General features: G+C 41.7%; 2 protein-coding genes across 2 annotated transcripts in view; both read right to left on the bottom strand.

Annotated features, from left to right (window-relative positions):
- The window catches only part of LOC120310164 (vomeronasal type-2 receptor 26-like), a 10,143-nt gene extending 7,572 nt beyond the window's left edge, over positions 1–2,571 (bottom strand). Inside the window, exons 1-2 of the mRNA XM_039348266.1 lie at positions 2,568–2,571; positions 2,154–2,368 (exon numbers count right to left, since the gene is read on the bottom strand). Coding sequence (XP_039204200.1) covers positions 2,154–2,368; positions 2,568–2,571 — 219 coding nt within the window. The remainder of the gene's footprint in view (positions 1–2,153; positions 2,369–2,567) is intronic.
- Positions 2,572–34,290: 31,719 nt separating this feature from the next.
- On the bottom strand, positions 34,291–42,693 carry LOC120310165 (vomeronasal type-2 receptor 26-like). Its single transcript, XM_039348267.1, has 5 exons — positions 42,556–42,693; positions 38,887–39,117; positions 35,511–35,568; positions 34,663–35,217; positions 34,291–34,337 (listed from the first exon to the last, which is right to left on the bottom strand). The coding sequence occupies exons 1-4, from the start codon at positions 42,691–42,693 to the stop codon at positions 34,667–34,669; spliced, it is 978 nt and encodes a 325-aa protein (XP_039204201.1). The 3' UTR covers positions 34,291–34,337; positions 34,663–34,666.
- Between the last annotated feature and the right edge of the window lie 29,396 nt (positions 42,694–72,089).

Raw genomic sequence — 72,089 nt, forward strand, 5'->3', positions numbered from 1 at the left:
CCCTTGTAGACATTATGCTTGGAGAAGACATTGTAGAAAATCTGGATCAGCTTTAGCGAAGGACAATGAAGCCAAGGAAGAGATCAAAGGAGCTGCTCTTAATCTTGAGGAAAGACAACCAGAAGAACCATCATCGTCTATGGAAAATAAAATCAGAAAGAATCTGAGAGCACCAATTAACAAAATCTTTTCATTGGAGAAGGGAAAATACAACACTTTTCCAATAACTGAAAGAGGTTATACAGAGCAATAAAGTTGATTAGGGGACTGGAGGCTAAAGCATATAAGGAATGGCTGCTGGAATTGGGGAGGTCTAGTTTAATGAAGAGAAGGATGAGGGGGGACAGGATAGCAGTGTTCCAATATCTCAGGGGCTGCCACAAAGAAGAGGGAGTCAAGCTATTTTCCAAGGCGCCTGAAGGCAGGACAAGAAGCAACGGGTGGAAACTAAGCAAGGAGAGAAGCAACCTAGAACTAAGGAGAAACTTCCTGACAGTTAGAACAATTAACCAGAGGAACAACCTGCCTCCAGAAGCAGTGAATGCCCCAACACTGGAAGTTTTCAAGAAGAGACTGGGCAGCCATTTGTCTGAAATGGTATAGGGTTTCCTGACTAAGCAGGGGGTTGGACTAGATGACCTCCAAGGTCCCTTCCAACTTTACTATAATGATGATGATGATGATGATGATGATGATGTTTCCTCTGTTATTCCATAGTATCAGATATGGGAAAATGATCTTAGTCACAAGAGAGAAGATCCTGGCTGAATGAGAAGAAAAACATCCTAAAAGGAGGAGCATTTTTAGAAGTTCACTGCTTGTCTTAATGCAAAGAACAAGCAACCATTAGTCAAAGTTTTAACTAAGATTCGTGCAAAGAGGAGGCGTCGGGTGATTAGATTGGCCTTTTGTAGCCCAAGGAGGTTGAGATGGTTTCCCCCCCCTCCTTTGCAATTCCTCTCCAAAGGAACTAAGTTTGATGGATCCTTGTTAGGACTCCATACCTCCCATGGCTGCAATCCTAGAGCCCCCAAACTCTTTTCACTCTCCTTCCTTCTCCTCCTGGATCTGGAGGAATATGCAGCATTCAAAGCATGGGCCAAAGTCTTAACAACACTGTGAATATAGTGGTAATTTTTAATCTGGATCCTGTTCCTTTTCTTCTGGATTTCCAGTGGTGCTTTCTGGGTGCATCTTCTCTGGCCTTTGACACAAAAGATGTTCTTTGAAAAAGAACAGTGAAAAGACTGATCTTCAAACTCAGGGTCTATAAACAACATAGGTACAAACGTACTATCATTGAGCCATTGTTTCAGCAGAAAAGCGAACGTCCAAATACTATGGACATATTTGTAAAGTAAGTGCTTTTTCCTGTTATATGTTCCCAAGCCTGTCATGATCCAGACTTTCCCTTCAACGGGTCTTGGCAAACCTTCGAGTGTTAAATGGAAAGGAAAAATCCTTTCCCAAATGGAATCATATTCCAAGAAGTGAACCAGAACATTGACTTGTCTCCATTTAGAGAAGGCATGCCTGAAGTAAGCTGCGTTGGTGGTCATTGAGAATTGTTGTGATATCACAACACAAATTCCATTCCTGACAAGCAAAGGAGTAAAAGTCCTCATGAAAGTCTCTCCATTCTCTGTGTTTGAAGCAAACAGACCAATCAAGGTCCATCTGAAATGGAGGAGCAATTGCACAATTCCTGGATACTGGATCCCTTCTTTGGTGGACATCCGGTAGAAAAAGGGGAATTGACTTTTGTCACTCAGAGTCTCTGCAACAAGTCCCCAACTGATCTGAAAAAGCAATCAAGAATACTGTGTTATTCTTGGGATTAAATCAAGTCCAAAATACAAGATATTAATAAATCTAACATACAGTATTACAATATTTCATTGTTGATTAGTCATTTGACTACATTAGGATAGAGAATATAAAAAAAGAAAAAATTAGCAAAGTGTTATATAAAAACAGAATAAAATGAACACATTAAAAGTGAAAGAATAAGAGTAAAAAATGCACATAGTATTTCTGTACCACCCTACAATTTACCAGAATCATATCTATATATGCAGAACTCACCACTATCCCTCTCATTTTACAAATTAGAAATCACACACACAAACCTGTGGGATTTTGTAGGGGCCTACTAATGTTGACATCTGGATTGAGATGTCCCAATCAGCTCCATCAATAAGGGCCAAAATATTGTCCTTTTTTCCACAGCTGTAGTTGGGAACATTAGCTTCTCCAGTTGAGAGTACATTCAGCAAGGCATCTGAAGTGCCAACTGTGTTCAAATAGTTGTCGTGGATGTTGTAGCCAAGTGTCAGATTGTGCAGGAACTGGGGATTCTTGTTGACCACTTGAATGGCGAAAATGAAGCGTAGGATTTTGGAATGATCAATAAAATGCCTACATTTTAAAAATGTCCATTTTGTTATCATTATTACCATCATCGTCATTGAAACAACAAAATACTTTTTTTCAATTTCATCCTCTTTGTCTCCACAAGCCTACATTGTTATGCAACAATGATCCAAAACCAGAGGTGAATGAGTTACCCATCACCATATAATTTTCAGGAGTGTTGAAAAGATGGGATGTAAGTAGTTTTTACCAGAGTGACGAATCAGAAATAAACCATTATTTGTAGCAGTCTTAATTTGCATCTGCCCAATTTACAACCATTCAGTCAAAGGAATAGAATAGAATAGAATAGAATAGAATAGAATAGAATAACAGAGTTAGAAGGGACCTTGGAGGTCATCTAGTCCAACCCTCTGCTCAGGGAGGAAACTTTATACCATTTCAGACAAATGGTTGTCCAATCTCTTCTTTAAAACTTCCAGTGTTGGAGCACTCACAACTTCTGGAGGCACGTTGTTCCACTGATTAATGGTTCTAACTGTCAGGAATTTTTTTCCCTAGTTCCTAACCAAGGTTGCTTCTCTCCTTGGTTAATTTCCATCCATTGCTTCTTGGATAGAAGCATAAAAAGAAGAGCATATTTCAAAAATGAGCCATAAAAGCAGTTCAAAAAAAATGTTATCTCCTATAAATATTAAGAATTAAATATCAATGAGCACTAATCAATATACGGAAATGGGCTGAACACCTGCAACTCTAATCTGGCAATTTATTTTAAGTTTCTTAGAAGTTGACTGGGACACCAGCAACATCAAAAGCAGAAAATCCATTATTCATGGGGCTGAATCAATTTAAAAAATGCAGCCCAGAAAGAGCTTCTAGCGGATAAATCTAGTTGTTAAGGCACCTGCCTAGAAAGTGGGAGACCATGACTTTAAGTCCTGCTTTAGCCATGAAAGTCTTCTGGGTGTCTTGGGGCCAGTCGCTCTCTCTCAGCTCAACCTATATCCCAGGATTGTTGTTGCGAGGAAAATAGGAGGAGGAAGGTATGTTATATATGTTTGTTGCCTTGAGTTATTTGTAAAAATAGTAAAAAGCAGGATATAAATAAATAAATGTATGAATAAAAATATAGGAGTAAATGAAATAAGGAGAAAAGAAGGCCAGTGGTAGAATGCAACAGGCTGAATGACTTACGACTCAGATTGAGTAGAAGGAGCCAGGCTGAAAAGCAACACTGTATCCTTTATTTTTGTGGCAGTGGCAACCATGCCAATCAGATGGTCACCTGGCCTATAGAAGCTCCATGGGATTTTTTCATCTTGATGCTCCAAATTCAGCAGGCAGTTCCTTCTAAGCTTCTCAGAGACTCCGTGGGACACCAGCAGCATCAGAAGCAGAAGCAAGAGCTCCATAATTCCTAAAGAGGAATCAATCCTCTTCCCATTTCTAAACAAGAAAAGTAGAGAGAGTTAGAAGAATTTAAAGCCTTCTCAAAAAATGGGAATTCCAGCAGCTTTCATGATTCAGAAAGAGACAAACCGAGGTTCACCCAGAAATGAGAGAAAGATATATTCAAGAGCATAGTCCCTGCCTGTCAGAGCATGATGTAAGCCATTTATCTTTTTCTGGTGCAAGATCCCTTCCATATTGCTTCTGTCTGATGTTTACATCAAAAGCAGTCACTGGAGACATAGCAGATGAGGTCTCAAAGATCAAAATGGTGACAGACTTGAACACTGGGCACTAACTAACAAAATGAAATTCAATGGTGAAAAAAGCAAGGTTCTACATTTAGGCAAGAAAAACCAAATGCACAAGTACAGCATAGGTGGCACCATGCTCAATAGTAGTAACTGTGAAAGGGACCTCGGAGTCCTAGTAGACAATCACTTAAATATGAGCCAGCAGTGTTCTGCAGCTGCCAAAAAGGCCAACACAGTGCTAGGCTGCATTAACAGAGGGATAGAATCAAGATCACGTGAAGTATTAATGCCACTCTACAATGCCTTGGTAAGGCCACACTTGGAATACTGCATCCAGTTTTGGTCACCATGATGTAAAAAAGATGTTGAGACTCTAGAAAGAGTACAGAGAAGAGCAACAAAGATCATTAGGGGACTGGAGGCTAAAATATATAAGGAACGGTTGCTGGAATTGGGTATGTCTAGTTTAACGAAGAGAAGGACGAGGGGGGACATGATAGCAGTATTCCAGTACCTCAGGGGCTGCCATAAAGAAGAGGGAATCAAGCTATTTTCCAAAGCACCTGAAGACAGGACAAGAAGCAACGGGTGGAAACTAATCAAGGAGAGAAGCAACCTAGAACTAAGGAGAAACTTCCTGACAGTGAGAACAATTAATCAGTGGAACAGCCTGCCTCCAGAAGCAGTAAATGTTCCAACACTGGAAATTTTTAAGAAGAGACTGGACAACCATTTGTCCGAAATGGTGTAGGGTTTCCTGTCTGAGCAGGGGGTTGGACTAGATGACCTCTCTGGTCCCTTCCAACTTTACTACTACTATTATTATTATTAGAGTGAGAACAACTTCTCTGGAGATCCTGAAGTTCTTCCATGGTTCCGTGCACAGAATGTCAGCAAGAGAAAAACATATTGGTGAAAAATCACAGGTACACCTGGGGAGGGGGGAATGTTTTGCAGTGTTGAGGTCCTTCTTGATAGGACATGTCCAGAAAGTGACACAATTCCATGGGGCTTCCCAGGCTTGTGTCAGATAGAGGATACTGAAATATATTCAGATTCCTACTACTGATTGACAGAGAGTTCTGGTAGAAGATGGAAGGTAATCAGAATTTGCCCTCATGTGCCCACAATCAGAACTTATGACATCTGTCTCTTCTCTCTCACAAAGCTTTGATTGTCATGGAGATAATATCTGTTCTCTTTATTGTGTTATGACTACCTTTGAATTGATGAGCTAAGGACGGTCTTCCTGCACCCGTGCACAAAAACATTTGTTTCTGTTCTGGGGCCCTGCAACTTTTGAGAAGAGAGCACATTAATTCCTTCCTAACTAACTTTGAAGATATCTGCCAAGCTTACAGCATCACAATACCTGATATTCTCCTCTCTTGAAGTATTCGTTAAGCCAGATACTGACGGTGCGCAGAGGAAAAGGAACTACATACAGTTTAAAAGACATACTGTATATTCCGGCGTATAGGGCGACCCGGCGTATAAGATGACCCCCTACTTTGACACCGGGTCGCAAGACGATCGATGCCGAGTCGCAAGACCATCGACGCCGAGTCACGTGCCTAGAAAGTCGTCTTATATGCCGGAAACTATGTTATTTCCGGCGTATAAGACGATCGATGCCGAGCTGCATGCCTAGAAAGTCATCTTATTTCCGGCGTATAAGACGACTCGGCGTATAAGACGACCCCCGAGTTCAGAGGCTGTTTCGACGCTCTCAAAAGTCGTCTTATACACCGGAATATACGGTACTTAAAGAGAAGGACTAGAGATGGCATCAGTCTCCCAATATTTGAGAGGCTGCCACAGAGAAGAGGGGATCGACCTATTCTCCAAGGCACCAGAGGGCAAGACAAGAAGTAACAGATGGAAGCTTAGCAAATATTCTGAATAAACAGATAAACTTTATTCCAAACATAGATTCAACTATGAGTAAAGGGGCAGAGGGAGGGACTTTCCATTTCTTCCTTCTCCTTGAGATTGTTTCTTTAAGGAAGAGAAGAAAGAGCAAGGAATAGACCATCAATTTTCCTTCCGTCCCTGTATGGGCTTCAACTGCCATCCTTTTCTTACCACTGGATATGGCAAAGACAGTTGCTTTCTAAGCAGCTGTCAACCGTCCCACTCAGTGCATACAGCAAATAAAGATTCCTGGGAATTTTTTGTTGCCAAGAGCACAATTTACTGAGCTGACATGGATACAGAAGTAACGAAGCTAATTTTAACATTTTCATGTGCAAATAGCATAGTGAAATATTCTCCTTTTCCCTGGCCCTCCCATTGTTACTTTATTCTATCCAATCAATTATGTTCAGTTTGGGGAACAGACTCTGATGGGCTTTCCCAGTAGGTAACCTTGGAACACTGGTAAGTCTCACCACCGAGTCAGTGCTCTTACATTCCATTATCCCCTCCCTAGCATTCCAACCCATTCCCTCCCCCTTTGCTTCTTGTCTGGCTGTGAGCAGGCTTTGCAAAACAAGCTATGACAGCAGCTTCCACAGAAGGTGGGCTCTTCCTGCAGCTCTCTAGATAAGCCTGGATAGTGAAACCTCAGGGTTGCCTTCCTGCCATTTTCTCTCATAGATTATTTTCACATTCCCATGGGACAATGCTGAAAGTTTCCCATTTGGGGACCAGAGGATCATATGGCTTTTTCGAGTAAGACATCTCAGGCTGTTTTCTTTTTTCTTTTCTGGCTGAAATCTTCACCAGAGGTATTGAGCCATCTGGGTGGTGTTTTGCAGTGGGGTCATTCCTGCCGGAATATGTCCAGAAATGGTGTTGGGAGGGTCATGGAACTGTGAGGTTCCACAAGGTCTAAATGTCACCTAACACCTGCAGAAATAACTGTAGTAGGTAATCTAGAATATCACAACTCAGTGGTCATCTGAATGCTCTTGAACAAGGTCATGGAATTCTGAGGTCCCACAAATTTTATGAACTAAAACTTGACCAGGTCACCCAAGTGTTGCAACTGGGGGTCATCTGCATGTTCTTGATACCCAGCTCTGCTGGCCTCACCCATTTTTTAAAACAGGTCATAGAGAAAAAGAGAGCTTGTTCAAACAGACTTAGATTTATAATATTTGTAAGCTCAGGGTTGAAATGAGAGGTCCTCGGTACTCTCTGAGTTTAGTTGTTTTCTTGCAGACATTTCATTACCCAAACTAGGTAACATCATCAGTGCTAGTCAAGATTAGCACTGATGATGATACCAAGTTTGAGTACTGAAACGTCTGCAAGGTATCTGCAAGAAAACAACCAAGTTCAGGGAGCATGAAGGACCCCTTAGACTTAGATTTCCATATTTATCCCACTTTAGGAAAAGGATTGTCAGGAAAGCAAATTTGTGGAGGAGGGGAGTGTTTTAATAAAATAGAAACATAGAAGGAATGTGTGCTAATTGAGGCAACTTTGAAGAACTTAGTTCTCAGAATGCTTTATTAAAAAAAACTATGAAAACATAACTGGTATATTTCTTTTTTATATATAAATATATTTTATTAGATTTTATATGGGTAGGGAAAAGGTGGGGTCGGGGCGAGTACAGGGAAATTGGGATAAAGGGGACAGGGTGTGGCTAACTACAGTAAATACGTAGTTCAGTGAACAAGCTGTCGTCCAGGTCTTCATATTGAGTATTATTGCTTATATAATACTAGACATTTATAAGAATAAATCGGTACAGTTACAACTGACATTTGGTAAAACAGTAATATAACTGGTATATTTCTATTGAGGTAATAATTATTTATTGAAGACAGTAACAGTAGAAAGGCAAGGTAATTTGTTAATTGTGAATATGTATGCTTACATCATCTATTACCTAGGCACCGTATTTTCCGGTATATAAGACGACTTTCTAAACTCTGAAAATCTTCTCAAAAGTCAGGGGTCGTCTTATACGCAGGAATATATGGGTAGCTGAATTTAAAACCAATCTGCCCCCTAATGGCCAGCCCTATTTTTTTTACAGAAATAAGCATTAACAGGACAAAGCTTTCTAGCAGCAAAGGAGCTCCTATTCTGCTCATCTATAAACAGAAATTCAATATTGTACTGTATTTTCTGGCATATAAGATGACTTTCTATACCCTGAAAATCTTCTCAAAAGTTGGGGGTCGTCTTATACGCCCAGTCGCCTTATATGCCAGAATATACGGTAAGTACAATTGTCGTATTTTCTCCTCCTTTCCTGAAATGTACAAATTTGAATACATCCTTTTCTCCGTGGGAGTCCTTCCTATATATTTTTGAAGGGAATTCCTTCAGTGTGCACTAATTAAATAACCTTGATTATTGGTTGTTGGGTCCTGCTTTGATACCACAGGACTCCCATACTCTTTCTGGAGTCATGACTCGTCTGCATCTGTCTTGTCTTAGTATAACTATCTCATTTCTTATCCTTTCCTTCCTTGGCTTCTTGACAATTCTATTAATTCATTCATTTTATTTTTGATGATTATCTTTAATTTTAATTTAATTAGTATTACACTTTTCATAGTTTTATTCCCTTCAGTTTTAAACAACTTTAATTGTCAAAAAGATGCAAAGGAAGCATGGAAACCCAATAGTATTTGCAATGAATAATTATATATTTTGAGTCTAAGAAACAATTTTATTATTATTTAACTACTTTTATCATTAGATGTTCTTTAGTGTTTAGATCTGATCTAAGGATGATAATGTAGCACTTGGGGATGAAGATGCAGCTTAGCAGACCAGCACTGGAGGCCAGGATGGAGAAGATCTGCACAACCACCATATATTTCCCTTTGGTGCTCAGGTAGGTGGGTAGGAAAGAGACCCAGACACTGCAGAAGACCAGCATGCTGAACGTGATCGGCTTGGCTTCATTGAAGGCCCCAGGCAGGTTCCTGGCCAGAAATACTACCATGAGGCAAATGGCAGCTAGGAAGCCCATGTAGCCAAGGACAACATAAAACATGGTGACAGAGCCTTCATTGCATTGAAGGATGATCTCTCCAGGCTGGGAGTGCAGATCAGAGTCAGGATATGGGGGAGAAACTCCCAACCACATTGCACAGATGAAAATTTGGACAGCAGAACAAGAAAGGATGATGGAGCTGGTCAGCTTCTTCCCTAACCATCTCTTCACTCGGTTTCCTGGTTTTGAGGCCAGGAAGGCCAACACCACAATGATCGTTTTGGCCAAGAGGGAAGAAATGGCAACTGAGAAGACAATACTGAAGACCATTTTTTGGAGAAGGCAGGTAGCTTTCCTTGGTTTTCCAAAGAAGAAAAAGGTTGATAAGAAGCAAAGTAGGAGGGAGACCAGGAGGAGATAGGAGAGGTCCCGGTTGTTGGCTTTGACAATAGGAGTTTCTAGGTATTTAATGAATATGGTTAAAACAATACCTGTGATTAGGAGCAAGAGCAGGGTAAAGGAGACTGTGATGATGCCCAAAGGTTCTTCATAGGACAGGAAGGTTATTATTTTGGGGATACACTGGACACGATTCTTGTTTGGAAATGTATCATCTGGGCACATGGTGCATTCTTCAGTATCTGGGAAAAGTAAGTAATATTTCATTTATAGTCTCTCCTTTCACATTTCAAGAAATACTTTCTTTGAATGACAGCTGATACTGGGAGAAAGAAAACAATGCTAAGCAGAAATAGAAATGAAGATAAGGGAGTGGACTTCATCTCAATTTCTTAGCCAGCATTGTCTAAAGCAGTGGTTCTCAACCTTTTTAATGCCACGACCCCCAACTGGTTGTAAGTTGAGGACTACTCAATTGGTGCAGCACCATTTGCAGAATGGGACTTTTGGCGGGCTCAGCAGGGCAGAGACAGCCTGGACAATTCCTATTGGCTTTTGAAAGCCAATAGAATTAGACTCTATTCAAGAGAGTCTATTCTATTGGCTTTCAAAAGCCAATAGAATAAAAGGGAGTAGCACACCTAAGGAAAAAGGGGGAAAAATGGCGGACTGCGTTGTTTGGCAACCCCCGTGAAATGGTCATTCGACCCCAAATGGGGTCCCGACCCACAAGTTGAGAACCACTGGTCTAAAGACATTTCCATGACCAAATGGCCTGCATGATTATACATTGAAGCACACCAAATGCTGTTAACTTCCCACTGAAGTGTCACCTATTTATGTATTTGCATTTGCATACTTTCAAACTGCTGAGGCAAGGATGGGCGCTCATCCTGTCATATGGTGCTTGGGTCTCAAACCCAGGGTGACAGCTTTCCAGCTGATAAGCTCAGCAGCATCTTTAACTACTGAGCCATCATGGCCCCCACAGAAATAGAAACAGATTAAAAAATAGTTGTCTGGTTTTTCATCTTGAACCAAACACTGGGGAGCTTAAAGCATGGGGGAGGGAAACAATATATGCCACTAGTAGCATATAATAATACTGCATCACATGGTAGCAAATGACCTCAGCAGTTTCATGTAAATCTTAAAGAGAAAAGGAGAGAGACTCCATCCCGGAATCTCATTGCAGAAGTCTGGGGCCTGACCTCTATCACTGAAGAACAAGACCTGAAACTGTCTGTGAAGAAAGGAACACCATTGCAAAACAGTACCAATCCCCAAAGTTGGTTTAAAAGGATATTGTCAAGGATGAAACTTTGGCAGCTATATGCCTCTGCAGTTCAACTTGCCTTTAAATTAAAGGGGGAAGTGTTATTTTCAAGTGGGTTAGATGGAGAAACAAAACTTTTACAATTCAGCTGAAGACAGTGAGAGTCTGAAACCTTTTAAAGGACACCAGAACAGGTGTGGATTTGAAGCAGATGGTTCCCATAACAAAGTGAACTTGTTTATATGGACTACGTAAGATGCTAGAAGTTTGGCTGATAAAATTATTATTTAAGTCTATGAATTGGTGTTGGAACCTCAGAGTTAGTTTTGCTTTGACAATACTATGCAGTGTATTCAATAAACAGTAAGATTTTCAGAGATGGAATGAACCTGGAGTTTTATTTTGGATTCTCAATCAGAATGTTGATAGAAAACATGGTCAATGATATCAAAAACCACAGAAAAATATAGAAGGGTCAGGATGATTGCAAAACTCCCTTTTGAAGCAGATAAGGTAAGGTAAGGTAAGTAAGGTGAGGTGAGGTGAGGTGAGGTGAGATGAGATGAGATGAGATGAGATGAAGATAAAGAAAAGTAAGGTAAGGTAAGGTAAGACAGGACAGGACAGGACAGGACAAACAAGACAAGATAACCTTTATTGTCATTTTTTTTTTACTGGGCACAATGGCACACATCAAAAAATGAAATTTAGTTGCCCACTCTCAAAATGAAATACATACATGACACACACCTAAAACACACCACAGCCAAAATCTAAAACCCGAGCTACCAATATTTCCTATTATTTCGGAGAATACTATCCCCAATGTGTGGAAATCACCTAAAAATGGGATTCTTTCAACAGGCTTAAGGATCCCATTTCAAAGAATTCAGGTGTTCCTAAGAAAAGCTGACATGGAAAATACTTCCAAACTGACAAGTAGACTGGCTAAAGTAACTTTGTCCAATCCATCATGTCCTTCTATCTATTCCTATTTCATCCTTCAAGATCTTTTTTTTTTATTCCTCCCATTATGAAAGAAATTGGGCATGCTGAAAATAAAGACCAACACAATAAGTAATGTTAGATCTTGGCTAATATAATTCCTGAACGTTTTGTTACCAAACGTTACCAAACATCATCGGCAAGATTTTCTTGTCCTATTCTCCTTAGCTCATAAGCGTCAGTGTGGTCAGTTGTTTGGAGCTATATTTGAATTCCGAGCAGCTGATTGGTTCTCTTGTTGATTGGCACTTCAAATGGTCTCGTTTCTTATATATTGATATGTTGGATCTAAATCAATATGTCCGTTAATTGTTCCTTTGGTGGAATATCTATATACGCCAATATAACTTTGAATTATATTAAAACAAGCTTGGAGAACAAACCACAGCCAAAAACTAAAACCCAAGCTACACATATTTCCTATTATTTCAATGTTAGATATATCTATGAACATGCACAAGGATCAAAATGATCTGGATTGAATCCAGCACCCTTTCCACCAATATCACCCACCTTCCTGAGTGGAGATGGTCCCCTCTGGACAAGGAACGCAGTCGTAGCAGCAAACTGGCTCTCCTTCCTGAGCCTGCTTCACAAATCCAGGTTGACATCTTTCCACACATTTGGACTGAGGCAGAGACTTTGCAAAAAACAACAACAACAACAACCCAAGGAACGTCAAAGAAATTTTGTCAGGACTAACAATCCATGGAAATGAAGGTTGTAATGAGCCTTAAGTAGTATCTCTATGCTTCACTTGGGTAAATGCAAAAATCTCTCACTGTTTTTAAAAGATAAAACTACAGACAGAATCTTCATTTAGTTTCTCAATTGACATAAAGTAATGTTCGACTTAATAATGTCTGGGGAGAGAATGAAATTGAGAAATGGTTTAAGCATGAAGTGACTACCAGTGGCTGAATATCTATGGAGATTCTCAGTCATCCAGGTCATGGTTGTCCCAAAGGTGCTTTTTCAAAAGGCATCTGGATTTTCTTGGGTTTTTTTTTCCCTTGAAGACATTTCGCTTCTCATCCAAGAAGCTTCCTCTGCTCTGACTGAAGTTTAGTTCTTCAATAGAACTGAAGAAGCTTTTGGGATGAGGAGCAAAATGTCTTCAAGAAAAAACAAAGAAAGCCCAGTTGCCTTTTGAGAAAACACCTTTGGGACAACCAGTGGGATTTTCCTTCCAATGGCCGTATTAATATGCATTTCTCAATTCTTCATATACCAGAGAAAAACAGTCTCCAAGTTAAGATACAAAGGACAAAAAATGCTTAGTGTTCTTCAGTTCATATCAATCAATCAATCAATCAGAATAGAGCTGGAAGGGACCTTGGAGGTCTTCTAGTCCAACCACATGCTCAAGCAGGAGAGCCTATACCATTTCGGACAAACGGATGTCCAATCTCTTCTTAAAAACTTCTAATGTTGGAGCATTCACCGCTTCTGGAGGCAGGTTGTTCCATTGGTTAATTGTTCTAACTGTCAGGAAGTTTCTCCTTAGTTCCAGGTTGCTTCTCTCCTTGATTAGTTTCCATCCGTTGTTTCTTGTCCTGCCTTCTGGTGCTTTGGAAAATAGGTTGAAACCCCTCCCCCTCTTTTTTGTGGCAGTCCCTCAAATACTGGAATACTGCTATCATGTCATCCCTAGTTCTTCTTTTCTCTAGATTATCCATACCCAATTCCTGCAACTGTTCTTCATATGTTTTTGTCTCCAGGCCCTTAATCATTTTAGTTGCTCTTCTCTGCACTTTTTCCAAAGTCTCCACATATCTTTTGTAATGTAGTGACCAAAACTAGACACAGTATTCCAGGTGTGGCCTTACTAAGGCTTTATAAAACCGTACTAATACTTCATGTGATTTTGGTTCTATGCCTCTGCTTATATAACCATGGATTGTATTAGTTTTTTGGGCTGCTGCTGCACATTGCTAGCTGCCAGGCTGGTGAAATAGGATTAAAACTGACTGCCTAATTTCTAGAGTTGTGGTGACATGAAAGGGAAGTGGGGTCATAAGAACATGTCCCTCAAAAAGGTTAAGATGGGAATCTTTTGCTGTCATATCTGGGGCATGAGTATGAGCCCTGTATCAGTAAAGGATATTTCTAAGGTCTAGTTAAATATCCAAGATAAGACCTTTTCCCTCCAAGAACTAGAATCAATGACTCCAAGTGGCATGGAAAAACAGACACACACTCATTATTACTTAAATTTGGAGCCTCCTTTTTTTCCCAGAGATACTTAAGTTAGCTAACAATCAAAATAAACACTTGCATCCAAGGGGTTTTCAGATGAAGTACCCTCTTATAAGTCAAAGGCCAAATCTAAATAGCATTTCCATTCAAATTACCCTAATTATTTCAGATGTAAGGAAGGACTTTTCTTTGGGTCAAAGTCATGTTTCAGTGTTTTTTTAAAAAATCTCTGGGCATTCTCTTATATTGGACCAGTCATTATGATTTCATGTGAATTCAATCAATCAGAATAGAGCTGGAAAGGAACTCTGGAGGTCTTTTAGTCCAACCCCCTGCTCAAGCAGGAGACCCTGTACCATTTCAGACAAATGGCTGTCCAGTCTCTTCTTAAACACTTTCAGTGTTGAAGCATTCACCGCTTCTGGAGGCAAATTGTTCCACTGGTTAATTGTCCTCACTGTTAGGAACTTTCTCCTTAATTCCAGGTTGCTTCTCTCCTTGGTTAGTTTCCAACCATTGTTTCTTGTCTTGCCTTCTGGTGCTTTGGAAAATAAATTGAAAGCCTTGGCCCACTTTCCTGGGAGAGGAAGATCTATTGACTATCCCATCTGAATGACAGAGAGGAACGGATAACTCTGCCCCAGTTTGGCAGTTCGATTCTCACCGGCAAAATGTTGACTTAACTTTCCATCCTTCCAAGATCAGTAAAATGAGGAGCCAGATTGTTGGCGGCAATAGGTTGACTTTGTAAACTGCTTAGAGAGGGCTGTAAAGCGCTGTGAAGCAGTATATAAGTCTAAGGGCTATTATTATTGCCATCTCATCTGGTTGAGAATATCGCAGACACGAACCTTCCCCAGCCATGACAAGCTAAATCTAACTTGCAAAGTTAATTTGCCATTGTGACTAAATGAACTTCCACTCAATCTTATATTCAGTGGGCGCCAGTCAACAGAATAACATCTTTGGTGTTTAAAAACAAAGAGCAAGCAAACCTGAGGCTATCAGCACTACAATCCCCAGTACCCGATTGCCTTTCTCACCACTTTTATGGGGATACTAGATTGCAGAGGGGACTCCAAAAGACCGTGAGCTTTATCCTAAAGAATAATCACCCAGAATCCCTTAAAAACAGTGCTCCATATTGCAGCATCTGAAGGACACCATGGTCAGTTATATCAAAGCCTTACAAGCCATCTAAGAAAAGTATAAGGAGTTTCCTCCGCACATTCAAGTCTCAGGAAAGGTCATCCACCTTGGTGACTAGGATTAATCCAATTGAAATTGTTCCTAAGCCTTTAGAATATGCCTACCTTGTTGAGTAACTTTAGCCTTGAAATAGCATCTCGGTTGATAATAAGATTCTGTCTTTCAAAAACCCCCAGTTGTTCTTTGGTGGGATCTTCCTCGGGGAGAATTAAGAAGCTCAAGATGTTCAGATCTGCTGCTACATCTCCGTTTTGGTCCAAGTACAGTTTTCTCGATGAAAGATTGCAACATTCATTCTTCTTCAGGAAAGCATGAAACTAGAATGAACATCCAGGGGATTTTAAAAGCAGAAAGCTTGGTTTCTGATTCCACGTAGTCTTTTCAAATTTGAATCTGTCTTGTACAGTTGTCTAACTTGCAAGAATGCTTAGATGGAAAAACAAGGGTTACCACTATGTTCAAAAGTGAAAAGCCATGGTTCGGCAACATCTGTCTAAATAATATATATATATAGGCAAAATAAATATCAAAATTACTGAATTATAAGGAACATTGTGGAGCAGGTCACAAAGAAATGGAACAAAGAAGAAATAGAGATTATTCATAAACTACTTGAAAAACAGGGTGATTTATTTTATTTATTTTATTTTATTTAGGAGACTTATATACCGCTTTAAGTGCAAGCACTCTCTAAGCGGTGTACACCAGTAAGCAATGTATATATATATTTACATTGCCCCCAACAATCTGGGTCCTCATTTTACCTACCCCGGAAGGATGGAAGGCTGAGTCAACCTTGAGCCGGTGAGATTTGAACCGCTGACCTGCTGAACACAGTCAGCTAAAGTGGCCTGCAGTACTGCACTCTAACTGCTGCGCCACCTTGCCAGAAAGCATGGATTTGTCAAAAAGAATGTTGCCAAACTAATCTTCTCACAGATGGACAAGATGGGAAACTTGACCAGATGAATGTCTATGGAGATTCTCCATAGGTCATGGTTTTCCCAAAGATACTTTTTCAATAGGCAACTGGCCTTTGTTGTTTTTCTTTGAAGACGTCTCGCTTCTCATCCAAGAAGCTTCTTCAGCTCTGACTGGATGGTAGGGAATGGAAGGACCATCCAGTCAGAGCTGAAGAAGCTTCTCAGATGAGAAGCAAAATGTCTTCAAAGAAAAACAAGACAGTCCAGCTGTCTCTTGGAAAAGCACCTTTGGGTTAACCAGATGTACTAATTTTACTGTGTTGTAAGGCTACATTAAATGAATCTTGAAAGTATGAAAGCAGAAATCTCTCACGAACTACTTACACAGCTTGGAAAGAGAATCCTTTTTCTGAGTTTTTTTCCCCTCTCTGTTATGCCGTTGCAGACTCCTCTCCCCCTCCCATCTCTCATATTTCCTAGCCAGCATCACATATCACACATGTGTGCTACTTATGTGTGTGTGTGATAAGATTTTCTTAGAATTTATTTAAAAATGCTTGTATCCTTTTAAAAATTAGCAGCGTTTAATATCCAAACGTATCTGTCATGGCATCTGCTCTTTTGAACATTATGCCCCAGGTGATTAGATTGGCCAATCCTGTTGGTTTCCTTCTTTCTCCTTTGGGTTCCTTCTAAAAAAAAGGGATTCGTGTCAGGAACATAGAATATAGAACATAGAATAATAAAGTTGGCAAGAACCTAGGAGATCTTTCTAGTCCAAACCCCTGCTCAAGCAGGAGATCCTATACTATTTCAGAAAAATAGTTGTCCAGCTTCCAGTGATGGAGCACCCACAACTTCTGAAGATAAGCTGTTCCATCAGTTGATTGCTCTCACCATTAGGCGATTTCTCCTTACTTCTAGGTTGCTTCTCTCCTTGGTTAGTTTCCATTCAATTCCATCCATCCCCATACCTGCCATGGCTGTAGCTTCAAGGCCGCCAACATGTCTTTGCACTCCTTCCTTCTCCTCTTGCATCTGGTAGAATATGCAGCATTCAAGGCATGGACCAGAGTCTTAATGACACTGTAAAAATGGCAGTTATATCTGATCTGGATACTATTCCTTTCCTCTTTGGTGTCCAGGGGTGCTTTCTGGGTGCATCTTTTCCGGCCTTTAACAGAAAAGATGTGCTTTGAAAACAAACATTGAAAAGACTGTACTTCAAACTGGGGTTCAATATAGAGATAAGATTCAAAGAAACCATTTGGCCTTTTCTTTTCCTGAAAAGCAAAGGTCCAAATGCTATGGATGTATTTGAGAAGGCTGTCCTTTTTTATTTTATATGTCCCCAAGGTGGTCATAATCCAGACTTTCCCTTCAATGGGTCCTGGTAAACCTTCAAGTGTTGAATGGAAAAGAGAAATTATGTCTAAAATGGGAGCATATTCTATGAAGTGAACAAAGACATTGACTTGTCTCCACTTGGAGATTGCATCCCTGAGGGGTTCGGTATTTCCACTCATTGACAATCGTCGTGATATAACAACACAAATTCCATTCCTGTTAAGCATAGGAGTAAAAGTTCTCATGAAATGCTCTCCATTCCCTGTGTCTGACGCAAAGAGACCAATCAAGATCCATCTGAAATAAAGGAGCAGTTGGACAATTCCTGGGTAGTGGAACCCTAATATGGGGAACGTCCGATGGAAAAAAGGGAATTGGCTTTTATCACTCAGAGCCTCTGAAACAATTTTATCGCTGATCTGAAAAAAGCAAGGAAGAATCCCGTGTTATATTTGGGATCATGTCAAGCCCAAATTACATTTAATAAATCCAATGGTTCTCACAAACATATTAAGATAGTTTATTGTTGATTAGTTATTAGGTCATATGAAGGTATAGAATGTAAAATATAGAATGTTAATAAAACTATATATACAGTATGAATAGAATGAAATATACAAATTAAGTAACAAAGAGTAAGAATAAAGAATGCAAATCATATTTCTGTGCCAACCCTACAATTGACTGCAATCAGACTCATATGCGCAAATCTAAACTGAACTGTTTTCTTTGAATAAAGGGCCATATTACAGATAAATTTTGAATACTGACTGCACAGGAAAGATCTTGTTTTAATAGACAGCCAATTTGGTCTAATGGTTAAGGTGCTTGCCAATTTGGTCTAATGATTTAGGTGCTTGCCTAGTCAACTTCTGAGTGTGATTTATTAATAATCATAGAATTTCTATGAGAAGTTGAGCAAGTCTTATTAACAGCCTAAGAACCAAACTTGCAAACATTATAATATCCTTGTCAGTGTATAGCAAGGTGCCACTGTGTTTATTTATGCCTTGGGCATTTGTACTTCAGGATGGTTCATTAGCCTGGGTAAGTAATTAATATCTAGTTTAAATAGAACCAATAGTTCTAACAATAGTTTAAATAGAACCAAACCCAATGCATAAACCCCAAGACAACAAATCAGACAATGAGGATAGGGTTTAATGAAACTTGGTGAGATGAAATCTATCACTGGAGCATACTACTAGAAGGATATAATTTATCAAAAAGAAACAGACCCAATAAAAGAGGAAGAGGCGTTGTATTGTATGTAAAGAATTACTACATCGTGATAGAAATACATAATACCAAGCACTCCACAAGCAATTCCATCTACAGACACATTGACCTACAACCAGCCTATGAACTCCTCAGAATCCAGATCAATCACACAGCCAACCAAAGACAGCACCGACCCTCAACCATCCCATGCAAGCCCCCCAACCAGCACTTCACCTCCCAATGACCCATCACAAGACCCATCACAAGCCTCCCATTGATGATTCACATCTGACCCATCACAAGTCCCTCACTTGACATACCTACAACTGAAGAACACTGACATCCCCTACACTCCACTGAAGATGTTAGCTAGCCTGGTAACATAATGTTCAGAAACCAACCCACAAGCTCAGAGAATGAACCTTTACCCTCATCCTACACCTGAGCTACAGATATTTGCTACTATTGCAAACACAGTACCAAGGATGAAAGCCTTATTGTGTGGCAGCTCAGAGGATATGTCTGTTTTATGCCTTGCCCCCTCCCCACTGTGGATCTTAATCCATAGTCATGACACCTGCAATGATCATAGTGAAAAGTAGCTCTTGATTTTCATAGAGAAGATATGGTTGGATCTATTGCTCAACACTACCATCCCACTCTATTTACCAGATAGAGAAACACACACATACACACACCTGTGGGACTTTGTAGGGGCCTACTAATGTTGACATCTGGATGGAAATATCCCTGGAAGTTCCATCAAGAAGAGCCAAAAGGTTGTCCTTCCTTCCACAGCTGTAGTTGGGAACATTGGCTTCTCCAGTAGATAGAATGTCCAGCAAGGCATCTGAAGTAGCAAGTGTGTTAAGATAGTTGTCATGGATATTGTAGGCAAGAGTGAGATTGTGCAGGAGCTGGGGATTCTTGTTCACCACTTGAATGGCGAAAATGAAGCGGAGGATTCTAGACTTATTAGTAGATAAACTACTGTAAAAAATATTCATGTTAGCAGCAGCAGTGACAAAATAGCTTTATTTATCTACTGTATTCCTCTGTCTTCAAAATCCTACTGAATCTTATGCCCATATTGATCAAAACCAGAAGCAAATTATGCTCAAAAATCACTATGTAGTTTTTTATGAGTATTGAGAAGATGGGAAGGAGAGTCTTCATCAGGGATAGTAGTCACAAATATATTGTAGTGCAAATTTTTATTTGTCCAGTAACTAGGATTCAAAAAGCATTCAATCATTAAAGTAGAACCACCCACAAAAGGAAGAGGGTGTTTCAAAAAATTACCCAGAAAAGAATCTATTAACAAAAACATCATCCTTTATTCTTATAAGGATCAGGCAATGAAGAGCAATGAACAATTATAAAAAATGAACAATGAACAATTATAAAAAAATGGAATTGAGCTGGGCAGGAGCAACTACAACCAGTTTAATAATTACTTTAAATAAAAGACAATATTCAAGTGATGAACTCAAAATTAGATGGAGTTGTTGTTAATTGCGAAGTCATGTCCGACCCATCGCGACCCCATGGACAACATTCCTCCAGGTCTTCCTGTCCTCTACTATCTTCTGGAGTCCATTTAAGTTCACGCCTACTGCTTCAGTGACCCCATCCAGCCACCTTATTCTCTGTCGTCCCCTTCTTCTATTGCCCTCAATCTTTCCCAGCATTAGGCCCTTCTCCAGTGAGTCCTTCCTTCTCATTAGGTGGCCAAAGTATTTGAGTTTCAACTTCAGGATCTGGCCTTCTAAAGAGCAGTCGGGGTTGATCTCTTCTAGGACTGACTGGTTTGAACACCTTGCAGTCCAAGGGACTCGCAGGAGTCTTCTCCAGCACCAGAATTAGATGGAGAGTGGAGTATAATCTGGACTTCTGGAGACTAAAACATATGAAGAACAGCTGCAGGAATTGGGTATGACTAATCTAGAGAAAAGAAGGACTAGGTAGAACATGATAGCAGTATTCCGGTATTTGGGGGGCTGCCACAAAGAGGAGGGGGTCAACCTATTTTCCAAAGGACCAGAAGGCAAGACAAGAAACAACAGATGGAAACTAAGGAGAAACTTCCTAACAGTGAGGACAATTAACTAGTGGAACAGTTTGCCTTCAGACGTTGTGGGTGCTTCATCACTGGAGGTTTTTTAAGAAGACACTGGACAATCACTTGTCTGAGATGGTATAGAGTCCAAGGTCCCTTCCAGCTCTATTTTGATTCTTTTATATTGTTTTTTGCCCCTATATTTGGATCAGAGTCACTTCTACAACATTAAAGAGGGAAGCTATGGGAATCCAAATGATTCAGGAAATTAAATAGGTCCTGCAATATAGGAGTAAACAAAATAAGAAAAAAAAAGAATGAGAGTATTAGAACCGCAAATGGAGGGAATGAATCCCCATCATGCTGAATGACTTACACGTGAGACTGTTTCTCAGGAGCCATGTTGAAAGGCAATATTATATGCCATATTTTTGATGCAGTGGTGATGAAACTGACTAGATGGTCTCCTGGCCTGTAATAACTCCATGGTTTTAGTCCATTCTGGTATTCCACGTTGAGCAGGCACTTCATTCCAAGCTTCCCACAGACTGCCTGGGAGATCAACAGCAGCAGAAGCAGAAGCAGAAGCTCCATAATTCATAGGGCTGAATCAATCTCCTTCCTGTTTCTATATAAGAACAAGAAGAAGAGTTAAAAGAATTCAATGCACTCTCATAAGAGGGAAAGGCCAGGGGCTTTCCTGATTCAGAAGAAGACAACTGAGCTTCACCTAGACAGGAGAGAAAATCCATTCAAGAGCACAGCTCTTGCTTGTCTCAAAACCTGTGCCACGCAGAGCATGACCTGAGGCATTTATCTTTTTCTGATGCAAGAGCTCTCCCATCTTGCTTCCATCTGATGTTTACATCAAAGGTAGTCACTGGAGAAGTTAGCAGAAGAGGTCTCAAAGATGACAGCAATGAGAATTGCAGTGAGAATCAAATTCTGTGATGGGGTATTTAGAACTTCTTTGGGGTTTAATGTCTGGAAGGACAACTGTAGAAAAGGATATTAGTGAAAAAATAAGATACAACCTTTGGCCAGTGTTCTATACTAAATTATTTTCCTGTCGGGACATGTCCAGAAAGCGATGCTGGATGAAGAATTCATTACCCAAACTAGGTGACATCATCAAGGCATTGATGATGGTACCTAGTTTTGGAATGGGATAACTCGCCACAGCTAACTCGCCATGGTCAACTTGCCATGGTCAATTCACCATGGCCAATTCACCATTGCCAACTTGCCATGCCCAACTCACTATGGGACAACTCATCATGGCCAGCTTGCCATGGGACAACTCGTTGTGAGACAATACAACAATTCAATGTAATCACTTAAACTAATTTTTAAAATTGTTTTAATTTTTTTTTTCATTCAGATTTCATGTTGTCCCTCCTTTGGCATCTTTTTTTTAATGATTCTATTCCACTAGAATTGCTAGAATTGGGTATGTCTAGTTTAACGAAGAGAAGGACAAGGGGGGACATGATAGCAGTATTCCAATATCTCAGGGGCTGCCACAAAGAAGAGGGAGTCAAGCTATTCTCTAAAGCACCAGAAGGCAGGACAAGAAGCAACGGATGGAAACTAATCAAGGAGAGAAGCAACCTAGAACTAAGGAGAAACTTCCTGACAGTGAGAACAATTAACCAGTGGAACAGCCTGCCTCCAGAAGCAGTAAATGCTCCAACACTGGAAGTTTTTAAGAAGAGACTGGACAGCCATTTGTCCGAAATGGTCTAGGGTTTCCTGCCTGAGCAGGGGGTTGGACTAGATGACCTCCAAGGTCCCTTCCAACTTTACTACTATTACTACTATTACTACTATTTCAATAATAATAATAATAATAATAATAATAATAATAATAATAATATAATAATAAAGTTGGAAGGGACCTTGGAGGTCATCTAGTCCAACCCCCTGCTCAGGCAGGAAACCCTATACCATTTCAGACAAATGGCTGTCCACTCTCTTCTTTTTTTTTTTTTATTGAAAATTTTTTACATTTTACAAAAACAAATCCCCTTCCCATACCCCCCCCAACCCTACCTCACCCCCCCCTTCCCAACCTCCCAAACCCTCCCCTGGACTTCCCAGAGCTGAGTACAGGCTTAATTAAAAAAAAAAACTTAAAACACTTTTAAAACCTAAACAAATTTAAATACAATCATCATTCTATATAAAATCCCTCCAAAAACACAAATTTAAACATTACTTTCTTTGAATATCTATATCTATAGTGTAAAATCTAATTTCTCCCTCTTTCTTTATCCTAAAACGAAAAAATAAACATATAAACCTTTGTTATACCATTAAAACTAAATACTCTTTAAAAACTTAAAGTAAATACATATTTCCTTCAATCTTCATAATCTTCTCTCCTATCCAAAAAGAAAAAACTTAAAAAACCTATAAGTCCTAAACTGTCCAGTCTCTTCTTAAAAACATCCAGATGTGGATGTTTGATGGTATTACAGGTATTGTCGCAGGATGGAAGCAGTTCCTAGTAAGGCCGCCTTTTGCAATTGACTAATAGCGAATTTGTCAATGCCAATGGTGTTCAAGTGGTGCTCCAGTTGTTTTGGGATTGCACCCAAGGAGCCTATGACTATTGGTACTACCCTTGCTTGCTTTTGCCACAGTCTTTCTATTTCTATTTGTAGGTCTTTGTATTTTGTTATCTTCTCCAGTTCTTTCTCTTCTATTCTGCTGTCTCCAGGCACTGCCACGTCCACTATCCAGACTTTTTTGTCTTTCTTATCGACAATTGTTAAGTCTGGGGTGTTATGTTGCAGGTGCTTGTCTGTTTGAATTCTGAAGTCCCAGAGCAGTTTAATTTTATCATTTTCTATGACTTTCTCTATTTTATGATCCCACCAGTTTTTGCTTACAGGCAAATGATATTTTTTGCAGATCTTCCAATGCACCATTGTTGCTACTTTGTCATGCCGCTGCTTGTAATCAGTCTGTGCAATCTTCTTGCAACAGCTTACCAAGTGGTCCACTGTTTCTTCAGCTTCTTTGCATAGGCGGCACTTACTGTCTGTTGCTGTCTTCTCAATTTTGACTTTGTATGCATTTGTCCTTAAGGCTTGGTCTTGTGCAGCCAGAATTAGTCCCTCGGTCTCTTTCTTCAATTTTCCTGCTCTTAGCCATTGCCAGGTTTTATTATTATCTGCTTTCCCAGCTATTTTTTTCATGTATTGGCCATGTAGTGCTTTGTCTTCCCATGCCTCTATTCTGTTCTTCATTTGGTCTTTCTTGTAGGCCAGTTTGGTCTCTCCAGTAGTTAGTAAGCCTTCCTGATATACTAATTTCAGTGCATCTTCATCATTGTTCTTCAGATATTCTTCCAAAGCCATTTTTTCTTCTTCAACCATCTGATGTACTTGTAGCATTCCACGCCCACCTATTTGCCTTGGTAGATAAAGTCTATCAATGTCACTGCGTGGATGAAGGGCATGATTCATTGTCATTATTTTTCTGGTCTGCCTATCCATTGCTTTTAGTTCTGCTTGAGTCCAGTCCACTATTCCAGCTGTGTACCTAATGACTGGGATTGCCCAGGTGTTGATTGCCTTTATGGTATTTCCTCCATTGAGTTTGGACTTTAAGATCTTCTTCACTCTCTTGATGTATTCACCTCTAATCTTTTTCTTGACTTCAGTGTGCTTGATGTTGTCAGCTTGAAGGATACCCAAGTATTTGTAGTACTCTTCCTCATCCAGACTCTTAATGTTATTTTCGTGGGGCATCTTGATTCCTTCAGTTTTCACTATTTTTCCTTGTTTGATAGTAAGTGTGGCACATTTGTCCAAGCCAAACTCCATTACAATATCTTGGCTATATATACGGACAGTGTTGAGCAGCGATTCTATTTCAGATGATGTTTTTCCATACAGCTTCAGATCATCCATGTAAAGGAGGTGGGATAGTCTAGCAGATGTTTTTGATGTTTGATAGCCATGTCCTGAGTTATTCAGTATTGTTGACAGAGGAAACAGTGCAATAACAAATAGTAATGGTGATAATGAATCTCCTTGAAATATTCCTCTCTTGATATTAACCTCTCCCAGCCTCTCACCATTGATCTGCAACTGTGTCTTCCATTGTGCCATCGATCTTTGCACAAATTTTCTGATGTTTCTACTGACTCCTGTTATTTCTAGGCACTTTATTATCCAATCATGTGGCAGAGAGTCAAATGCCTTTTTGTAGTCAATCCATGCCACATTCAGGTTGGTCTTCCTTCTCTTGCAGTTTTCCAAGATCATTTTGTCTATTAGGAGTTGATCTTTTGTTCCTCTGCTATTGGGGCGGTTTCCTTTCTGCTCAGGTGGAAAGAGATTGTTTTCAACTAGATGCTGTTGTACTGCATCAGCTACCACACCAGTTAGTAATTTGAAAGTTGTTGGTAAGCAGGTAATTGGCCTGTAGTTACCTGGTGTTGCCCCTTTTGCTGGATTTTTCATTATTAGGTAGGTTTTCCCAGTTGTTAGCCACTTTTCAATTTCTCCTCCCTGTAGTATATTGTTGAACTGCTTGGCAATGAGTGGGTGTATAACAGTTAGATGTTTCAACCAAAACCCATGCAGTTCATCTTCACCTGGTGCTGACCAATTTTTGATTTTCTTTGCTCTTTTTTCTACCATTTTTGTTGTTATTACTAGTTCTTTCATTTCAACTTCTGTTTTATTTGCATCCACCTCTTTTAACCAAGCCGCATCCTTGTTGTATTTCTTTGGGTTATCCCATATCTGCTTCCAGAACTGCACTGTTTCTTCCTTGTCAGGTACTGACTGATTCCTTGCAGTTTCTCCATTGATGGATTGGTAGAAACGTTTCTGATTGGATTGAAATTGGAGGTTCTGCCTATAGTTTGCAATTCGAGCTTCATATCTACTGATTTTCCTGGCTATAGCTGTTATTTGTTGCTTTATTATTTCCAGTGCTTCCTTGATCTTCCTTGTTTCTAAGTGGTATTTCTTGATTAGGTATTCTTTGGTCTTCTTGTTCTTCAGCTTCTTTTCTTTCATCTGTTCTAGCTTGCTTGCATGTGATCTTAACTTGCTGATCTTATTTTCTAGTCTAACCTTCCATTTTTCTGGTGCACTGTTTGTTTGTTTTTCTTCTTTGTTGATTTTGCATCCCAGGTATTCAGTTATAACTGCAGCTGTGCTGTACATTAGTTGGTTTGTTTCTTGCAGTGAATTGGTGCTTATACTTGCTATTGCAGTATTTGCATCTTTTAATGCTTGTGCTAGCTGTTTCTTTGAAACAAGCTTCAATGCAGGCAGCCTTATTCTGTTGTTTTTGTGCTGTTCTAGATGCTCAGTTATTCTTTGTTTCAATTCTTTTATTTCTTTAGTTAGAGGGTTTTGTTCTTCCTGAGGAAGAGGTGCCTGGTTTCCAAATGAGAACAGTTGTATATCTCTACTGGATTCTTTCACTGCCAACTCCCCCTGGTTTGCCTCTACATTCTGAATTACTTCTTGTAAGGCTTTGATTTCTTTGCCCTGGGTAAACCTTTGCAGTTCGTCCAATTCTGTTTCTGTAAATACTTTATTTCGTGTTATAAATCGGCGTTGATCTGCTAGTCTCTGTTCTGTTATTTCTGATTCTGGATGTTGTTCTTTCCAGAACTGGTGCATTCGTTTTAGATATCCTCGTCTTGTTGGACTTGATCTGTAGTAATTATTATTATTATTATTATTATTATTATTATTATTATTATTATTATTATTATTATTGGAATAATGCAATATGACAGGATGCTCTTGATCGTCCCTCTCTAGAAAGTGATAAGGACAAGGGAAGGAAGATCATTCGATTGAAAGCAATAGAATGAAATTTAGAAAAGAGACAGGTGTAAAGATCTCAGTTTAAGAGAATATAAAGAATATGCCCAGGTAAAGGATGAGGGATATCTCATTTGATAACAATATTTGTGAAAAGTATCTCAAGTAATATTGGGTTGCAAACCAAATGCTCACAACCACTGAGTGGAAAGAACTGGGCAAGACAGCAAGACATCAAAAATAGAAGCAAAAACCACTGGAAAAGCAGAAAGGGGTTGAGATGGTTCCTCTTGCTCTCTCTCAGAAGGAACTATGTTTGGTGGATCCTTGTTGGAACCCCATACCTTCCATGGCTGCAACCTTGGAGTCCCCAAAATTCTCTTTGCCCTCCTTCTTTCTCCTTCTGGTTCTGGAGGAATATGCAGCATTCAAGGCATGGGCCAGAGTCTTAACTATACTGTAAACATGGTGGTCATTTGAAAACATGTCCCTGCCTTTTTCCTGCTGGGTCTCCAGTGATGCTTTCTGTGTGAATCTTCTCCAGCCTTTGACAGAAAAGATGTGCTTTGAGAAAGAACATTTAAAGATTTTATATTTAAAATGACGTTCCACATAGAGATTTGATTCAACGGCATCATCCTTTGGCCTTTTTTTATCCTGAATAGCAAATTTCCAAATACTATGGACATATTTCATAAATGTCCGACTCAGCATTGAAAATGGAGCCACATTTGTGGCAATCCAGACTTTCCCTTCAATGGGTTCTACCAAAGCTTCAAACATTGCATGGACACGGATAACTCCATTCATGAGGTTATTCTATAAAGTAAACAAAGACATTGACTTCTCTCCACTTGGAAAAGGGTTCTCGGGGGGGGGGGGTATTTCATTTCTACTCACTGAGAATCGGTGTGATATAACAACACAAATTCCATTCCTGACAAACTCAGGAGTCAAAGTCCTGATGAAATTCTCTCCATTGTCTATGTCAAAAGCAAAGAGACCAATCAAATTCCATCTGAAATAAAGGAGCAGTTGGACAATTCCTGGATACTGGATTCCTTCTTTGGGGGCCATCTGGTGAGAAAAGGGGAAATTACTTTTATCACTCAGATCTTCTGAAATAAGTTTATAGCTGATCTGAGAAAAAAAAGGAAGAACATACGTAGTCAGATCAAGATGAGAATGTTAGGGTTTTATTCATGCTATTAACATCTTTGGGTAGAAAATTAACTAGTTTGTAACTAGTTTGTGGATAATATACACCCAGAAACATACAGCATACTGCATTTAATCCTCCAGGGAAAGATTGAAGGCAAACAATGTCCAGGCAGAAGAAGAACATTGTGGCTTCAAAATCTAAGGGACTAGTTTGGACAAAACTCAGTGGCACTTTTTCGTGCGGCTGCTGTTAAAAACAGGATCGCCAACATGATCGCCAATGTGTGATAATGGATATGGCACAAGAAGAAGAAGAAGTGGCTAATATGTTTGCTAATATTTTAATATCTGATTAATGCTAGTGCTCATGAGGAGTCTATAATACCTAATTGGTGTTAACCAACTTGTGTTAATCAGTTATGGTTTAGGCCATAATAGCTGTAGATAAGACAATTTATTGGCATTCTTTTCAGGAATCAGGGATTGAAAATATTATTTTGGCTAGCATGGACAAGGAATCAAAGATAAGAAAGGTTGCTTCAGAGTTAAGCATATAAACTAATCATGGTTGTAACCTACAAGTTTACCTAGGAGCCTGTAATCTAAATTAATGCCATCTCCTATCACAGGTTTACTGTATTTTGCAGCACACGGGTTTGAGGGATTGACAAACAAATGAAAATCCAATAATCCTGCAAACCCTCTTTTTGCAGGCCAAAACCAAAATACAAACAAGAAGATCCTTTGGACACAGAGTCTCTCCTGGCCCTTTTTGCTTCCTGCAATTTCACAACTGTGAACACCACAGAGAACAAAACTGGAACTATCCTTACCCACACACCCTACCCACTCGTTATTGTGTCAAATAAAGAAACACAGACAAACCTGTGGGATTTTGTAGGTGTTTCCCATGGTTGACATTTGGAAAGTGATGTCATTTGTAGCTCCATCAAGAAGTGCTAAGAGGTTGTCCTTCCTTCCGCAACTGTAGTTAGGATAGTAGATAGTAGATAGTATCTCCAGTAGATAGGATGTTCAGCAAGGCATCTAAAGTGCCAAAGAGGTTCCTATAGTTGTAGTGGATGTTGTAGCCAAGTGTGAGATTGTGCAATAGCTGGGGGTTTTTGTTGACCACTTCAGTGGCAAATATGAACTGTAGGATTCTTGGCAGATCTTCATATACAGTACTGCAAAAATGTTCATGTTATCAACATAACCCTCAACAGCCACAAAAACTATTATTAAGCTAATACTTATCCAAATACAGAGAAGAAGGATAATCATCTATCACCATTTCATTTTTATGAGTGTTGAGAACATGGGTCAGAGATAGTCTTCCCCCAGGATTAACAGTCACCAATATATATTTGTAGTAAAGGTAGACCTTGACTTACAACAATTCATTTAGTGACCATTTAAAGTTACAACGACACTGAAAAAGTGACTTATGACCATTTTTCACACTTATGACTATTGCAGCATCCCCATGGCCATGTGATTTACTTTTGGATGCTTGACAACTGGTTCATATTTATGATGGTCACAGTGTCCCGGGATCATGTGATCCCCTTTTTCAACCTTCTGACAAGCAAAGTCAATGGGGAAGCCAGATCCATTTAACGATCGTGAGAATAGAATAGAATAGAATAGAATGGAATGGAATGGAATGGAATGGAATGGAATGGAATGGAACGGAATGGAACAGAATGGAACGGAACGGAACGGAATGGAACAGAATAACAGAGTTGGAAGGGATCTTGTAGGTCATCAAGTCCAACCACCTGCCCAAGCAGGAGACCCTACACAATTTCTGACAGATGGCAGTCCAGTCTCTTCTTGAAAGCTTCCAGTGATGGAGCACCCACAACTTCTGAAGGCAACTTCTGTTCCATTGGTTGATTGTTCTCACTGTCTGAAAATTTCTCCTTATTTCTAGGTTGAATCTCTCCTTGATCAGTTTCCATCCGTTATTCCTTGTCTGGGCTTCAGGTGCTTTGGAAAATAGGTTACTAACTTAACAACTGCAGTGATTCACTTAACAAATTGGCAAGAAAAATCATAAAATGGGACAAAACTCACTTAGCAAATTTCTCACTTAGCAACATAAATTTTGGGCTCAATTGTGAATTGTAAATTGAGGACAACCTGTAGCTCTGATTTTCATTTGTCCAATAACCAGGATTCAAAAAATTACTCAATTATTAAAATAGAACCACCATGAAAGCAAGAACATGGGTGAATAAGTGGGCCAGCAAAGCAATTCTAAAAAATAAATATCTTGTATTTCTATAAGGAGTAGGCATTTAATACGGGGTGGGCAGAGGCAAATACAATCCTTTCTGTAACTATATGAATCAAAAATTAGTATTCAAGGGGTAAATTCAGGATGGGAAGAGGAGGAGAAGATCTTCTGGACTCCCGTGTCTCCCTTTCTTGGGCTTTTTAAGGGTTTCTTAAGCCCCATCCTTGCATATGATATTCTCACAGAAGATCAGACTAAAGGGAAAAGTTACCCGATTCTGTAATAGCTTTATTCCCTATGCCATCCATCTGGTAAGATTCATTTTTCTCACCATGCACATGTATACATAACCCAAACTAGACTGTTGTTTCTCTGTGTCATATAATATATGTGGGTATATGCATAATTCTGTATTTATTTACTTATTTTTGAGACAGTTGGAGATAGGCTGGGCGCAGTGGTTGACCAGGACATCTTTCGTGTCTTGCCGTGCTCTCAGCATACCACATCGCTTGCAGAAACTGCCTTCATGACCGTTGATAGATCTGGGAAGAGAGAGTGAAACTGACTATGCGCACTTCTCCCTCACTTAAATCCAATCCACGCGCAAGTCTTGACATCTTGACTTTCCCCATTTCCCTATTTCCCTAATTCTGACAATGTGGCAGAACATTCCGTGCTAACATCGGTCTTAGCAGCCACCTACGGACACATCGTTGATGGCCCATAATCCACAAGATGTCAAGGCCCTCAGCGAACTCGATGGACGAAGAACTGTACTTATTTTTGACATATTTATGTAGTGTATATCAGAGGTGGTGACCCTCTAAGTCAGCGGTTCTCAACCTGTGGGTTGGGACCCCATTAGGGGTCAAACGACCATTTCACGGGGGTCGCCAAACAACGCAGTCCGCCATTTTTTCCCCCTTTTCCTTAGCTGTGCTACTCCCTTTTATTCTATTGGCTTTTGAAAGCCAATAGAATAGACTCTCTTGAATAAAGTCTAATTCTATTGGCTTTCAAAAGCCAATAGGAATTGTCCAGGCTGTCTCTGCCCTGCTGAGCCCGCCAAAAGTCCCATTCTGCAAACGGTGCTGCACCAGTGAGTAGTCCTTGACTTACGACCAGTTGAGTAGTCCTCGACTTACGACCGGTTGGGGGTCGCGGCATTAAAAAGGTTGAGAACCACTGCTCTAAGTGCTGTATGCAACAAAATTTCATTTTAATGTATGCCGATCAGGATACATTCAAAGTGACAATAAAATTATTATTCTAGTCTTCTATTCTAAGTCCTGTAAATCAAAAGGATGTAAGAACTTACACATGTCCTGCAAGTTAGGAATAAGTGGAATAGGAAGAAAGAAAGAAGAACGGTAGAAATACAAATAGACGGAATGCAACTCCATCGTAGTACATGACTTACGGAGGAGAAGAAATGTAACGAGCCCCATTGAATTGTAATGGCTGAGCCAAAGATTTTGTTGCAGTGACAACCACGCTGATGATATGGTCTCCTTGCCTGTAATAGCTCCAGGCATGTCCTTTGTTCTGCTTCTTCAAAGTCAGGGGGCATTTGTTTCTGAGCCTCCCAGAGTTTTTCTGGGTCAGCCCAAGGAATATCATCATAAGCAAAAGCAGGAGGTCCATGCCCCTTTGGCTGAATCAGTCACTTCTCTGTATCTAAACAACAAGAAGTCAGAAGAATTGAAATCACTGTCACAAAATGGAAATGCCAGTGGCTTTCCTGATTCAGAGACACACCAAGCTTCACATGGACAGGAGAAAAAGATACATTCAACAGCATAACCTCTACTTCTCCTAAAGTTCATGCAAAACATTCAACATGACTAGAAGCCTTTATCCTTTTGTCTGCAAAATCGCTTCTGTATTGCTTCAGTCTGATGTTTACATCAAATGCAGCCACAGGAGAAGTTGCAGACATTTCAGAGACTAGGATGGTGATAATTACAGTTAGAACCAAATTCTCCTCTCGGGACTGGATCCTGAACTTCTACCAAGGTTCTGTGTGAGGAGGGGTAGGTGGAGAAAAGCAGGTTAGTGAAAAATTGCAGAGACATGCCTGAAGGCACTGTTCTATGGCAGTTGTCGTCCTTCCTGTCAAGACATGTCTAGAAAGTGATGCTAGAGGAAGTCTAATGCCCCTGGCAGCCCCTACCTGCCCCAGCAGCTCCATCTCTCGCTGATAACTCACCCCTGACCCACTGATAATTCACATCCTCCAATGACTCTGACCAGTAGCAACCTCCCCATTACAAGACCCATCACAAACCTCTCTCTGATGATTCATCACAAGACCCTCACTCAACACACCCACATCTGAAGCCCTTATAAATAGAAGAGCACTGACACAGACATCTAAAAGCCGCTGAAGATGTTACCTAGCCTGGTAATGAAATGTTCAGAAACCAACCCACAAGTTTGGAGAATGAAAGTTCACCCTCAGCTCCATCTTTTGCGAGCATGAGGAAAAAAAGAGATGTGTTTTTCAGCCCGCAGAAGAAAACAAAAATGTGACATGCATTGGCCTTCCTTTTTACAACAATCCAAGAAAGGAATAAAATCTGAAGGATTGGAGAAGGAGGAGTGGATGATGGGACACAAAGGGAGCATCTCAGCCCGGTGCAGGGGCAGGAATGCTTCCTTATTTGGAAATGAGACTTTTGGAAGCACCTGCTTTCCACACATCCAACACCGGGCCTGCTTTTTGCTCATGAAAATGGCCAATTGGCCCCATATAAGTATCAGGAGGGTTCAGATTGATGGACAGAATGAGATGGAACAACAGTGAAGGACGATTCCCCTCAGGAGTTTTTCCCATCTTTTTTGAAGCTATTTCCCTCAGCAAAAGCCGAGCCAGGGATGTTCTGCCTAGCAACAGGTAGGCAGTTCTTGACAAGGGAATCCATCCTATTATGGCTGTTGTTGTTGTTGTTGTTGTCATCGTCGTTGTTGTTATTATTATTATTATTATTATTATTATTATTATTATTACTACTACTACTACTACCACTGTTGTTTTCTTGTAATTGTTATAGTTATAATTGTTATTGTTATTGCTATTATTATTGCTATTATTGCTATTATTATTGCTACTACTATTATTGCTTATTATTGTTATAGTTGTTATTGTTATTGTTATTATTACTGTTATTATAGTTGTCATAGTTATTGTTATAGTAATTTTTATTGCTATTATTATGCTATTACTATTATTATAGGTTGCTATTGTTATGTTATTGTTGTTATAGTTGTTATTGGTATTGGTATTATTGCTATTATTACTGCTATTATTATCACTACTATTACTATTACCAATATTATTGTTGTTGTTATTGTTATAGTCATTCTTACCATTATTGCTATTATTGCTGCTGCTGCTGTTGTTATTATTATTGTTATACCAAGGGCTGTGAATGGGGAGGGCAGGAAGCCATTTGAGTAGCCCCCTGTGGGGGCTTCCTTCAGAAGATTTCCACCCGCATCTTGGGCTTGCTTGCCCTCTCCATGTTCTACAAGAGCTGGTTCCTCAGGTAGGACCAAGCAAATTCTTCTATGATAAAATGCACAAAATTGATCTATATGGTGTGTGTGTGTGTGTGTGTGTGTGTGTAACTTTTTTATTCAGCTCTTCCCTCTGCTTAGAAATTCTCCAAGGAGATTGAACTTTTTGAATCCCCCCCCAATTCCCTGTCATATGATCCTAAAATCCCCCTTCAAATGGTCCTAAGACACCCTTTGTGTCGTGCAGTATATAGAGAACAGTGATGGTGAACCTTTTAGAGACCGAGTGCCTAAACTGCAACCCAAAACCCACTTATGCATCGTCGGGTGCCGGTGGGTGTGGCCCATTGGCTGGCTGTGGCCCATTGGCTGGCTGTGGCCCATTGGGTGGGCATGGCTGTGGTGGTAATGGCAGACTGGGTGGGACTAAAAAGTTCAATCAATCAATTCCAACTTTGCAAGATCTTTTTTTTTCCCATGAGAAGTTGAAATTGACTAATTGATTGAACCTTTTTTTTTTGTACATGGTGGCAGAGGCCTAAAGCGAAAAGGTTTTATAAAACCCAGCTGAAGGCCTAGGGCTGGGGCGATGGCATGCGTGCCCACAGAGAGGGCTCTGCGTGCCGCCTTTGGCACCCGTGCCATAGGTTCACCACCACTAATATAGAATATGCTGGAAAGAGAATGGAAATTTGTGTCTCAGAATCTGGTCAACTGTGGAGGCCAAAATCATTTCTTAGCCTCAATGACTTCTCAGCAACAGGGAATATATCTGGATTTACTAACAGTGTTTCCAGACTGCTTGAATTTCAATGGACTCTAGATGGGGAAAGCACAAGCAAACCAAAAAAAAAGGCAAACACAATGTAAACTATATTCATTTTATTAATTTTATTTTCCTTGATCACTTTCATTTAGTTTTACTTATCAGAAAAAAGTTGTTCAGATGTAATCATGCTTGTTTGTGTTTTTGTGTGATGGTATCCCGAAGCTGTAAGGTAGAAATTATTGAACTGTAAATAAATGACAAGGAAAATGTTAAGCAAAAATAAGCATAATTCTTGGGAATGAGAAACCAAAACCAAAAAAACTTTGTAATATAGAGTGATACATTTTGAGCTCTAATTTTGTAAAAAAATAATAATAATAATTTGGAAGGGAATTGTTCAGTCTCTATTTTGTTTTTATCACCATCCCAAAAATCTAAAGATGGCAGGTTGAGTTTTTCAAAATGGAAAACAAAAAATAAATTTGTTTTGTCGTGAGGAATCCTAAATTATTATCTTAAAATGCAAAAAAAAAAAGGCAACCCCTACCTTCTTACTTTATTCTTAATATAAGCTGCTCCTTTGTGTTGAGATCTGGCCTCAGGATAACAATGTAGCACTTGGGGATGAAGATGCAGCCCAGCAGACCAGCACTGGAGGCCAAAATGGAGAAAACCTGCACGGCCACCATGATTTTCCCCTTAATGCTTAGGTAGACGGGCACAAAGGAGATCCAGACAGTGCAGAAGACCAGCATGCTGAAAGTGATCAACTTGGCTTCATTGAAGGCTCCAGGGAGTTTCCTGGCCAGGAAAGCCACCATGAAACTAATGACAGCCAGGAAGCCCATGTAGCCCAGGGCTCCATAAAACATGACAACAGACCCTTCATTGCATTGCAAGATAATCTCTCCAAACTGGGAGTGGAAGTCAGAGTCAGGAAAGGGGGGAGAGACTCCTAACCAGATAGAGCAAATGAGAATTTGAATCCCAGAGCAAGAAAGAACAAGGGAGTTGGCCAGAGACTTCCCCAGCCACCTCTTCATGGTGTTGCCTGGCTTTGTGGCCAGGAAGGCCAACACTACTGTGATTGTCTTGGCTAAGACTGAGGAAACAGCAGTTGAGAAGACAATGCTGAAAAAAGTTTGACGGAGAAGACAAGTGACTTTACTTGGCTGGCCAATGTAGAGGAAGGAGGTCAGGAAGGAGAACAATAAGGACATGAGGAGGATGAAAGAGAGGTCCCGGTTGTTGGCCTTGATTAGTGGAGTTTCCAAGTGTTTTATAAAGGTTGCTAACACAAGCACTGTGGCTAAAGACAAGATCAGGGCAAATGAAACCAGTATATTCCCCAGAGGTCCTCCGTAGGATAGGAAAATTATGATCTTGGGGATGCACTGATCTTGTTTCTCATTTGGATGCTGATCCTCTGGACATCTGGTGCATTTTTTTGCATCTGCAAATAAGAGATATGAAAGAAACATCATTATCCACCTCCAACAGCCTTTTCTCCTTCTGTCTACCTTGTCCAACTTTATCATCTCTTCCCTGAATGCATCATCTGAGATCGGACAATTCCATCTATTTTTGGTTGCTGTTTTTTATATTGTTGGAAGTCAGCACCCACCCACTCTCCTAGAGAAGGAAATATTGGGGGGGGTATTAAAAGGGATAGAATATTATATTTCCCCAAAGGAATATAAAATATCTTAGGCAAAGAGAGCCCCAAGTCTCCCTCCCCCAGGCAGAAACCAAGCAGGCCAGTTTTTAGAAATGCAGATGTGATCATCCTTTCAGAAAGACTGTAGCCAGGAAGCTTGGAGCTGATGGGATTAGAAAGACAAAGATTCCTAGAACCAATAACTCCTCACCTAAAAAATCCAATACCGCATATAGTCATCAGCCACAGCCCCAGAGAAGCAGAATATGACCTTTAGGACATAATAGGATTAACCCACACTATCAGAATACCAAAAAGGACAAACTCAAAAGCTCGGATCAAAAATCATGGCATAGGAAAAAGAAACAACTCCAAACACAAAAGCCCAAGAAGGTATAAAAACCCATCACTCCCAGCTACATGTGGTCAGCTTTCCCAGAGCCATGCTTCTGTCTGGCTCTGCTCTTCAATAAACTACAACCTTCTTTCTAAAGCAGTCTCCATTTTGTTTATTCCTGGCTTGGACTGAACCCTGATGAAGATTTTTCTTTCAACAATATTTTCCCAGCAATCAATTTCATTCACATCTGCCTTTGCCTGAGAGTCTTACATATTTTAAAATATTCTTTTTCTTGTGACTATGCAGGATTTTTCTCTTAATATGTCTTTTTTAACTTGTAAACAAGTGGCTAAAGCAACGTCAGTATGGAATTTTGAAAAATAAATCCTCTTTCATATAAAGGTCCTCATTTCTCATCAGAAAAAACTTCGCAGAGATGGTCAAAGGAAAAAGGGCCTGGTTGAATTGCATCATCTTTCTCCCAGATGATTTTTACAACTCACTTCACAAAACTCATTTTCAAGGCAAGGAAACTGAAAAAAAGAAGGACCCCAACTGAGAAATAAGAATCTCTAACTATTCCCACTGGGGAATTTTAGAGCCACCAACCTTCCTGAGTGGAGATGGTCTCTTCTGCACAAGACACACAGTCGTAGCAGCAAGGGGGCTTCCCTTCCCGAGGCACCTTGACAAATCCTGGATGGCAACTCTCCACACACTTAGATTCAGGGAGGGACTAAACAAAAATAGAAGGAACATCAAAGATTATATATAGGAAATGTATGGAGTTTGTCCTTATAGCTTCTGCTGATAGCTACTTGGTGGCTGTCTAAGATGACCTGGTCTTGTTGAACATAGATGGGTTTCGGCACCATCTGTGGGGCCTCTGGGAAGAATTGGAGAGATGAAAATATGGTTCCCGGGGCAAAAAGGTCTGAAACATTTGTAAATCAGAGCAAGAATAGTTTTCTTTATACAAATATTTTATTAATTTTCTATTTTTACAAACAAGTGCTTAATAGACAATGTGTTGAATGGGTCCATTAGTAATTCTGTGGTACATATAAGCTTCTTCAAACTAAATCCAATATTACACCATCCAATACATCCTCTCTTCTTCCAGTAATAAACATTTTTCCACATTAAGCAAATAAATTCTTATTGTTATTAGTAGATATACAGTTGAATATCAGCATTTATTACAGTTTTCTAATAGTATCAATGATATCAGTTTAAAATATCTTTTCTAACCAAAACATATCTTAATTGTATTTGCACTCAATATCCATTTAATCAGTCAGTATCCTATTTTCGCTTTTTTTTCAGTTTTATATTCCCATCCATATTCAAAATATCCTAATCATTTATAATTTGAAAACAAGTTATATTTGGGTAACCAAAAGCTTCCCTTATTCAAACTTCTTAGCATTTTCTTATTTCCCTTTTCATGCCAAAATATGATATTCTGATTACCAGTCTTATCTACCTAGTTCAGGGGTAGGCAACCTTGGCTCTTTTATGACTCGTGGACTTCAACTCCCAGATTTCCTGAGCCAGCATAAAAGAGCCAAGGTTGCCTACTCCTGACCTAGTTATAATAATATTTCTATTTCTAGCAATCCATTCTTAACTATATTCAAGCATCTAATTCAGTGGTTCTCAACCTTTCTAATGCCGCGACCCCATAATATAGTTCCCCATGTTGTGGTGACCCCCAACCACTTATACATCACCGGGTGCCAGGGGCATGGCCAAAGAAAAGGGGGGAAAAATGGCGGACAGCCTTGTTTGGCGACCCCCGTGAAATGGTCGTTCGACCCCAAATGGGGTCCCGACCCACAGGTTGAGAACCACTGATCTAATTGATAATGCAATATCCCCTCTAAGAGGTCAAAGCTTCTGTTTTCCATTGGTTAATTGTTCTACCTGTCAGGAAGTTTCTCCTTAGTTCTAGGTTGCTTCTCTACTTGATTAATTTCCATCCGTTGCTTCTTGTCCTGCCTTCAGGCACCTTGGAAAATAGCTCAACTTTCTCTTCTTTGTGGCAGCCCCTGAGATACTGGAACACTGCTATTGTGTCCCCTCTCGTACTTCTCTTCATTAAATTAGACATACCCAATTCCAGCAGCCTTTACTTATATGCTTTAGCCTCTAGTCCCCTAATCATCTTTGTTGCTCTTCTCTGCACAATTTCTAGAGTCTCAACATCTTTTTTATATTGTAGTGACCAAAATTGGATGCAGTATTCCAAGTGTGGCCTTACCAAGGCATTGTAAAGTGGTATTAATACTTTACATGATCTTGATTCTATCCCTCTGTTAACGCAGCCTAACACTGTGTTGACCTTTTTGGCAGCTGCAGCACACTGCTGGCTCATATTTACGGTATTGTCCACTAGGAATCCGAGGTCCCTCTCACAGTTACTACTCTTGAGCAAGGTACCCCCTATCCTATACCTGTACATTTGGTTTTTCTTGCCTAAATATAGAACCTTATTTTTTTCACCATTGAATTTCATTTTGTTGGATAGCCCCCAGTGTTCAAGTCTGTCCAGATCCTCCTGTATCTTAAGCCTGTCTTCTGGAGTGTTGGCTGTTCCTGCCAGCTTGGTATCATCTACACATTTGATGATTTTCCCATCTATTAATTAATTAACTTGCTCTGGCTGATGAAGCTGCTTGGAAGAGCAGCGAAATGTCTCAACTAACAAGAAAAATAAGTCCAGTTGCCATGGTCCAACCTTCAAACAACTGAGGAAGAAAGATTTTCTTTACCTGGTTGAGCCATTTGGGGGACATCATTGCATCCTGATCAATAGTAAGCATGGCTTCTCCTGATTGCTGTTTTGTTAAGCTTCCAAATTTTGACCGGACAACTGACATATTGGGAAACTGGAACCAGCTCATGATGTCAAGATCAGCAGCTAGCTCTCCATTTTCATCCAGATATAATCCATCCAAAGAGTTATTGTGAAGCTGGAAAACGTCTTGCAGGAAATGATGAAACTAAAATAAGAGCCAAAAGGGAAGGGGAAAAAAAGGACAGGAATTCTAATAGTACAATTATACACAGTTCTGCACTTCCACATCTGTGTTTACCCATAGAGCTTACCATTAGCAGGAATTTCTCTCTGTATCCTGGGTGCAATTATCTAGTCTATGCCTTCTCTAGATTATTTAGAATTGTTATTTGACATCTCAGCTGACCACAGCCAAGATAAGCAGTGGTCAGGATTTGTAAGATCATCTGGTTTTCATCATGGCATGTCAAAAATTGTGATGATAGTGGGAGATTTTCATTGCCTGGACATCTATTTTGGGGGGGGGGGGGATGGTCAAGCATGGCCTTTCCAGGAATTGCTCCATTAGCTTCTTGATCACTTTCTCCTTCAGAAAAAGGAACAAGAAGTTTGTTTAGTCTGACTTGGTAATAATCCATTGTTGTTGTTGTTGTTAATTGCGAAGTCGTGTCTGACCCATCATGACCCCATGGACAACATTCCTCCAGGTCTTCCTGTCCTCTACCATCTTCTGGAGTCCATTTAAGTTCACACCTACTGCTTCAGTGATTCCATCCAGCCATCTCATTCTCTGTCACCCCCTTCTTCTATTGCCCTCAATCTTTCCCAGCATTAGGCCCTTCTCCAGTGAGTCCTTCCTTCTCATTAGGTGGCCAAAGTATTTGAGTTTCAACTTCAGGGTCTGGCCTTCTAAAGAGGAGTCGGGGTTGATCTCTTCTAGGACTGACCGGTTTGACTCGCAGGAGTCTTCTCCAGCACCATAGAGAAGTTGAAAAAGGAGAGTCACAGAAACATTGGGGGAAAATGATCTTCTTATTTTAGGGTTCTTAATTTTATGTACTAACAGAAAAACATAGTAAACACTGACCTTGGAGTTCAATAGTAAACTCCATGGCTCTGGCAAGAAATGCTTATAAGAAAAAAAAACTCTTTATATTATAAAGCACAAGTCTGCATTAATAAAGTGAAAGACCTTTAGAATATTCATTGAATTCATTCCAAACATGAATGAATAGAATAGAACAACAGAGTTGGAAGGGACATTGGAGGTCCTCTAGTCCAACCCCCTGCTCAGGCAGGAAACCCTATACCATTTCAGATAAAAGTTTGTCCAAACTCTTTTTTAAAAACTTCCAGTGTTGGAGCATTCACAACTTCTGAAGGAAAGTTGTTCCACTGATTAATTGTTCTCACTGTCAGGAAATTCCTCCTTAGTTCTAGGTTGCTTCTCTCCTTGATTAGTTTCCATCCGTTGCTTCTTGTCCTGCCTTCAGGCGCTTTGGAGAATAGCTTGACCCCCTCTTTTCTGTGGCAACCTCTGAAATATTGGAACACTGCTATCATGTCCCCCATCGTCCTTCTCTTCATTAAACTATGCATACCCAATTCCAGCAACCGTTCTTTATATACTTTAGCCTCCAATCCCATAGCCATTCTCTATTCTATTCTATTCTATTCTATTCTATTCTATTCTATTCTGTTCTATTCTATTCTACTCTACTCTACTCTACTCTACTCATCTTCATTCTCTGCACTCTTTCTAGAGTCTCAACTTCTTTGTTTGAATGAATTCAATGTGAATGAATTCAAATTCATATCTTGGATCACAGAGTAAAGGAGTTCAGCTTAGAGCAAAGCTCCTTAAAGCTAAATTGCTAGGGGAGAGAAGCTGAAGATAGATGGTGTGATCATGTTAAAACCATAACATAAAAGGATCTTATTAAAAGAAAATCACAAAGCCAACAAAGCAAAGAATGGAGGAGGACAGAAGACACTAACTTTCTATATTAAAACTTTAATGAAGATCTGAAAAATAAAAGGAAATGGAAAATAAATAGTAGATGGAATGAGAGATGCTTTAATATGAATAAAGGGATACAGTTAGCCTTTATAGTCAGGAAAATTAAATCGTTGAATAAAATAATAAACTTCATAGATAAGTCTACAGTTAAAAGAAAACAGAAAAAAATGGCAAAAGTGGGGTTACGTCAAGGGAATACCTGCCATGACTGTAACTGCTGAAAAGGCAATTGGTCTTTTTCATCCTTGATTTTCCTCTTGGATCTGGATGAATATATGGCATTTAAGGCCCTGGCCACAGTCCAGATAGAGCGATGAATGATGTAGCTGTCCAGAGACAGGATTTCTTCAATCTTCTCTTGGGGCATTGCTTCTACATACTTATTCTCTGGGCATCTTGTCCAGCCTTTCATGGACAAGCCATGCTTAGAATATGAACAACTAAACATTTTGTTTATAAAGTCTATAGTTAAATAGTACATAGACTCAAAATCATCCCATTTGGCATTTCTGCCAGTCTGGATCGAAAAGGAAATGTAGCCATAGATGGCTGGAATAATCTGTTCATTATACTGCAACTCCAAAGTAAAATCCCACAAAGCTGTAGTGATCCAGACCTTTCCAGTTCTGGCTTTTATGTGGTTTTCAATTATATCTTGCATAATGATTATTCCCATTATGAAGGAATCAGATTCGGCAGAGTAAATAAAGACATTGACTTGTGTCCACTTGGAGAATTGAAAAGCATTTATCATTACATGATATGTAGTCACAGGGATGTTTTGGGATAAAACAATGCAAATGCCATTCCTGACAAGCAGAGGACTCAAAGTTCTCATGAACTTCTCTCCACCATCTGTGTCTGGTGCAATCAGACCGACCAATGTCCACCTGAAATGCTGGAGCAGTTTAATAATTGTGGGGTACTGAATGCCTTCTTTGGGGACCACTTGATAGAAAAAAGGGGAGTTGGACTTCTCATTCAGAGTCTCTGAAACAGAAATATAACTGATCTGAAAAAGAAAAGAAGGATAGGTTACACGTTGAGTCAAATCCAACTCAAAGCAGTTAGAGTGCAGTACTGCAGGCCACTTTAGCTGACTGTATTCAGCAGGTCAGCGGTTCAAATCTCACCGGCTCAAGGTTGACTCAGCCTTCCATCCTTCCGGGGTAGGTAAAATGAGAACCCAGATTGTTGGGGGCAATGTAAATATATATATACATTGCTTACTGGTGTACACCACTTAGAGAATGCTTGCACTTAAAGCGGTATATAAGTCTCATAAATAAATAAATAAATATGTTAGAAATCCTGGTCCTTATATGGTAGAAGAAGACACTTCAACATTTTGTCAAGGACTATGTTCATTTGACAGTTTTTCTGATTGGTATGTTCATAGGTTTTAGCCTGTTCTTCTTAGCCTTGAATATAAGATGTTTCTTTTATAAATAAATTCAGATTTACTAAATATTAGAGATCTGAATGTTTTGAGTATTTGGTCTCTTTGTGAATTTTAAACCAGCTCCAATTGCATTAGGCCAACGGTTACAATGATGAAAAGCTGCCCTTTATTTACACGGAAAAATCAAACTAGAAGTTGTGTCCCCCAACACATACACATACCTGTGGAATCTTATAAATGCCCAACATGTTTGAAATCTGCATGGAGATATCATCATTGGACCCATCCAAAACTACCAAGGGCCCATTATGGCTTCCACATCTGTAGTTTGGAATATTTACTACTCCGGTGGAAAGCATACTCAGCAAAGCATCCAAAGTCAGGATTGTGTTGAAATGGTTGTCATGGAGACTGTAACCCAGAGAGATGTTGTGTAGGAAATGGAGATCTTGGTTGATCCCTTGGATTGCAAAAGGAAAGGAGAGAATTTTCCAAGTCAGCAGGCTTCCCTTCCTGAAAATATATAAATTTCAAACCATCGTTAATGAAAATAATGTCATTTTTATATAACTCCACAATGGTTTCTGTTTAAATCTAAAATGAATTACCAGCCAGTGAATAAAAAGATGTCTGCATGTAGTAAATACTCAGCAATACTTTTTAATGTCATTATCACCATTATCCATTTCAGTGATTCTCAACCTTTCTAATGCCACGACCCCATAATACAGTTCCCCATGTTGTGGTGACCCCCAACCACTTATACATCACCGGGTGCCAGGGGCGTGGCCAAAGAAAAGGGGGAAAAATGGCGGACAGCCTTGTTTGGCGACCCCCGTGAAATGGTCGTTTGACCCCAAATGGGGTCCCGACCCACAGGTTGAGAACCACTGATCTATTTGAAATAGTTTTATAGATAGGAAATTTGAAGTTAAGTAAAATAATGAAAACAAGAACAAAAATTTAGATGCATTAGTGTGCATTACAAAATGGGAAAAAGCCTCCTTCGAATTTCACTGCAAAAGCATTCTTTAAAATCAGCGAAGGTGTGATGGTGTATCTAAAATTAATGCTTTGAATGCCGTTTTGTCACAGATATTTTTTATTAGGACTTCTAACCTCACCAGGATCCCTCTTGAATGTTGTGTTTTAAGCTGGGAAGATCCCTTTTTTGTTCAGCCCTGGAAATCTCCTTCAGTGATCCTTGTAATTGACCCAGGAATTCTAAGACCAAATTCAGATAAAACTCATTGGTGTTATCTACACATTGTTCAAGCAGGAAGTTTTAATATTTAAGCTTTACCATGTTTAATATTCCAAAACTTCCAAGGCAAGGTGAAAAAAAACCTACTGCAGCCAAGAAGGCTCCAACCACATTTTCACTACTCAGGTGACCCTGAGGACACAGGTAAACCTCCAGATGGCCTCAACGACTCTCTAAAAGAATGCAAATGACCAGCTGTCTGCAAGGAGTATAAATCCTTCCATTCCCTACCATTAAGTCAGAGCTGAAGAAGCTTCTTGGATGAGAAGCGAAACGTCTTCAAAGAAAAACAAGGAAGTCCAGTTGCCTCCTGAAAAAGCACCTTTGGGACTTTTACCAGTGTCCACCCATACTTCGCTGAGATACTTCTAGGGAAAGAAGTCACCTCCTCCTGTGCTGTGAAATAGCTCCTGTGTTTCCACAGCTATCCCAGCAGCTACACTCCTGCTCCCTTGAAATGTCCCTCCTTTGCTCCTAGTCTTGAAAACACGGCTCTCAGATATATAATAATAATAGTAGTAGTAGTAAAGTTGGAAGGGACCTTGGAGGTCATCTAGTCCAACCCCCTGCTCAGGCAGGAAACCCTACACCATTTCGGACAAGTGGCTGTCCAGTCTCTTCTTAAAAACTTCCAGTGTTGGAGCATTTAATGCTTCTGGAGGCAGGCTGTTCCACTGATTAATTGTTCTCACTGTCAGGAAGTTTCTCCTTAGTTCTAGGTTGCTTCTCTCCTTGATTAGTTTCCACCCGTTGCTTCTTGTCCTGCCTTCAGGTGCTTTGGAAAATAGCTTGATTACCTCTTCTTTATGGCAGCCCCTGAGATATTGGAATACTGCTATCATGTCCCCCCTTGTCCTTCTCTTCGTTAAACTAGACATACCCAATTCTAGCAACCGTTCCTTATATGTTTTAGCCTCCAGTCCCCTAATCATCTTTGTTGCTCTTCTCTGTACTCTTTCTAGAGTCTCAACATCTTTTTACATCGTGGTGACCAAAACTGGATGCAGTATTCCAAGTGTGGCCTTACCAAGGCATTGTAAGAGTGGTATTAATACTTCACGTGATCTTGATTCTATCCCTCTGTTAATGCAGCCTAGCACTGTGTTGGCCTTTTTGGCAGCTGCAGCACACGGCTGGCTCATATGTAGGTGATTGTCTACTAGGACTCCGAGGTCCCTCTCATAGTTACTATATATAGAGAGAAGCAGCTCTCCCATGTCTCCACCATTTTCTCTTTTCCAGCACAAAGGGAACACTTTCAAGCATTTTCTTTTCATATCAACACGTACCATTAAATAATGAATCATAATGAGGGGGGGGGGAGTGAAGACATGCTACCTCAGTTAAGACCCCTATGTCCAGATGTTTGAAAACAGTGAGCGTCCTCCACATTACGGAATGGAGAGATGACTTTACATTTGAGAAGATGCACTCCTGATGCAGAAGGTTGTGAATGGGCTGATATCTTTGCACTTGTACACCCCAAATGGGAAAATCAGATCTAAAGAGTAGTCCTGACACTGGACACAAGAGATATTGTTTTTACAGCTTTGCCTCCTAAACTGTTTAATTGTTTTGGTCACCACGATGTAAAAAAGATGCTGAGACTCTAGAAAGAGTACAGAGAAGAGCAACAAAGATGATTAGGGGACTGGAGGCTAAAACATATAAGGAACGGTTGCGAGAATTGGGTATGTCTAGTTTAACGAAGAGAAGGACAAGGGGGGACATGATAGCAGTATTCCAATATCTCAGGGGCTGCCATAAAGAAGAGGGAATTAAGCTATTTTCCAAAGCACCTGAAGGCAGGACAAGAAGCAACGGGTGGAAACTAATCAAGGAGAGAAGCAACCTAGAACTAAGGAGAAACTTCCTGACAGTGAGAACAATTAATCAGTGGAACAGCTTGCCTCCAGAAGCAGTAAATGCTCCAACACTGGAAGTTTTTAAGAAGAGACTGGACAGCCATTTGTCCGAAATGGTTTAGGGTTTCCTGCCCGAGCAGGGGGTTGGACTAGATGACCTCCAAGGTCCCTTCCAACTTTACTACTATTACTATTACTATATGTATTTTTTTTCCAAAATTTTATTTAAATTTTCAATACATATAATACTTTCCATACATTATATATAAAACTAAAAAAAGAGAAAAATACCTTTAAAATCGAACCTTAGGTGTCGCTCGTCAATCTCCCCCCAACTGCATCCTCCCTCTCAGCCTTCCTTCCTTACTTCCCTACTCCCTCTCTCCTCTCCTCTCTCCCCTCATCCCTTCCTCCCTTCCAACTTCCTTCCTTCCCTCCTCCTCCCCTCTTATCCCTCTTCGGATACAGTTCAGGGGAAACACAGCACAGTCTTGACACTGGACACAGGAGATATTGTTTTTACAGCTTTGCCTCCTAAACTGTTTAATTGTATATGTATTAACAGTAACAAGAATTATATTTGCCCAGTGTAGAAAAATGCATACCACCTGAAGAAGAGAGGATCAAGGAAGCACTAGAGGGTGTAGTATTGGAACTAGAATGAGAAAGTTAATATTAAGGTGACCAACTTTTTTACAATGAGAAGGAGGATACAAATAAATTGAAGGAAAAAAAAGTGAGTCTAATGCGTGCGTGTGTGCCTTGTCGTGTTTCGATAAGAAGTAAAAAAAGCCACTTGCGTGCGGCGCACTCTTGCGTGCAGCGCACTCTCTCAAAACAATTCTTTGCAGAGCGCATGCATCTCATAATTGTGTCTTGCTGCACTGTACCGAGCCTTGACGAATCATCATGTCAAATACAAATACATCACATCACATGCAACGGATCGGATTGGATCGGCATCGATCGAATACGGAGATTTACAGATTAGTCTTCAAATATCGAAAAGGAGGACATGTAGGAGGACACTTTTCAAGACAGGATAGAACTAACAAAAGAAGGACTGTCCTCCCTAAAGGAGGACGATTGGTACCTTATTAATATGTACCACTGAATTACTAATGGACCCAGACAACACATTGTTTATTAAGTACTTATGATTGTTAAATTAGAAAATTAATAAAATATTCATATTAAAAAAAAACTGTTGTCAAGAGGAACTACCACTGTTCTGTCTGAAGGATCATTGCAACCCTGCCTTGTGAATTCTACCCCACACCTCTCCCCCCCCCCCCCCATCTGTCTCCAACACAAGAAGACAGCAATGGACGAAAGATGACAGTGAAATAGTGCAATCATACAAGTCTGGAAATTAGCAATGACCAGCAGAGAAGCAGTTTCATTGTACCTACCCAAACATCTTTACAGAGGGGCTCCTGCTGAAATCAAAAGGGAGGAAGGATGTTCTAGTTGCGCCAATGACCCCACCCAGAAGAAAGTCTCCTGGCTTGTAATAATTTAGTGGGTCGGCTTCATTCCTCTTCAAGTTCAGAGGGCATTTCAAGCCGAGCTTCCCATCAGCTACATGAGGAAGCAGCATGAGAAGGAAAAGAAAGAAAATCATTGATCTATCTGAGTCGGTCTCCTGTCTTGTAGCTTCTCTTATTCTCAGATAAAGCCAGAAGGAGGAAATGCATTACATTCAAAGGAACCAAAGGATTCCTTAGCATTGTCCCAGACATTCACTGAAATTGTAGCTATTGAGCTCTTCAGCATTTCTCATGCAAGATGACATTTTATGGTGTGTGTGTGTTTTTTTTTTCTTGAGACTGATGTTTATGTCCAGAATTCTCTTCGGAGACCAACCCTAGAAATGTGACATGAGGGAATGAGCAAATAACTGTTTTTTGTTAATGTGAAGGATAAAGAACATCACTCTGAACTCTGTAAGATCCCATCTGGCTTTGGAAGGTCCAGACAGGGTTTCAAAGTTTAATTGAATGAGATAGAAGAGAGTGGCCAATCCAATAGGATCACAGAATAGATTAATCAGAAGGAATCTTGCAGGGCATCCAGTCGTTGTCCTAGGCCAGTGATGGAGAACCTTTTAGAGACCGAGTGCCCAAACTGCAACCCAAAACCCACTTATGCATCGTCGGGTGCTGGGTGGGTGTGGCCCTTTGGCTGGGTGTGGCCCATTGGCTGGGCGAGGCCCATTGGTTGGGCATGGCTGCGGTGGAAACGGCAGACTAGGTGGGACTAAAAAGTTTAATCAATCAATTCCAACTTTGTGAGATCTTTTTTTTCTGTGAGAAGTTGAAATTGACTGATTGAACCTTTTTTCTTTTTCTTTTTTTTGCACATGGCGGCAGAGGCCTAAAGCAAAAAGGGAAACCCAGCTGAAGGCCTAGGACTGGGGCGACAGCGCGCATGCCCACAGGGAGGGCTCTGCGTGCCACCTGTGGCACCCATGCCATAGGTTCGCCACCACTGTCCTAGGCAGAGACTTCCACAGATAATAAATCTTTCAGTCAGGAAATACCTTCTAATATTCCACATGAATTTCCTTCATTTTAATTTCATCCTCTTGCTCCTTGTTTTGTTCCAAGAGCCCTCAATGTTTTCCTCTCTTTTCAGTGTGAACATGAGAAAAAAAATATTTGTATCACTTTTGAGATTGTTCAGCAACCCAGTTCTGTGGGTTGGAGCCCACAGCTATGAGGAGTGACTCCACTTCCCATGAAAGGATCCTTGTGGAAAAGAAAGCAGATCAATGTGTGGAGTGTGGGAAGACCTTCAGTAGAAGCTTTCCCTAAAAAGGTCCATCCAGAGAAGAACCATTGTTGGTTGATAAGAGAACTTTCCTCACATCCTCTTAAAGGATCTATTCAGAACAAATATGTAATGATAATTGTTGAGTTCTCCGTTCGCGTGCGAATGATGAAGACACATGGTGACAACTAATCAATGCTTTATTTTCCTACTCCAACTCCAAGCAAAAGCAAAAGGCATGCAGGCTTTTTTATAGGGCTTGAACCCCAGACAGAGTGAACCAATAAGAGTTCTTCTTTCTTTGCACCTTGCACATGTGCACAAGGCTGGCGCCACTCTGTCTGGTCCCGGGCAGCTTTTAGAATGCCCGGGACCATTTGCAACAATTCTGGGCCTGCTGAGTTTCCTCATCTGGCCACAAAACTCCTCCCCCCTGGATAGAACACACACAATTCCAATTTTCTTTACAATAATAATAAAATAAATTAAAAAAAATAGTCTGCTCACATGCGGACACCCTTCTTATAACTAATAGAGTTAGCTAACCAAACCACTCTCTAATGTGGACTTCATGTGTCTATCTTCTACCCCACATAGATCCCATCTCCTCAACCTAGACCTGTAAAGTCCCTTGTACTGACAAGAATCTCACATATTCGCCTAGATGCTTAGGAGGGGCCTTAGCCCGTTGTGACCTATGCAAGGTTAGGGAGGGTGCCTGGCCTGTCAGCTCACCTGCCCGGATAGGCAGACCAGGACTTGTTCTTAAGGGTGCCTGGCCTGTCTGTTGGGCTTGCTAGACCAGGACCTTTATGCACAAGTTTTGCAGGTGACCCCTGGTGAGGCGTGCCGGCAGAATTGCCAGAGCTCTCCCCAGGGTCCGTGAGAGCAGCTGAAATTCCCCAACCCTCTGAATTGGCTGAGGATTCCCCAACTACTCTGGATGGCTTCAGGGAACATAGTCCCTCGAGCCCACGACCAGTCTCAGATGTGACCTGCGTTGCAAGTGTGCCCCAATACTCCCATTCCCCTGTGGCCGAGGTGTCAGAGTCAGGAGCCACCTCAATGGCAAATCCCACCTCAGGTGAATTCCTGTTTGGAGCTCTTGCGGGTAGCGTGACTCCCTGTTCGGCGCAATAGCTGAACTCTGAGGATGTCCTTGCACCTCCCCTGGGAACTTCCTAGCGACCTGCGGTACGTCCCAGGAACAGTGAGATTGTGTCTCAGGAGGTTGACCTGAAGTGCGACTTAATTCCTGGGCCCCCTCCCCCCCGAGAGAGGAGGCAGGGGTGGAATCCACAGGGGACAACCGCCAATGCAATTGATCGATGTGACGCCGCAGGATGCGTCCATCTCCCAAGGTCACTTCGTATGATAGAGGTCCAGAGATCTTACAGATGACAGTAGGAACCCACAGATGACCAGGAGCGCAGTTCCTAGCCCAGACCAGATCACCCAACTGTAGTCTCCTGGGTGCCCGCGGTTGTGACACCTGTGAAGCCACCCGGTCTGGGTGCAATCTGTCCAATTTAGTAATGAGTCTGTGACCCCAGTGGAGTTCAACTGGGCTCTTCCCAGTGGTCGTGCAAGGTGTGGTGCGGTGTGCAAGAAGAAAGTCAGCTAATCTGTGATGCCAGTTACCGTAACTCAGTTTCTTGAGGGCATCTTTGGTGGTGCGCACCATTCTCTCTGCCAGTCTGTTGGAGGATGGATGGAAGGGAGCCGATGGTGCATGCCGGATCAGATTGGCCTGAAGAAAAGCCTGGAACTCAGAAGACGTAAATTGAGGGCCATTATCAGAAACCAGTACATCTGGAAGACCGTGTGATGCAAAAATTCCTCTCAACACCTGGATGGTCCTGGCAGTAGTAGTGAAGGAAACAGGAACAACCTCTAGCCACTTGGAATGGCTATCAACGACAACCAGGAAGAATTGCCCCTGAAAGGGCCCAGCATAATCTATATGCAGCCTAGACCATGGGGTTTGAGTTTCCTCCCACCTATGTACTGGCATTTCAGGCCGAGACTGTTGGCACACCTGGCACCCGTGCAACTGGGCCTCAATGGCTTTATCGAGCCCAGGCCACCAAAGATGGCTGCGTGGAAGCGCTTTCATCCTGACTATCTCAGGATGTCCCTCATGCAGAGAGATCAAGATTCTAGACCTCAATGAGGCTGGGATGACTACCCTGCTACCCCATAAAAGGCACCCATTAAAGGTAGACAGTACGTGTCTCCTTTGCCAAAAATTTTGAAATGTCGCATCTGGACACGAGTCAGGCCAGCCTGACAACACCCATGTCAGCACGTGTGTAAGCATGTAATCAGTGGCAGTTTCAGCAGTCATGTCCCTAGCATTGAGGGGAGATTCAGGCAACTCCTGAATGGAAAGAATATTTATGGCAGGAGCAGGGTCTGCTTCTACCTGAGTTAAAGGCAATCTGCTTAGGCCGTCTGCATGGTCCATTTCTTTTCCAGGTTTGTGAACTAGAGTGTAGTCATATTCTGACAGGAAAATGGACCATCTCAGCATATGAGGAGAAATGATATGTGGTGTCTGTTTGTTAGTAGTGAACTAACAGAGGCTTATGGTCTGTGTATACCGTGAAGTGGCAGACATATAAGAAATCATGAAATGTCTTTATGCCAGCCACTGTGGCCAAGGCTTCTCTGTCAATCTGAGCGTAATTCTGCTCTGCAGATGACAGAGTCCTTGAATAATAGGCCACATGGACTTGTGTCCCATCAGCCTTCAGATGGCTGAGTACTGCTCCCACCCCATAAGGAGATGCATCACATGCGATGCAAACAGACAGTTGCTCATTGAAATGCACTAAAACTGCATTAGACCTGAGCAAGGCCTTAACCTCATTGAAACGCTTGTCATGGACTTTAGTCCACTGCCAAGGAGACTGCTTGTCTAAGAGCCTATGTGATGGCTCTGCAATTGCTGCTTTGTGTAGGAGAAATGCATGGTAAAAATTTAAGAGCCCCAAGAAGGCTTGCAGCTCACTCTTGGACTTGTGGCTTGGGGCCTGTTGAATAGCTTGTAGTTTAGCTTCAGCAGAGTGAATGCCTTGGGCATCAATCCTGAAACCTAAGAAGTCAGTGGAAGTGATATCTTGCATTTATCCTGCTTTAGCTTAAGGCCTGCCTTTCGAAAACAAAGCAAGACAGCCCTTAATCTTTCTGCTAAATTTTGAGATGACTCCCCAGCAATGAGGACATCATCAAAGTAGGGACAGACCCCAGGAATACCTCGAAGTGTGCTCTCCATGACACTTTGGAATATGCCAGGGGATACATTGACCCCAAATTGCAGTCTCTTGACCTTGAAGGCCCCCCTGTGAGTTACAATAGTCTGGGACTCTGCAGATGCCTCATCAACAGGTAGCTGTTGATAGGCCTGTGCCAGATCAAGTTTCGCAAAAATGCGCCCCCCCCCTTACAACAAGGACTGGATAAGCGTGCTGTTGCAATGCCTTATTCAATGTACACTTGTAGTCTGCACATATACGTATTTCCCCATTAGCCTTTAGATGCGTTACTATGGGAGTTTCCCATGGACTAGAATCCACAGGTTCTAAAATGCCCTGCTGGAGCAATTTGTTCAGTTCAGCATCTATCTTACCTTTAAAGGCAAAAGGTATCCTCCTAGGCTTAACCCTGATGGGCGTGATGGTTGGGTCTAACTGTAGCGAAATGGGAGGCCCTTGTAGGATCCTAGCTCTGAACTAAACACATCTGCAAACTCCTTGCAAACCTCTGCAAGGCCCAGCTGTGAGCCCAGTTACCTGGATTCCCAGAGCCTCAAACCAATCGAGTCCAATAAGACTCGTACAATCACCCCCAATAACTACCCCATCTAGGGAACCTTCAAAATCCTTATACTGTAACCTAAGGGTGGCCTCCCCCTTAACCCACACCATAGAATTTTGAAAGTCAATATTAGATTCGATGGCCTGAGTTTAACTCGAAGGCCACTACTGCTGCAAATCCTTTTAAAGGTATTAATTGAAATAATGGAAAGAGCGCACCCTGTGTCCAACTCCATTAGTAAGGGAACCCCTTGCAACCTTACATTAAGGGAAAGTTTCTTCTTAAGAGGGTTGTGTGTCCCTGTTCTTAGAATGCTCCTGTGCAATGTGCAGAAACCCACCCTGTTTTGGCTGGGGACCCTGAAGCAATTCTTCCCGAGGTTGAAACTTCTGGTGACCCAAACAAACAGATGCAATGTGGCCCTGCCTGCCACACACCCTGCAGATGGTGGAGGAAACCGGCAGTCACCTCGTTTGTGGCGTCCTCCGCACCCGAAGCATTGAAGAGATGCTGGGGCCTTGACTGGACGTCCCTTCTGCCTCCTCTCAGCTGGCTGGTGAAGTCTGTCAACCTCCTCTTCAGGATCCACTTCTGATCCTTCTCGAGCGTCCTCTTGATGGATGGTAGCTGTTTCTGGAGGATTCCTGGCAAGGCGCAAGGCCTTCACAGCCCCACCTGCTGCTTCCTCAGCTGTCACCTGTCGCAATGCATCTTAGAAGGAGACATCTTCCTTTGCAAAAATCTTTTGCTGTAAGTCTCTGCTCCTTAAGTCGCAGACAAAGCGATCCTGCAGCCTCTCTTCCAGATTCTTGAACTCACAAGGTCTGGCTGTTTGCCTTAAGGCCACAATAAAGTCCACAGCAGATTCACCTGGCCTCTGGTCTCTCTGCTCAAACGCGTGCCTCCAAGCAATGACGGATAACTTAGGCTGGAAGTGTTCCTTCAACATTTTCTTCAAGTCAGCATATGTTACTGACTCCAGAGGTGCAGGGGCCACCAGATTTTCTGCTATGTCAGAAGCTTCTTGTCCACAGGCACACAAAAGAGTTGCTGCCTTCAGGCCATCTTCTCTAATCTAATTTACTCTGAAGTAATTCTCCACCCATGCTACATAGGAATTCCATCTCTCTGGGTGGGAGACATCGAAATCAATCAAGCGGCCAATCTTCAACATCGTAACTTTACGACCTTCACCACTCGCTTCCTCTAAAGCTGCTGTTTGGGGAAAGGGTCCTTTAACCGAGCTCACCCTCCAGCGACGCTATACTGGAAGGCTGGGATGCTGATTCAGATGCCGTCTTCCCCTCTTCAGGACTTCCTGGGTAAGTCCTTAAATCTTTTTCTTCAGCTTGCAAAGGATCCCACCTTTGTCGCCAGTGTTGAGTTCTCCGTTCATGTGCGAATGATGAAGACACATGGTGACAACTAACAATGCTTTATTCTCCTACTCTAATTCCAAGCAAAAGCAAAAGGCACGCAGGCCTTTTTATAGGGCTTGAACCCCGGACAGAGTGAACCAATAAGAGTTTTTCTTTCTTTACACCTTGCACATGCGCACAAGGCTGGTGCCGCTCTGTCTGGTCCCGGGCAGCTTTTAGAATGCCTGGGACCATTTGCAACAATTCCGGGCCTGCTGAGTTTCCTCATCAGGCCCAGGATACAACAATAATAATTACAATTACAATAATAAAGCTAATAATAATTAGTTTGCATCCATTGCTTCTTGTCTTGCCTTCAGGTGCTTTGGAGAATAGTTAGACTCCCTCTTCTTTGTGGCAACTCCTGAAATAGTGAAACATTGCTATCATGTCACCCTTAGTCCTTCTTTTCATTAAACGAGACATACCCAAGTTACAGATGGATCTGTAAACAGGTCACTGGAAAACCTACCAATTATAAATGTTATCTGATTTATTTTTTACATTTGATTCATCTAATCAGGGGCAAATCTCATCCCCTTATATTTTCATCCAGTGTCTGACACAAGTATGCCCCTTCTGGCTTTTCTAGCATAGTCAGATCCACAACTTCTGTGTCTCCCCATAAGAATGGAGGAAAATGATTTCAGTGACGAGATACTTATGAGATAGTCCTGTGTTGCTTTAAAGTTGTCGAGCTTTAAGGCACCAGAGAAAGAGGAACAGAAAGAATACAAAAGTATATCTAGTGCATTTATTAAGGATTAATAAATTTGGTAGCTTGTGGATACCTGCAAACCTCTTAATGTCATGCTTTAAATCAAAAGGTGACTTGCATAACTCATTCCTTCTGCCCCTCTTTCTCTTTTGCTTTTTCAGTTTTACTTATTAAATCAGTGAAAGCCAAAATATGATTCCTCAATAAATTGTGATATGATTTAGAAAAGTCAAATAGTGCAATAAAATACTTTCTCTGCAAACAAATTTGTACATACACCTCCAATATTTGGAAGATCAAGGAAATTTTCTTCTTAAATTGCATTGCTAAAAATGAATCCAGAAAAGTTAGTTCTATTTTACTTTTATTATTAGATGTTCCTTGGTGTTCAGATCTGGTCTTAGTAAAATGATGTAGCATTTGGGGATGAAGATGCAACCCAGCAGCCCAGCACTGGAGGCCAAGATGGAAAAGACCTGCACGGCCACCATGTATTTCCCTTTGGTGCTCAGATAGGTGGGCACAAAGGAGATCCAGACACTACAGAAGACCAGCATGCTGAATGTGATCAGCTTGGCTTCATTGAAAGCCCCAGGCAAGTTTCTGGCCAGGAAAGCCACTGTGAAGCAGATGGTGGCCAGGAAGCCCATATAGCCCAGGGCTCCATAAAACATGGCAATAGAACCTTCGTTGCATTGCAGGACAATCTCTCCAGGCTGGGAATGCATGTCAGAATCAGGAAAGGGGGGAGAGATTCCCAACCAAACTGCAGAAATGGCAATCTGGACACTAGAGCCAGAAATAATAATGGAGTAGGTCAAAGCTTTTCCCAGCCATCTCCTCATCGAGTGTCCTGGCTTTGTGGCTAGGAAGGCCAACACCACTGTGATGGTTTTGGCCAACACAGAAGAGACAGCAAGTGAGAAAACAATGCTGAAGGTTGTTTGACGGAGAAGGCAGGTGGACTTTCTTGGCTGACCAATGAAGAGAAAGGAAGTCAGAAAGGAAAGCAGGAGGGAGACCAGGATGATGTAGGAGAGGTCCCGGTTGTTGGCTTTGACAATTGGAGTTTCTCGATGTCTAATGAAGATTCCTAACACCAGGGCAGTAGTGATAGAGAAATATAAGATAAAAGAGGCTAGGATGATGCCCAAAGGTTCTCGGTAAGACATGAAAGTTATTGTTTTGGGAACGCACTGAACGTTGGCCATGTTTGGATACTGATCTTCTGGACATGTCAGGCACTTTTTTGCATCTGAAAAGAGAAGGTATAATGTCTCTGGTAAAGGTTATTCTTTTTCCATTTGCTCAAATACCCTGCTTTGGGCGAAAGCTCCTTCACACATGTTTGAGATGGAGATTTTATAAAAATGATAAAGCATGGGAAGAATTTAGGGGAAAGGGTACCAGTCCCCCTCCTACGTCACCAGCAGTTCTCAAGGGAATGTGGGAATCTCTATCCTAACAAACTAAAAGGCAACTGCGTGGCTAAACTAATGTATCTAGGGGCCATCTATTTCTGTGACTTAAACTTCTTTTATATGAATGATAGGCCAAAATGAAAAGGTATGAATGAATGAAATAAATTAGTGTATGGCTGATTCAGTGCACATTTCTCACAAGTGGTGGGTTAATAATAATAATAATAATAATAATAATAATAATAGTAGTAGTAGTAGTAGTAGTAGTAGTAGTAGTAGCAGCAGCAGTAGTAGTAGTAGTAGTAGTAGTAATAAAGTTGGAAGGGACCTTGGAGGTCATCTAGTCCAACCCCCTGCTCAGGCAGGAAACCCTATAGCATTTCGGACAAATGGCTGTCCAGTCTCTTCTTAAAAACTTCCAATGTTGGAGCATTCACTGCTTCTGGAAGCAGGTTGTTCCACTGATTAACTGTTCTAACTCTCAGGAAGTTTCTCCTTAGTTCTAGGTTGCTTCTCTCCTTGATTAGTTTCCACCCATTGCTTCTTGTCCTGCCTTCAGGCGCCTTGGAAAATAGCTTGACTCCCTCTTTGTGGCAGCCCCTTAGATATTGGAACGCTGCTATCGTGTCCCCCCTCATCCTTCTCTTCATTAAACTAGACATACCCAATTCCAGCAACCGTTCCTTATATGCTTTAGCCTCCAGTCCCCTAATCATCTTTGTTGTTCTTCTCTGTACTCTTTCTAGAGCCTCAGCATCTTTTTTACATCGTGGTGACCAATACTGAATGCAGTATTCCAAGTGTGGCCTTACCAAGGCATTGTAAAGTGGTATTAATACTTCACCTGATCTTGATTCTATCCCTCTGTTAATGCAGCCTAACACTGTGTTGGCCTTTTTGGCAGCTGCAGCACACTGCTGGCTCATATTTAGGTGATTGTCCACTAGGACTCCGAGGTCCCTCTCACAGTTACTACTATTGAGCAAGGTTAGCAAGGGTTTTTTTTTTCTATGAAAACCAGTAATCCTATTCTGCTTTTGGTATCTGCTGTGAAAATGGCCCTGGTTTTGATGTTCATAGGATCAGGCTGTCATGGCCCCATCGGAGTCCGAGTCTGAGGAGGAGGAGGAGGAGATGGAGCAGGCAGATGGTACAGTCTCTATGGCTCAGGAGGAACGACCTGAAAACAAAGACAAGGCAATCCCGGGCCCATCAGGCCTCGTAAGAGTAGCCAGGGAGGGAAAGAGGACTCGGGCTGATTAAGGAAGAGCTCCAGAGTTCTGGAAATCAGCAAATGCCTCCCCCATGCAGTCCCCGAGTGTGAAAAATTGACAGAAGGCAGAGTCAGCACAGGGTGATTCAACTACTCAGGAGGAGGGCGCCCTGCCCCTCCTCACAAGGTTCACCTGGAGAGTAACATTTAAGGAGACGCCATAGGAGGGGCTTTTGCCAGGAACAAGTGTTTGTTTTTCAGATTACACTCCCTCGGCTTTTGCTCCGTGTCAAAGACTGTTTTTGCCTTGCTGCGAGGACTGTCCTTGGCTTGCCCTAGCCCAGAAGATTCTCTCCCTTCTCTCAGACCTGCCTTGCCTTGGACCCCATCTTGTTCTGAGAAATGCCCTTGGCTTTTGGGTTTGAACTGTGCCCTTGTTTGTGAACTGCGTTTGTCTTTTGTTTCACCGTGCCCTTTGGAAAACTACTCCTTGTCTTGAACCTTTGTTTTGAGAACTTCCCTGACTTTCTGTCCGGACTTTCGCCTTGTGGACTTGCCAAGTAATTAAGGGCTGTTTTGGGGGCGACTGAGGTTGGAGTCTGACTGGTCAGTGGAGGGTCATTTGTTAACCCTTTCCAACAGCAACAAAGAACTCTCCAGTGGCCTGCCTAGTCCTGCCTATCTGGGTCATAACACAGCTGGATGAAAGTAGAGGTCAATGTTTTGAGGCAAGTCTCAGCCCTTTTCTAAGTGCACCAAGACATGGCCCAGAGGGACAACGCTTATGGTTTGGTGTTACAGCACCACTTTTGTTATTGTGGTGAAAACTGTGAGCATGTAGGTGCTGCTAGCCTCCCCAAAGTGCCAATTTTCACACACACACGCACACACACGCACGCACACGCACACGCACACACACACACCCCTCTCCTCTGAAACCTGCTTTTTTTCTTCAGCGTCACCCACCTTCCCAAATGGAGATGGTCCCTTCTCCACAAGAAAGGCAGTCATAACAGCAAGGGGGTTCCCCTTCCTGAGGCACCATGACAAAACCTGGATGGCAGCTTTCCACACACTTGGAAGAAGGCAAGGGCTGTGCAAAAAAGAAGAAGATGAAATCAAAGAAATGTGATAGAGCTCATTTACTTGTGGGTATGAGGGTTCCGGAGAATAAAGTCATTCTTAAGTAGTGCGTTGAATTTGGTCCTTCAAAACCAGTATACTGTAATAATAATAATCATCATCATCATCATCTTTGCCTGGACAACATTTGAAAAGCATTGAAGGAAAATGTGATAACAACTTGACATAGGCATGGCTTAAGATGGGAACCATCAAGAAAGTAACAGAAGGCCTAATACTGGCTGCTCAAGAACAAGCACTACAAACTAATGCCATGAAAGCAAAGATACAAAAATCCACTGATAATCCAAATTGCCGACTTTGCAATGACAAAGTTGAAACTGTTTCACACCTAATTTGTGAGTGCAGCAAAATCACGCAAACTGATTACAAATCTAGACATGACGAGTTGCTAAATTAATCCACTGGGCATTGTGTAAAAAATACAACTTGCCTGTGTCCGAAAAGTCGTGGGAACATAGGGTGGGAAAAGTTGTTGAGAATGAGAGGGTGAAGATCTTGTGGGACTTTCGAATACAGACAGATCGCCATTTGGAACACAACACGCCAGATATCGCAGTTGTAGAGAACCGAAGCGTACAGCTGATTGATATTGCTGTACCAGGAGATGCCAGAGTTGAAGAAAAAGAACTGGAAAAAATTACAAAATATTGCGACCTGGCCATCGAAACTGCGTGATTATGGATGAAACGTATAACAGTGATACCCATTGTCATCGGGGCACTGGGAACTATGTCCAAAAACTTTGCAAAACACATCAAGAAATTGCAGCTTCCTACAATAACTCCAGCAATGCTATAAAAAACTGCGCTACTCGGAACATCTTACATTTTAAGGAGATACCTGGTTGACACCTAGGATGCTGGTAGCAACCCGTGTCAACCATCAGCACCAATCAATTTAAATGCTCAGTTGACTGACATTCATGTCTAATGAATAAAAGATAATAGTAATAGTAGTAGTAGTAGTAGTAGTAGTGATGATGATGATGATGATGATGATGGAAGGGACCTTGGAGGTCATCTAGTCCAACCCCTGCTCAGGCAGGAAACTCTATACCATTTCAGACAAATGGCTCTCCAGTATCTTCTTAAAAACTTCCAGTGTTGGAGCATTCACCACTTCTGGAGGCAGGTTGTTCCACTGATTAATTGTTCTAATGACTAATACAACTATTTATTGCTTCTTTGGTTAGACCTCATTCTGTTTACTCCTTCCTGCTTCTTCAAGGTTTCCAATGAAGTTATTCTTTTAATGGACTGAGCTCCAGATGATTTGATGGCGCTTTCTAAATGCCAGTATATTTTAATGCTAAGGAACTTTCTTCATTCTCCTTACCCTGGCTAAAACATGCCTTGATGACTTTGTTTTTCTGTTGCCTCCCTAAGACCCTGTCTCCATTGTCCACATTATCCAAATAAGGTTGATTTAAGCTTTCCTTGACAACTTCCACAAGTCCCATAATTCACAAAATGGGTGAGGGGAAAGCTCCATGTTCTTTTTGTCATACTGATCCCTCTTGTGGCCTCTTTAGACTTCACTGCACTGTCGTCCCAACCTAATAGTAATGATAACAGACTTCGTGTGATATCAGGAATGGCCTCCTGATGTTTATGAAGGTATGATAAATCACCAGTATAGGAATAATGTCAGTAGTGGAGAGAAGCCATGCAGAGAAACCTTCCTAACAGAAAGATATACTTCTTTTGCAGAGCTGGTGCCTGAAAGAAGATGAGGTCTTTTGGTTTTTGCAGTTAGAAGAAATTGGCAGGTATTCAAGACAGTAAAGTTACCAACATTGGAAAAATTAAAGCCTTGTCTCTCTCACCTTGTTCAGTAGGCTGAGGAGGGCAGTACCATCTTGATCAATGAAAAGCTTGAGGTCTGGAGATCCTTCTCTTCTCAGATTCCCAAATTTCCTTCTCTTTATGGACTTATTAGGGAATATCACGGAGCTCATGATGTTTAAGTCAGCTGTCATCTTGCCATTCTCATCTAAATACACTCCACCCATGGAAGAGTTGTGACAATGGGAGCTTTGGAGGAAGGAGTGCAACTGGGGCAGGTGAAGGAGAACATAGGGGAGGAAAAACAGAAAGAACAGATGATGGAGAAGAAGGGGAAGAAGGTAAAAGACGAGAAGGAAAGGAGGATCAATTTTTCAGCCTTGAAATTCCTGTGGTGCAAAACTCAGGTGGCTAGGCATCTTTAAATATCTGGATATGTCTTATTTTAATCTTGAATGTCTGTTATGAGATCTAGTCCTTTGGGAAGGAAAGCATAATGTTTATGTGTTACTAAGATTCCTAAATCTGAGCTGAATTTCTACCCAGAAAAAAAAATGAAACTGGCAAAGATTAGAATATTTTAGCACAAAAATAAATAATCAAAGAAATATCAAATGACTCAGTGTCTATCTCTCGGGTGCATGGCATAACTGTGAATTTAGACTTATCTTTTTTGTATTATTATATTTTTTTTTCACACCCAGAAAAATACGGCCTACTCCATTTAATCCTCCAGGGAAAGATTGAAGGCAAACGAGGTCCAGGCAGAAGAAGAACATCGTGGCTTCAAAATCTAAGGGACTGGTTTGGACAAAACTCAGCGGCACTTTTTCGTGTGGCTGCTGATAAAAACAGGATCACCAACGTCCGATAACGGACATGGCACAAGAAGAAGAAGAAGAACCACCTTCATTGTTGAACTCTGGATGATGTACAATAGAATAGCTAAATGTCTATGAAGATTTTCAGTCATCCAAGTCATAGTTATCCCAAAAGTGCTTTTTTCATGAGGCAACTGGACTTTCTTGTTTTTCTCTGAAGACGTTTCGCTTCTCATCCAAGAAGCGTCTTCAGCTATGACTGGATGGTGGGGAATGGAAGGATTTATATTCCTTGCAGACAGCTGGTCATTTGCATTCATTTAGAGAGTTGTTGAAGCCACCTGGAGACTTCTCTGTGTCATCAGGGTCACCTGAGTAGTGCATCCTTTTGAGTGGTAAATCCTTCCATTCTTCAACATTCAGTCAGAGCTGAAGAAGCTTCTTGGATGAGAAGTAAAACGTCTTCAAAGAAAAACAAGAAAGTCCAGTTGCCTTGTGAAAAAGCACCTTTGGGATGTACGTTAAAATATTGTGTGTGTGTGTGTGTGTGTGTGTTTCTGTGTGTTAAAAATTAAAAGGAGAGAAAAGTGAGTGAACACTATTAAAATTAGTCAAAAGGCAAAGGAAGGGCTTTCAGGGAATTAGTCCTCTGGGCTCTCCACACAAGTAAATAGAGCCATATTTTAATTTCTTACAAGAAGATGGGGGGGCTGCTTCATCTCTAGGAGAGGAATATTCCATAAGGGTGGGGAAAATGGCAGAGAGCTTTCTCTTCCAAGACACCACCAGTCAGTCTTTAACTGATGGGATCTGTTAAATACCTTTCCTCCCTGGCTGGCTGGGATGGGCTGATGTAATGGGATGAAGCTGCTGCCAAAAAGGCCAACACAGTGCTGGGCTGCATTAACAGAGGGATAGAATCAAGATCACGTGAAGTATTAATACCACTCTTCAATGCCTTGGTAAGGACACACTTGGAATACGGCATCCAGTTTTGGTCACCACGATGTAAAAAAGACGTTGAGACTCTAGAACAGCGGTCCTCAACCTATGGGTCGCGACCCCATTTGGGGTCGATCGACCATTTTTCGGGGGTCGCCAAAGAAGGCGATCCGCCATTTTCCCACCTCAGGGGGCGGCGGCGCGCATGCGCGCCGTGCCACGCATGCGCAGAACGTTTGTGTGACGGGGGTCGCCGTCACACAAACGTTGAGAACCACTGCTCTAGAAAGAGTACAGAGAAGAGCAACAAAGATGATTAGGGGATTGGAGGCTAAAGCATACAAAGAACGGCTGATGGAATTGGGTACGTCTAGTTTAACGAAGAGAAGGACAAAGGGGGACATGATAGCAGTATTCCAATATCTCAGGGGCTGCCATAAAGAAAAGGGAATTAAGCTATTCTCCAAAGCACCTGAAGGCAAGACAAGAAACAATGGATGGAAACTAATCAAGGAGAGAAGCAACCTAGAACTAAGGAGAAACTTCCTGACAGTTAGAACAATTAATCAGTGGAACAACCTGCCTCCAGAAGCAGTAAATGCTCCAACACTGGAAGTTTTTAAGAAGAGACTGGACAGCCATTTGTCCGAAATGGTGTAGGGTTTCCTGCCTGAGCAGGGGGTTGGACTAGATGACCTCCAAGGTCCCTTCCAACTTTACTACTATTACTAAGATACTATTGCAATAGTTAAGTAATCATTTTGCTTTTAGAACTTTGAAATAAGCACATAAACTGTTATTGTTTTGTACCTAGAGGAGATTAACTGTCGCATTTATAGAGGGATAGAATCAAGATCATGTGAAGTGTTAACACCACTTTCTAATGTCTTGATAAGGCCACACGTGGAATACTGCATCCAGTTTTGATCACCACAATATAAAAAAAAGACATTGAAATGCTAGAAAGAGTGCAGAGAAGAGCAACAAAGATGATCAGGGGACTGGAGACTAAAACATGTAAAGAAAGGTTGCAGGAGTTGGGCATTCCTAATTTAATGAAGGAAGGACTCACTGGAGAAGGGCCTAATGCTGGGAAAGATTGAGGGCAAGAGAAGAAGGGGACGACAGAGAATGAGGTGGCTGGATGGAGTCACTGAAGCAGTAGGTGTGAACTTAAATGGACTCCAGAAGATGGTAGAGGACAGGAAGACCTGGAGGAACGTTGTCCATGGAGTCGCGATGGGTCGGACACGACTTCGCAATTAACAACAACAACAAATTTAATGAAGAGAAGGACTAGGGGTGTCATGATAGCAGTATTCTAATATCTCAGGGGCTGCCACAAAAGAAGAGGGTGTCAAGCTCTTCTCCAAAGCACTGAAGGCAGGACAATAAGCTGGATAGAAATTAATCAAGGAGAGAAGCAACCTAGAACTAAGGAGAAACTTCCTGACAGTTAGAACAATTATTCAGTGGAATAACTTGCTTCCAGAAGTGGTGAATGCTCCAACACTGGAAGTTTTTAAAGAAGAGATTGGACAGCCATTTGTCTGAATGGTATAGGGTTTCCTGCCTGAGCAGGGGGTTGGACTAGATGACCTCCAAGGTCCCTTCCAACTATCATTATTATTATTATTCTGCTCTGTTCTGTTCTATTCTATTCTCTCAAATCTCAGCATGGTGCATTGTTTCCACCTAGCTATACAATCTATGCAGTTATAGTACTGAGCCTCAAGTAGACGATAGAGACCAATAATGGAAAAGATAATACCTGCCATGGTTGCAATTTATGAACTTCCATCCTGTCTCTATCCTTCCTCCTCATCTTCTCACTTCTGGAAGAATATGCAGTATTTAATGCCTGTGCTGCAGCCCAGACAGAGTGGTAAATATGGTAGTTGTCTAGAGAGAAGCTTCTTTCTTTCTCCTCCTGGGTCAGTTGGATCTTCAGCTTCTCTTTCTCAGTGCACCTTGCCCTACCTTTCTTGGCCAAGGGATGCTTTGAATATGAACAATGAAATGTTATCTCTACAAATCTCCTAATTGATCGATAAAATAAGCTGAAATCATCCTGGTTTGCCCACTTTTTTTGGTGTGTGAAGAAGGAAAAATAAACAGAAGTGTAGAGTATATTTCGTGGACTATATCTCAAATCCAGCATAAAATCCCAGCTGGCTGTAGTGATCCAGACTTTGCCATAAATGGATGATTTCACAATGTTAAACACGTCCTGCATAATAAATATTCCATGTACGAAGGATCCTGGTTCTCCAAAATAAACAAAGACATTGACTTGTGTCCACTGGTAGAACTGTTTTAAATTAATAGATACATTGATGGCCACCACAGAGACGGTTTGTGACAAAACCACACAAATTTCACTCCTGGTGAGCAGGGGTGTTAAAGTTCTCATGAAGGTTTCTCCATCGTCATTATCTGGAGCAAGGAGCCCTATTAAAGTCCATCTGAAATGATGGAGGAGTCTCACGATCCCTGAGTACTGGGTTTCTTCTGAAGGGACAGTCCGATAGAAAAAGGGGAACCGAGTTTTATCGCTTAGCACATGTGAAGCAAAAGTAAAACTGATCTGAAAAGAAAAGGAAGGTGTCAAGGTTCACTGTTTAGTCAGATCGCGGCCAAAACATTAATTATCCAAACGGAAGATTAAAATACTGTTTTTCTTCTTGAAGAAAGAGTAGACCACCTTTTGCACACACAAAAAAGCAACTTTTATATGGAAGCTGCTTCCCTTGTCACTTTGCCAATCTACAAGCCCTTAAGCAGGAACTTCATGTCATGGTTCCAAAAGTAGAAGCTCTTCAAAGAACTTTGAGGCATTGTTTTCCTTTAAGAATCTTTTTAATTACTACATAGCTTTGGCACGTACATAGTGAAGCCAAAAACTGAATTCTCCTTCCCCCAATCATCCGTAACAAAGCATAACTCACTCGTTCATTTAACAGTCATCAATCACGTTCTCCAATTAGTTTGAAGTGTGAACTTTCCCTCCCGTATCTCCTCTGGTTACAACTAACCTTGAAAATACTGTACTGAAATATTGTTATGGCTAACTATTCCCCAAATACATACTTTCCCCCCCTCCCTTCCAACATTGTCTAACGTTAACTCTAGAAGTAATACACAGGTTAAATAAAACATGTCTGCTTCTTCATATATTGTCAAGCAAGAACATCTAATGTTAGCAGCCTTGATACTTCACTTTAAAGGTCACTTCTCCTCCAGTGATTGAGACGTCTGGAATCATCCAGCCAACACTGAATCAAAATAATCATTAAGGGGGGTTCAGGCTTTCTATCACTTCAAGAATGGCTGGGTCATGCTTTGAAGATGCTATTATTAAGGGGAAAATTATCAGAATTAGATTTGAGGGTGAAGGTTCGTTATCTGAGCTTGTCAGTTGGTTTCTGAACATTTCTTTACCAGACTAGGTAACATCTTCAGCGGAGTTCAGGGGATGTCTATGTCAGTGTTCTTCTGTTTATAAGGGCTTCAAGTGGAGATGGGTCAAGTAGGGAGGGGGCCTTGGGATGGGTCAGGGGCTTGTGATGGGGAGGTTACATCAAGTCAGGGTCATTGGTCCGAGGTGGCGCAGCAGTTAGAGTGCAGTACTGCAGGCCACTTTAGCTGACTGTGTTCAGCAGGTCAGTGGTTCAAATCTCACCGGCTCAAGGTTGCCTCAGCCTTCCATCCTTCTGAGGTAGGTAAAATGAGGACCCAGATTGTTGGGGGCAATGTATATATATAAATCTAATAAATAAATAAATAAATAAATAGGGAGATGAACTGCTGGTGGGGAGGCTTATGTGGGTTGATTGAGGGTCAGTGCTGCCTCTGATTGGCTGTGAGGTTAATTTCGATTCTCAGGGGTTCAGAGGCTGGTTGTAGTCAATGTGTCTGTTGATGGAATTGCTTGTGGAGTCTTCAATGAACTCACAAGCGTGGTGGGTGGTAACATGGCTGATGACCCAAGACCCATCACAAGACCCTCTCTTGACACACGTACACCTGAAGCCCTTATAAACAGACATCTCCTAAACTCAGCTGAAGATGTTACCTAGCTTGGTGACAAAACATTCAGAAACCAACCCACAAGCTCAGAGAACAAACCCCCTCTCACACACACACCCTATACCCGAGCTACAGATATTCACCACTATTGCAAACAATTAGATTTCATGAGTCGACAATCAGCACTGGGATGTTAGGCTGCTGGCTTTTCACTCCTATTACAAATCTAGATATAGTTCCATGCATACAAACACCTGTGGGATTTTGTAAGTTTCCAGCATGGTTGAAATCTGGATAGAGATGTCCATCGCAGCCCCTTCAAGAAGTGCCAGAATGCTTTTCTGCCTTCCACAGCTGTAGTTGGGCACGTTGGCTTCTCCCATTGAAAGCAGATCCAGCAGAGCATCTGAAGTCATTTTCACATCAAAATAGCTGTCCTGGATTGTGTAGCCCAAAGTGATATTGGGTAAGAATTTTGGATCCTGGTTGATCTCTTGGACAGCAAAGAGGAAGGACAGGATTTTCCAGTAATATAAAGATCCTTTCCTGCAAATATGATTGCAATCTATCAACAAGAAACCAGTGCGTTTCATTGTTCTTTTATTTTTTAACATAAACCTTTTCAATGTATCAGTAACTATTGACTACGTCAACATCCATCCTCAATTCTAGCTAAGCTATTTTCTAGCTACTGCCATTGGGAGGTGGGAGGTGGATGTTATTTTAGGGCCAAGACATATTTTGATGTATTTTGGAGCAGATTCTTATTTCCAATCTGTCCATTTCTGAATGCTGCGTGAGGTTTACTAAAGAACAACCATGAAAAACAGAACAACCATGAAAAACATGGATATAATTCATTGATTGGCACAGGAAAAGTGACCAAGATACTTTATTCAGGTTTACAAAGATGCAAGACCTAGTGAATGTATGAACTAGAGACTGAGAGATGGCCGAGATTCAGTTCCTAACCAATATTGCTGATACTTAGGTTTTGTTGGTTACTTCACGAACCATTCAACTCATACCCTTATTTAAAGAGAGAGAGAGAGAGAGAGAGAGAGAGAGAGAGAGAGAGAGAGAGAGAGAGAGAGAGTTAAAAAGAATCAGAAATCAAATTGCTCATTCCTTTTTAAAGCACCTTTTTCCCATTTGCACCATGTAAAAATCCATTAACAGTTTTTCCTTCCCTTTACCCATCCCCTTCTCTTCACTAACCAGTTTGTGCTCTGGGCTGGTGGCTTTGCATTGATGTATCCACAGACTTTCTCATCAATCAGTTCTAGTCATGTTTGCTGAAAATATGCAGAAGAAAAGCAGAGTAGCTCTTTGTTCTGCACATTAAACTGATGGCAGAAAGACTTCCCATTCCTCTAGTTTGTCAACCAGCATTATAGCTTACAGCCACATTATCTGCAGCCCATGAAATACAACTCCAGATGTGCCTCTAAAGAAAAAAAAAGGACAGCAATTGGCCTATATAGAGGAAAGAGGCATGGGAATTTGGAAGGACCAGAATTTTACCCACATGGCAGAAATCAAATAACGTGGAACACCCCCATAGTCTTACTTGGAAACCATAGCAGAGGGAGTCCTGTGGAAATTATTTTGTTGGAAAAGAGTCTTTATTCCACAAATCATGCCACTAATGAAAAGGTCTCCTGGCTTGCCATAAATCAATGGCTGTTCCCCATCCCAACCCAGAGTCAAAGGGCAGGAAGTCTTCCACATCTTGGAGGTTGTGCAAGGCAGGAACAAGATCAGCAGAAATAATAGGAGAAAGAGGACCACCCTTTCTATGCCTGCACTGTTTCCCACCATGTAACTGTGTTCATTACACTGTTAGCAGAACATCTTCCAAGCTTGAACCTGCAGTAGCTTCTGTAGTGTAGACAGAGCTCAATTAAAGGGTAACATCTGAGAGGATAAGACAATGTACATCTGCACAGCATCTGCCCTGCCCAAAACCTCACCCAAGGTGTTTATGCAGCCTGGATGTTGGATTACCTCATGTTGCTCTTCAACTGTTGGGAAGGAAATTCCTAAGTGATGTGGCCTCAAGATGAAACAAGGGATAGTGGTGATTTTGAAAATTATGAGGAGAATACGCGTTGCTCTTGTAACTTCCTCAAGAGTGTACTTTCCAAAGTGCTCCATTGAGAATGAAAGCTTAAGAAAACACTACCAAGACCAATTCAAAAGAAATGTCCTTAGTCCTCTGAGGAAATAACCAAAATCCCAAATAAAAACTGTATCAGCTGCTGAAGGAAAAAGACGAGGCAGAGCTAGTCTTTGGCAAGATTGCAGGGAAGCTAGGATAGGAATGGAAGAGAGAGGACATACAAAGAATCAAGTCATAGAAATTGAATTAGCTGGTCACTTATCTCATAAATCAGGGGTACCCAACCTGTGGGCCATAGCCCACTATCAGGCCATGGCGGTTGGCCACTGAGCTGGGTGAGTGGCTGGCCCGTGCAAGTATGTGTGCATGCTCACACGGCCCCATTTGTGCAGCATCACGGTGTTGCACAGGCGCTAGTGACGCTGTGAGTGTCGTCCAGGTACTAGCATCTCCACAAGCGCACCCCCACACACACACACACACACATTAGCATCACGGGGTCATGCCAGCACTAGTGATGCCGCGAGCATTGTGTGGGCACTCGTGTCACTGGGAGGGCACACTCCCCCAACTCACGCTAGCATTATGACATCATGCAGGTGCTATTGTTGCCACGAGCGCACACATCCCCACTTGCGCTAGCATTGTGGCATCGTGCAGGTGCTAGCATCTCCCAAGCATTGTACAAGTGCTCATAGCTTGTTTGTGTCATGTGTGCCATCACGGCCCCGTTCGTGCATGCATGCATAAAGGTGCCTCCACCCCCTCCTGCCCCAGGCTGCCAACCCAGAAAGGTTGGGGACCTCTGCTATATAGTGTTTAATGTCATTCTTGGAAACTCCTTGTTCCCTTACAAGAGATGAAACTTGGTTTGTGTTCTGGGTATTGTGAAAGGAAAAAAATATCTAAATAATTCTTTCTGTATAAATCAAACATATTTCTTTGATAGTCAATTAAAATAAAGGCGGTGTCTGCTGAGAAATACTTAGTAAAAGAAAGAACTGTGACCTCTGCAGTAGATGATGAAAAACTGTGCTCGGCACACATTTCCTCATGTAACAGAACAAGGAACAAGAAAGTACGAGAATCAAGGAACTGAACCTTGTTCACAGGTACAATGACACATGTAGAATGGTAGTGAGGAAAGTAGTGGTTAAAGCAAGGACAAGGAAGAACAGAGAACTGGCTTGGTAGCCAAGGCAATACCGCAAGAATAAGGAACTAACCAATGGTCAGTTCCAGGAATACGGAGCTGACCCAGAGGTCAGTCCCGAGAAAGGGAAGTAGCAAAGAAAGCATTTGAGAAAATCATATGATGGTGGTTTTAACAAGAAAAGGGAAATGGGATGCCTATTGGATGGCACCAGAATGTCAAGGGGTGGGCACACTGCTAAGGTATAAATCCTGACTCAAAGATTTGAGTGTTGCCACCTGGCCTAGTCATCATACTTAATGACTACTGTCCATTTAGGTCCTTATTGCAATAGGTTGGTGAAATGTAAGTACTAGTAACAGTAGTAGTAGTAAAGTTGGAAGGGACTTTGGAGGTCATCTAGTCCAACCCCCTGCTCCGGCAGGAAACCCTACACCATTTTGGACAAACGGCTGTCCAGTCACTTCTTAAAAACTTCCAGTGTTGGAGCATTTACTGCTTCTGGAGGCAGGTTGTTCCACTGATTAATTGTTCTCACTGTCAGGAAGTTTCTCCTTAGTTCTAGGTTGCTTCTCTCCTTGATTAGTTTCCACCCGTTGCTTCTTGTCCTGCCTTCAGGTGCTTTGGAAAATAGCTTAATTCCCTCTTCTTTATGGCAGCCCCTGAGATATTGGAATACTGCTATCATGTCACCCCTTGTCCTTCTCTTCGTTAAACTAGACATACCCAATTCTCGCAACCGTTCCTTATATGTTTTAGCCTCCAGTCCCCTAATCATCTTTGTTGCTCTTCTCTGTACTCTTTCTAGAGTCTCAACATCTTTTTTACATCGTGGTGACCAAAACTGGATGCAATATTCCAAGTGTGGCCTTACCAAGGCACTGTAAAGTGGTATTAATACTTCACACGATCTTGATTCTATCCCTCTGTTAATGCAGCCTAGCACTGTGTTGGCCTTTTTGGCAGCTACAGTACACTGCTGGCTCATATTTAGGTGATTGTCTACTAGGACTCCAAGGTCCCTCTCACAGTTACTACTATTGAGCATGGTGCCACCTATGCTGTACTTGTGCATTTGGTTTTTCTTGCCTAAATGTAGAACCTTGCTTTTTTCAACATTGAATTTCATTTTGTTAGTTAGTGCCCAGTGTTCAAGTCTGTCCAGATCCTTCTGTATCTTAAGCCTGTCTTCTGGAATGTTGGCTATTCCTGCCAGCTTGGTGTCATCTGCACATTTGATGAGTTCCCCGTCTATCCCTTCATCCAAATCGTTGATGAAGATGTTGAAGAGCACTGGGCCCAAAACAGAGCCCTGGGGCACCCCACTACACACTTCTCTCCATATAGATGCAGTTCCTTTGAGGACCACTTGCTAAGTACAGCTGGTCAGCCAGCTACGGATCCATCTGGTGGTGATTCTGTCTACCCACATTTTTCTATCTTATCAAGTAGTAGGTTGTGATCTACTTTATCAAATGCCTTACTGAAGTCCAAGTAAATTATGTCCACAGCATTCCTCTGATCCACTAATTTTGTCACTTGGTCAAAGAATGCAATAAGATTTCTCTGGCATGATCTATTTTTGACAAACCCATGTTGGCTTTTAGTAATGACTTTGTTTGCCTCTAGGTGTTCGTTGATTCATTGTTTGATTATCTTTTCCAGGATCTTCCTAGGTATTGAGGTCAGGCTGATAGGTCTGTAATTTCCTGTGTTGCGTCCTTGGCGGGAAAACAGACACGAGAAGCAGCTGGAGTTCTCAGTTTCTTTTATTCAGCGTTCAGCTTACAGGAAGATGGCTTCAGCCTCGCCCAAACGCCTCGCAGCCTCTTATATAGGCAACTCCCGGGTAAATGGGTTACTTTTCCCGCGCCAGCACCCGCGCATGCGCACGGCGCTGGCGACAGCCTGTCTGGTCCCGGGCAGCTTTGCACCTGCCCGGGACTGCCTGCAAACGCCCGAGCCGTTTGCAAAGGCTCGGGACATAACACCCCTTTCCCCCGGGCTAAAACTACTACCAACATACAACATTTATTTTATATGACATTTTGTTCCCCAGTGCTCCCACTGTTTACTGGCCTTTGCCTTGCCAGCAATGTTATGTAGTCTTCTAGGTACTTGGGAGATTTCTTTGCTCTCTGTGACCTTCTTAGCTGTGGATTACTGGCATAAGTCCCCTGACTGGAGGGAGGCGTGAGCCTGTTCTCTCTATTGTGTCCTGGTGTCTTCCAAGGACTGTGCCCCGATGCCTGGCCTGCTTGCTTGCCCACCGGGCTCGTCAGGCCAGGGCTTCTGTTACTTTGTGACCTGGTTGACCTACCTAGCTGTAGACCCTCAGGCCCCTTGAAGTGATAGCCACTGCTGGGCGTCTCTGTAGAACCTCCTAGGTCAGTCCAAGACCTGTCAGGAGGCTGTCCATTCCCTGAACCCCATTCTGTGTTCGGGCTCGTGTGGGTTTCTGTACTTTCCCAAAACTCAGGTGTTCCCTGATTTGTGCTAGGGTTGTTGTAGTCGGGACTTGGTTCCTCGACTAACTCTGTGTATGTTTGACCCCCTGTAGGATTTGGGGTAAGGTCAGGCCAACCTTGGGAATTGTGTGCCAGCTCTCTTGCGGGGAATGATTTGTTGGGATGCCCCGGGTGACTCCCTTAAGGCGTCTTGGAAGGATAATTCTTCCTTGCAAAAGTCTCTGTTGTAGCTCTCGATGCCTTAACCCGCACACGAATCGGTCCCTCAGTCGTTCCTCGAGGTCCTTGAACTCGCAGGGCTTGGCGGCCTTCCGTAGCGCGGCGATGTATTCCTTGGCTGTTTCACCGGACCGTTGATCCCTCTGCTCGAAGGTGTGGCGCCATGAGATAACGGACACCTTGGGGTGGAAGTGCTCTTTCAGCAGCTTCTTCAGGTCTGCGTAGCTTACAGACTCTACTGGAACAGGTGCTACAAGATTTTCTGCGATTTCGAAGGCGTCTTGGCCGCAAACGCAAAGCAGGGTGGCGGCCTTCAAGCTATCTTCCCTCACTTGGTTTGCCTTGAAGTAGTTCTCCATTCTGGATACGTAGGACTCCCACCGCTCTGGATGTGAGACGTCGAATTCCGAAAGCCTTCCGATTTTCGCCATCTTCGGATCTTCAGGAGACGGGTCTATCAGCCAGCCTACCCCCGAATGCGCACCGGATTGGCGGGTAGCTGCCGAGTCGACGCCGTTCCTCTTCCGCCGCTCAGGACTCCTCGGGTAAGCTTACACTTCTTCCTTTCCAGGTAGTGCAAG

The sequence above is a fragment of the Crotalus tigris genome, unplaced genomic scaffold, assembly GCF_016545835.1.
Source record: "Crotalus tigris isolate CLP2741 ecotype Arizona unplaced genomic scaffold, ASM1654583v1 scf7180000018127.1262416, whole genome shotgun sequence".
Lineage (NCBI taxonomy): Eukaryota > Metazoa > Chordata > Lepidosauria > Squamata > Viperidae > Crotalus > Crotalus tigris.

Coding starts and splice junctions, on each gene's coding strand:
- LOC120310165 (XM_039348267.1), bottom strand. CDS start 42,693: ATGCTTTCCACCGGAGTAGTAAATATTCCAAACTACAGATGTGGAAGC. Junction 39,118..42,555: donor GCATTTATAAGATTCCACAG/GTATGTGTATGT, acceptor CTCTTATTTTAG/TTTCATCATTTCCTGCAAGA. Junction 35,569..38,886: donor CCCCCAAATGGCTCAACCAG/GTAAAGAAAATC, acceptor TCTTATTTGCAG/ATGCAAAAAAATGCACCAGA.